The following is a 64,001-nucleotide window of genomic DNA, read 5'->3' as shown; positions in this document are numbered from 1 at the left end:
AAAGGGCGTCAGCTCTGTGAGCTTTGGGGTTTCAGCTCTTTCTTTCCCTGAGCATCTGTCCTGGCTGATGCCTGCACACATGGTGAGTGAAGCAGGTGCTCTAGAAAGACTCCAGGAGAAAATGTTTTCCCAGCAATGTTCCTGCAGCAATAACTGCAGTGAGCAGAAATTTAGAACTACTTTGGCAGCCACACTCATGAGCACTTTGGATCTAGAGGCTGCTGTATTTTAGAAATTGCTGGTTCTGGAGGAAAGTTTTGGAGCCCAGAGAGCTCTGACAATGCCCCAATAACCTCAGAGCAGTTGTTGTTCTTCTCTCCAGAAGGGCACAGTTTGGTCACAGTCCAACTGGACTTGTTTATCCTTGATTTTAAAAGGCCTAAAAATTAGGAGGTTCAGCAGAGAGGATGGGTGGGAATTTGGAGAGCATGATGTGCAGGGAGGGACTCGGGGATCTGGGCTTGTTCAGCCTTAAAAGCAAAAGCTGAGGGTGATTTTCCTGCTCTCTTCAGCTGCCTTGTGGCAGGGTATTGGAAGATGCAGTCAGACTTTTCCTGGAGGTGCACAGCAACAGCACAAAACACAATGGGCAAAAACAGGAGAGTGAGAAGCTCAGCTACTGAGGAAAATTGCTAGGAGGGCTGACGAGCACTGAGCAAGGCAGAGGATGGGAAATCTCCATCCTGGAAAACTGGGAAAACCTAGACAAGGTCCGGAGAAACCCATATAAAGACCCGAACTAGATGACAGCTAGGGGTCCCTTCCAACCTGAATTTTTCAATGTTGCTGTGATTTCTCATCTATTATTCCTTTCCATTTTCTTCTGTGTTTGTAGTTTTGTGTGCTGTACCCAGTCATTTTATCTGAAAAATGCAAGAGAATCAATTTTGTCTGGCTCAGATTTAAGGATCTACTGAATGATGATTTGGGGGTTCAGCAGAAGTAGCCAATATTTCACCTTCACAAATGTCTCACTTACACATCATGACCTGCTTGTTTCATTGACATGCCAATCTCTAAGAACTTCTGTTGTGACACCAGAGTGGTAAAATAAAAGAATCCACTACACAGCTGGGTAAGAGGAAAGGAGACAGTGTCACACACTAGTAGAAGATTCTGGAGCAGTTTCATTAATTCTGCCTTTATACACAGCCTTCTCTCTGTACTGGTACAGTTCTTCCTTTTGACTGCTCCAGCACACTGCCAAATGTGAAGATAGGCATCTTGAGCCACCTCCCTTAACTTAGTGAATCTAATCCAGCAGAGTATCAAAAGCACTGAAATACAGACCCAGAAGGAGCCTTGTCTCCCAGAAGTTAGAGCAAAGAAGGGAATAAAATGGACTGCCAACATTGCATCCAGTCAAGCCAGAAGTGCCAGGCCTTTTCTGAAAAGAAACCACACAAGGTTCACTCATCTTTTCTGTTGCCATTGGTAGGAAATAAGCAAATGTTCCTATTCCTTCTTCTACATAAATATTTCCAATAAGTTAATACGAGGATACAGGAGCATGAATTATTCCTATGCTTGCCAAGTGCTTTGATATCTCTGGAAAAAAAATGTCTGTGAAGGTTTTAGCCATTATTAATTAACATGGTTATTGATTTTTGCAAAATACTGCTTGGAAGAGTGTGATGTCACTGTAAGTGGTACAATAGTGCAACATCACCCAGAGCATGCTGTGTGTTTCTCAGGCACATCTGAGGCACAAGCACACACAGGGCAAGTGCTCTATGATCCAGCCATCTCTCCCTCCTGCCCTGGCAATATTGAGGAGCCCCAGGTGCTCCAATGGGCATTTAACATCTCAGTAACCAGCAGAGGAGCTGATGGGCCAAAGAGATGAGTCAGCACGAGTGTGTTTACTCAATCAGTGCCCAGCAACTCCTCCATGGGCTCAGAGAGTGCTTTGTGTGTAAATTGTGTCATTTCCTACCAAGTTTGCACAACACACTTTGGTTGGGGATGCAGACCTGTGGTTTGTGGTGGCTGCACCCAGCCAGCCCAGTCAGCATCCCTGCAGCAGTGCAGGCTCAGGAGCTGATGGAAGTGTGTCATTACCACAGCAGTGTAAGCCCACAGCTCACAGAGAAATCCATCATCAGTAGTGGGTGCTTGGGCTCCTCAGACAAGGAGCAGCTCCTCTCTGTGCAGCCCAGGGTCACCAGGTTGCTGGGGAAGAGCAGAAACAACTATATAAACTTCATCCACGGGCAGTAATGAAGCACCTTATGGAGCTGCTAGCCTGGGCCTTTATCCATTTGGAATCCATATTCTGCACCCAGTCAAGAGAGGGGCCTCAGCCCCCTAAGGGCCTTTTTCTTAGGAATAAAAGACTCTTTTCTTTCTAAATATGTGGCAGCATCATACTGAGGAAGGACGCATATGCACTCCTCCATGAGGAGTACTCAGAGCATTGAAGACAGGGGGCAGCCAGCACCAGTCCCTGACAAAGGTTTGGGACAGCCTAAGTGACTTCCAGCCTGATGTTTAACCCCTTTCTGGGACTATTCATGCACTAAATCTGAAAATAATCTGCATGAGCAGGTGAACAGGAACAAGGTTTATACTACAGGATTCCTGACTCTGAAGGCATTACCTTAATATTAACATTTTCACTTGTTCTCTTCCTGACAAAATGTTCCTTGAACACCTCTCAGGTAGAAGCTGGGAGAGACATTCTCTTTGAGGACGTGGTGGCTCGGACCAAGGTGGGTCTAGGGAGAAATGCTGGCCCTGGTAGCTCTGAACATGGGCAGACAAGAATGCCAGGGTGTCCATCAGCAGCCTGATGGAGAGGATGGCCAGATGCAGTGCTCAGATCCCAGCCTTGTCCCATTGACTCACAGAGAATGATCATTTAGCTCAGACTACAGACTCCTAAGTCTATTTAAGGATGTGCTGTGTTTACCTCACAGTGTACCAGGGTCCCTTGGGAGTTGTTCTGTTTCTGCTACACTTCCTCCCAGATAATGACTGACGCATTTTCTTTATTTCTCCTTAGTATTTCCACCTGATGGTGGATAACAGGTGTGGCAATGCTGGCACAGCTATGGGCACAGGCTCTCTCCCATGTAAATGCAATCAGCATTTCAGGTTATAAAGGCTGTGATCTACAGCATCTTTCCTGTAGATAGAAAGGTACTTTCTAGCCAAACCAGCCAAGTATGATCCTGATCTCCCTGTTCCTGTCTTTTAAATTAGAAGCTTGGGCATGTTTCACCTCTGAAATTCCTGGAGCAAAACCTTCAGGCCCTGGGCTACTGTGATTGCTGGGGGGAGGGTTTGCAGCTCCAGAGGGCTCACCTGGGCAAGGCTCTGCCCAGGTGGAACTCAGAGGCAGCAGAGGGATGTTGGATGTACCTCTGGAGCACAGATGTCAGCATGGAAAGGCCAAATCTGAAAATCCTAGAACTGTTTCATAAACAACATGGAGGGTAATTAATGACCCCATTATGAAGACACAGCTATGGAAACAATTGCAAATTGACTTTTGGCAGACATTTTTGGCAGAACTGATGTGAAATACCAGAGAGGGCCTCACAGGGTTGGGGTCTGTTTGCTGCACACAGCATTTGCCCGTTGATTGCTTGGGAAGCCGAGGGACAGAATCACAGAATGGGGAGGGCTGAACTATCCATGGAGATGGAGAATATTCCTTTCAGGTCTGCCAAGCACTCACTTGCTCTTCCTTGAACTCACTTCTGCTGCAGTTCTTTCAGCCCCACGCTCTGCTCCTACGTTTCACAAGTTTCATTATTTGATAGGCTCTCTGACTGCTTTACCCTTGTGTAATCCAAAGACAGCAATTTTAAGTGCCTTGACATTTCAGGTGCTTCTTGGAATTTTTAGGATTACAGACCTGTTAAAAAATTCAGTGCCTTCAGTCTTTTCATGCTCAGAAGCCTCCCCTTTCTGATGCAGTTTGTGTTGCAGCAAGTGATTTGCTGTCTCATTAAAAAAACAAAACAAAACACAAAAAACGCCCAACAAAACAGAAAAAAAAAAAAAAGAGAGAGAAAGGAAAATGATGCTCATGTGTCCAGGCAAGGAAATGACACACATCCACCTCCTTTCTCAAGCAAACAAACAGCTCCAGAGCAGTTGTTTGAGTCACAGCTGCCTGAAGAGAGCTGAGTGCTGAGCTCCAGCCTTGCTCACCCAGGACATCAGAGGGATGCTGCCCCTGGTGATAACCAGCAAGCAGAGCTGAGCCAGTGGCAGTCTGACCACACAGAGATACAAATCTGTCTGTCACTTCATCCTGCACCAGCCCATATTTTAAGTAACTGTACACAAAAGCCACTGCAGCCATAGCAACACTTTTTAAACAAACTGCTCCTCAATGTAGTTTTTTATGCATTTATGTACCCCCTTCTTAGGCAAATATGGGGGGGATGTGTGTGTCTTTATGGTTAGAATTTAAACATGCATGTACACACATTGATAAATACATAAAGATATTGATAGCTGGAGGTACACCCATGTAATGCAGAGTTATGGTGATGCCTGTAAGTCAGAGTTCTGTGAAGGTGCTCAGTGACTCAGAGCACTGCTCGTCACCCTGAGAGGGGAGCCCTGCCTAGAGAAGGCCAGGTCGCCCCATTGCCAGCTCACCACAGCCTGTCAGCAGACTAACCCAGCAGAAAAACAGGGAATCTTTTTATTCCACGTTAGAAAGCTGATCTGGCTGGTGGGAGAGCCAGTGAGTGTGAGAGCAAGCTGGAGGGAGCAGACAGACCGGAGGACGAGACATTGCTCTTTCAGCATCTCTTCCTGAGATCAGTTCAGGGCATCACAGCCCCAGCCGTCCTCCTGGAAAAGCCTTTTTCTCTCTCCCTTGACTGTGGAAAGAGCCCAGGCAAACCAGCCTTCCTCGTCTCAGCCTCACCAAGCACCCTCACGTTGCTCACAGCGGGATTTAGGACGGCTCAGCTGAGCAGATCGCGGGGCCGATTAGAGCAAATCCGTGGAGTTCGGGACGCGTGCGCTGCCCCAGCCGAGCACGTCCGCTGCCTTCACTCCTCCTCTGCTCTGTCCTCTTCTGCAGCTTGGCCAAAGGAGCAGTGCAGGGGTTCCTCAAGCTGCTTCTGTGATTTGAAGAACTTGTAACGGGAGGGTTTCAGAGGAACAGCTCAGAGGGAATCTTCACCCACTGCAGAGTGGGATTCTGTGGCTGTGACAGCAAGAACAGCTTGGACATTTCACCCCCGGCCTCTCACAGGCTGGAAGATAAGAACACCATCCCCCCAAGGCCAAACACCATAATATTTCTTACCTGACACCCTGTGCCCATGAAAAATGCCTTTCAAAACTGCTCAAATAATAGGAAAATAATCATTACATCTTCTTCTAAGGTGTTTTCTTTAAGATTAATATTTTGCAACTTTACATGTACACTGTGAATAATTTAGTCTGATTATTTAAACTGACTCACACACACAGCTACTCTTTAGCACTATAAATCCACCTCAGAAATATAAAAATCTGGATTAATTAATTCAGAAACTCACCTTGCAAATCTATAGAATGACTTGATTAATTTTTATATTACAGAAAGATTAATTGAGGAAAACTGTTGGATCAATTGGAACAACTAATCTTTGATATGAATTTATCATATCATGCAATTATTTCATATGTTGTATTAGAGTAAATTGCCACCTAAGAGATGGGAAGAATATTTTAGGAGGGACTTTGCAGATATTTTTCCTCATTTTAACTATTCCAAACTTGTGATAATGCTGGTAGAAAATCTGAGCAAATGAAGGAAGGGTTTTACTGAAACACATGAGGAAGAACTCTGTGGCCACAGAACGGACAGAGTATTCTCAAGGCTCTTGCTGAGCCTTGTTTTTTTAGAGTGTCAGGGACTCCAGGACTGATCTCTAGAAAGCAGAGTTGTAAAATCATGGATTCTGTGTCTTGTTGAGAAAGTTTCTTCCTGGAAACTGGAAACTTCCTGGAAAGTTCCTGGGAAAAGCACAGAGATAGAAAGGGGTATAGTGCTAGAACCAGGCTTCACTTTTGTACACACATAATTTCTGTCAGTTGTAATTGATTCAAGACTATCCATGTTATACACCAGACTTTTAAATCAGTAATTTGGTCTGGTTTACTGAATGTTGAAATCCTTGCAGTAAATGAAGCCAAATTAGCTAAGACTCTGCAGATTTTTTTGAGATGTAGTAAAAGAAAAGGGTAAAAATAACAGCAAAACCAGGAGAGAGACAGCTGCCTCGCACAGAGTACTCCTAATGGCAGACTGCTGGTGTGGCTGTCTGAGGAGTGAGGTGCAAAGCATCTATTTATGCCCATGGCTGTACAGCCATCTCATGACAATTAAGTTTGAGAAGGGGCAAGTGATGGGTGATCAGGTTTTTACCCTCATGCCAGTGGGTGAGAAGGGAAAGAGCCTCTTGCAGCCCATCCTCTGGGTGGAATGACACTGAGGGACACAGGGCATGGCTGGCCTCTGTCCCTGTGCAGAGCTGGGTGAAAGCTGGGCAGCAGATCCCAGCAGTCTGCACTGGGGTGATCCACCAGCAGCCCCATGCTCCTGCTGAGCAGATGGAGCACAGATCCCCTGCAGAACTACAGCTTGTGCTCTGCTGGGTCAGCAAAATCCCCAGTATGGGGGGCAAAACAGATACACACGCTCCAGCTGAGCCAACCAGCCTGCCCAGCAGTGACCCAGCCTTGTTCAGGGTATCAGCAGGATGGAGGGATGGAGGGATGGCTGCTGGATCCAGCTCTTTGGGTGCTTGTGACTAAAGAGCAGCAGATTCTGGCGTGTGGCTCACAGGACAAGAGGGCCCAGGATCTCCCAGCACCACGGCTCCACAGCTAAGCTGGCATTTCCCTTGCACCACTGGCATTTCCCTTGCAGTGCCAACATTTCCCTTGCATAATCGTGTCTGAGGATTGTTTTCAGTCTGTGGAGCCACTTGGGATGCTTTTTCCTATATTACAGGCTCTGCTTTGCTGCTTTTTTCTTCCCATGGCATATTGGCCCTTCCAACACTCAGCAGTCCTGCAATAAGATCTTCTTGCCAGAATTCAGCCCACTGGGGTAGTATGGAAAACAGGATGCCTTAACAAACACACAAAATACACCATCAGTCTCCCTGGGGGGCTGAGGAAAATTGCACTGCTGTCCTCCACGAGGCTCCAGCCTGGAAAACAGCAGCCAGAAGCTGGCTGTGGCTGGGAAGGGCCCCCTGCAGCAGAGCTGTTGGGATATGCTGATCCAGACTGCATGCAGCTCTCATCTAATGCCACTGACTTCCAAGCCTCTCCTTGGGGCTCTCTGGAAGTTGCTTTGTGCTGCCACAGCCCTTCATGCAGATCTTGTCAAATGAATTCACAACCCTTCCTTACTCAGTAAGGAGCTCCCATTAGCTGGAACTAAATTTAGCCCAATTCCTCCTGTTGAAAGATGCTGAATAGAAATGCAAAATGAATACATTAAAAATTAAACAAGGCAAAGATTTAAAACACTAACCTTACCACAATATATTCAGCTCAGTCTTCTCTGTATTCCCAGTATTTTTGCCAGCCGTCTCTTCCATATAAATTTATTTAAATATGGAAGACTTGGTGACATTATTTCAAAAGAGAGGACCCAATCTTTTTTCCAGTTACAGCTAGTGAGCTGATCTCACAACTGGAGGGAGAGCAATATCCAGGTGTTAGCAATAAACTCAAAAATCTGAAGTGTTCTAGTCGCCTTTTTCTGCAAGGTTCCACTCCTAAACAGCACATCTAAATGGGTTGTAGGAAAAGAGCAACTGGTGAATAGACTGACAGGCTAGTTCATGGTTAAGTATTTCATAAAGTTTAATGGCTCACTAGATTTACTTTGAAAGAGAGTTTTATTTAACAAAATTCATTTTATTGACATGTTCCTACCCATATATAACTTCTGATTTTCCCTGACACATTCATGCACTTGTAAATCATGTCTGAACTCAAGCTAATAATAAATGTATGCGCTTTTACACAATATTCAAAAATGGAAAATTTATATAAAGTGTGACTGAACTTCTCAACAAATGCTGTTTCTTTTAAAAATGAGCTATTGGGGTGTGTGTGGATCTCAAGTTTATATTTTGCTGTATTATTAATTGACACGAACCGTGTGCTTTGATGTCTGAATTGAACAGCCTTTTACTGCAACTGTTTCCTTTAATGTAAAATGTGTGTGGCATAAGTCTCATTGCTAATTACAACCTTATGATAATATTCTGCAGAGTCCTGCTGACCTCATTTACAATAGCATAAGAAGCCAAGGCCAGCTGCTAATAGATGCATGCTAAGCCTTTTCTCTTTGGTGGGTTTTTTTAGCATAAATAGAAATGAACAAAATCTAAATCTTAAAATGAAAGTCCTTAGGCACCTGGGGAGAGTTTGGATCCAGACCCAAACTTTGAATTTCCAGGCCAGACCCAGGTGCTGCAGCAGAGGTTCCCTGCTTTTGCTGCTGATTTGTTTTGCTCCCAGAAATGTGGCCTCAGCATGGAGTAAAACAAAGCATTAAATAAAACACGTGCTGCCCTCTTCCAGCTGGAGCTGTGATAGCGTCCTCAGCACAGGAGGGACTGGCTGTGTTCCCTCCTCTGCCCTCCTTTGGTTTTGCTGTAAATTGTCCAGCCCCGTGTTTCTGGTGTTACCGACACCAGCTGGGTGTGAAATACAAAGCTGTGTTTCGTGTCTGGCACAGAAAGGAAATGTGTGTATTTGTGACTGCAATATGTGTGGACACCAACCATGGGATGGCTGCAAATTCTAATAATAACTGAGGAAAGTAAAGCATGGAAGAAGGCCCTTGAACCTAGCCTGTGCTTGCAATTAGCCTGGATTGATTTAGGAGCACTGGAATTACAGCATTCAGGATGTTGCTCTTTGCTTGTAGTCAGGCCTTAAAGAGGGCTGCAATGGTAAACCTTTTTAGGTATAATTTTGGAATATTGCTTGTATCCTTGAAACTATAGCTTTGGAATGTATAGAAAGGAAATGTGCTTATCTCACTCCTTAACAAAACTGAGAAAAACAGCTTGAGAAAGGAAAAGGGACATCCTCTCAAGGATTTACAACTCCACCAAGAGAAGCTGGACATCACTGATAGTCCTTGTGATAACAAGGGGGACCCACATCTGGGGAGCTGGACTTCATCAGATGGGATTCGTCATTGTTCTTGCAGAAACTGGACCAACATCTCGGAGGCAGTCACCACCATCTGGGGATCTTCCTTTGGGACACATCCTGAGAAAAACTAAATCACAATAGTGTATAGAATTGTGATGTAAACAAGTAGAAATAGAAACTGCTGAGAAAGCTTCTGAGTACCCCTATAAATACCTGTAAGCCCAAATATCGGTGTGCAGTTGGAGGGAAAACTGCCTCCACTGTACCCAGCGCTGCTTTGCTCATACTTTACCATAATTAATTAATAAATTGATTGTTGCTTGAATATTGGCCTAGTCAAGCTTCTCATTTATAACATGGGGGCAGCCGCCTTTCCCCAGCCAGCTCCTGGCTGCCAGCTCCATTCTCGGAGGTTTGAACAGTTTTAAACAGTTTTCTCTTTGCAAAAGCAGCTACCTTGTGATCCACTTGGCTGTATTTCGTTTTACCACATGCAATACAGACACAACGAGGCTAAAGCCTGACTTCTGGTGAACTGCATGCTGCAAAGAGCATCTGGAAACACGGTTCAGGGAGGAGCTTGAGTAAGTTTTTAATGCAGTCCACATGATGCAGGCATGGTTCTAAAACAATTGTGGTGTGGTACACGCTGTGTTTTTAGCTGTGAGGGGAAGGGATAGACGAGGTGACATCAAGGATGTTGGTAGCAAAGGTGGGAGAGAAGGATTTGTTCCCACAGACCCTTCCAACATTCCCAGGCACACAGGATTTCATTCCTGGGGTTATCCTGTGCCCAGGACAGGAGCTGGACTCGATGATCCTTGTGGTTCCTTTTTATCTCAGGATCTTGTATGATTTTATGGTTCTGTGGCAGCCTGCCTGGCTGCTTTGTGCTCACCTGCATTCCAGCATGATGGACTGAGTGCAGCTACACCAGCTGCCATCTGTCACCTGTCCTGGCCCTGGGACACACATTCTAGCTCACCCAGCTATGTTTGAAATTGCACTTTTTTTTTCCCCCACCTCCCAGGGGCATAAGCAAGCAGAGCAGGGGTTTGGGAGTACAGGAGGCAGTTTAGTTCAGATTCAGAAATTGTCACCTGCTTTATGTGACAGCTAAGCCCTTGCCTGCTGCCTGTACTGCAGCCATACTGCTTCACTGGAGAGCTGGCACTCTCTGGTAAGAAAGGCAGGTGACTGTCTTACGCACATATGCAAAATTCAAACAAATTCTTTTTGCTGTTTGATTCCATGGGGTTTTAATTCTTGCAAGGATCACAGGATCACAAAATGGGTAAGATTGGAAGAGACCACATTGGGTATTTTGGGCCAACCTCCCTGCTCAAGCAAGACCATCCCAGAGCACATGGCACAGGATTGCATCCAGATGGTGCTTGAGTATCTCCATCGAGAGAGACTCCACACCTTCTCTGGGCATCTGTTCCAGTGCGTGGCCACTGCACAGCAAAGAGGTTTTTCCTCATGTTTGGGTGGAATTTCCCATGCATCAGTTTTGCTCATTGCCTCTTGTTCCATAGTGTCACAGTCATCTTTTCTGAAAAATCCCTTTGCCCAGGATTTTCTTCTGGGAAGCTGAGAAGCCTCAGAGAAAAAGGAAAACAAATTCTTATCTCATTTGCTTCTCCTGTGTTGTGCTCACATGTGGAATGTGTTTGGAGATTGTTTATCCAACTGGTGATTGTTTCACTGGGTTTCTGTGATTTGTTTTGACTCAGTGGCCAGTCAGGGTCAAGCTGTGTTTGGGCTCTGGAAAGAGTCACAAGTTTTCATTATCATTTTAGCATTCTGTAAGCATCATTTCTGTATTCTTCAGTATAGTTAGTTTAGTATTCTTTAACATAATATAGTATCATAAAATAATAAATTAACCTTCTGAGAACATGGAGTCAGATTCATCATTCCTTCCCACATGTGAGAGCCAAGCAAATACAATACCATAGCTTGGCACAACCAAGCAGAGCCTGGTCCATCCTCTTGCCACCCTCTCTTCAGACACTGACAGACATCAGTGAGGTCCCTTCCCAGTCGTGTCCCCTCAAGGCTGGACAGGCCCAGCTCCCTCAGCCTTTCCTCATGAGAGAGATGCTCCAGACCCTTCACCATCTTTGTCACCCTCTGCTGGACCCACTCCAGGACCTCCATGTCTCATCCTGAGGAGCCCAGAACTGGACACAGCACTCCACCAGGGCTGAGGAGAGGGGCAGGATCACCTCCCTGACCTTCTGCCAATGCTCTTCTAAATGCACCCCAGGATCCCACTGGTCTTCTTGGCCACAAGAGCTCCCTGCTGGCTCACAGACAGCTTCCTGTCCCCTGGGACACCTCTCCACAGAGCTGCTTTCCAGCAGGTCACCCCCAGCCTGTGCTGGTGCCTGGGGTTGTTCCCCCGCAGGTGCAGCACCTGCATTTGCATTTGTTGAATTTCTTCTCTGCCCATGTCTCCAAGGTCTTTCTGAGGGGCTGCACAGCCCTCTCGGGTATTGGCCACTCCTCTCAGCATGGGAGGATGGCATTTATTTTTCATTCACTGCAGTGCTACATTTTAAGCAATAAAATTACATCTTTGCTGACAATTTAATTTCACAGGGTTTGGGACATGGGCACATCCATCAGGGACTTTGCGTCTTCTTTTTGGGGAAGATAACTTAGAACATCTTTAATGGTGTTTCCCACAGTGCAAGGCAGAGTGGTGATGTTTTCCCCCATGCAAAGTGCAGCGATGACCACTAGTGCACCAAGCTTACAGCCCCTGCAGAGCTCACTTGCAGAATGAAGAAGCAAGATCCTTGTAATTCAGGAGCTATGAAGATGCTAATTATCATGATTTTGTGTTCTTTCACGTGCTGCTTGAAGTGGGGACTTGAGTTTTTGAAATATTTTTATGCTAATGCCTTGTTTGATATTTTTTTTTCCTGGAGATTTGCTAAGTGTCAAATGTAATGATTTCAAGTTGAAGCACAGCACTTCTAATGGATTGTGTGACCTTCCCACAACCTCACTGAACAGCACCGACGAAATTTCCAGGCAAGCTAATTAATACACTGGTACAGCACCAGGCGGGTGAACCTCCAGCAGCTTAACTCTCAGCCAAGAGGATGAAATCCTCCTGCCCTCCCCACACCCACATCTCTCTAACAATGATGGATTTGGGACCTAATCAGGCATTAAAACAGAGGATTAGGGAGCTGCAGACCGCAGCGATCACGGCTCGGTTTACAGGGCGTGCAGGGGACTGGCAAAAATTGCCAAGCATGGTCCCAGTAAATTAATGTCTATGTACCTGAAAAACCCCTGTGGGCAACAGAGACTTCGTATATAAACGTGCTGATTTTGAAAGATCAGCAGAAAAAGCAGCACAGAAGAGCAGCTTAGTGGGAAATTTTAATAGAGGAGCAGCTATAGGCAGGTGGGTGTGAAGCATCGAATACAGTCCAAGTGTGGTACCACAGCCCAGTGTCTCACATTTAAACAGCCCCCTTCTTGGAGATGTGGCTTAGGGAGCAGGTTCAGGGAGTGTAGGGCCCACCTTCACCTGTGTCCAGAAAAGGGACCACAGGGGAAGGTGCCAAAGGAGAATACATGCTCTCGGTTTTTCTGCTTTGACTACACTCAAACCAAGAGAAATTGAAGTAGGAAAGGGACACAGCAGGTGTGATTGCCTTCTTTAAGATGATTTTCTTGGCTGAGTTGATCATAAGGAGCAAGATATTCAGATGGCCATTGTTATGTGTGCAATAATAAATAATTTGGTGCAAGAAGTACCAGGCTTGCACATCAGTCATGGAAGGTGCTGAACTCCTTTCACCTCTGCTCCTGCCACAGGCTTTCCTGTGGGATGTGTGTGCAACAGCTTGGTGGCTGTGGAGGAAGACACTGTTGTCAGGGGATGTCACCTCCCCAGAGCCTCTACAGCCAGTGTGGCACCTTGGATATCTGCCAGCCCCACTGAAGGAGGGAAGGAGCCATCCCACCCTTTGTTTTACACAAAGCCATCCATCCTGGATCGGGGCAGGGCAGGCAGATCTGATCATTGCTGTATTGTCACAGAGGTGCTGTGTGAGTTATTCCTCCTGCAGCTCACAGCCCCTGTGGAATTGCTTTTAGAGCTGTGCCAGCCCTCCTGGGCAGTCTTTTGATATTTATCACTGCCCTGCAGATCTGAGCTCAGAGCTGTAATTCCTTCAGGAGCTTTGCCCCCCTGCCAAGCTACCTGTGTAGAAAAGCAGCGCTCACTGTGTTGGAAGCAGGAGTGTGGATACAGGGTGCTGGTTCCAGCTAATGAGGGGAGGAGGTGAAAAAGGCATCTTACAGTCTGGCCTTGAAGGGATCTTCTATGGCATCCAAGAATAGCACCCTGCAGCCACATCAAAGCACTGTCACTTCCCCAGGTCCTGCAGCATGGTGACAGAGTTCATGTGAGCTGTATTGTGCTCTCATAGCAGGTGAGTGTCTGCTCTGCTCTCAGTGCAGTGTAGTGGAACTTCAAGAGGATTCTCTGAAATCTGTGGCTGGCCAGTGCTCCCATACAGTCATAACATTAGCAACCTCCTGCTTCTACCAGCAAATTATCCTGCTACCCAGGAAGCCTTTGTCCCTCTCCTGTCCTCTCACTGAATAGAAAGCACCACCACTTCCATCAGGAGCCCAGGGCTCAGCCCTCTGAGTTTTCAGGAGGCTGAAGGCAGAAGACAGAACAGTTGGCAAATGGATAGTAAAAAAAATCTGATAAAATAATTGAGGGGTTCAGCAAGTGGAGCTGACAACAGAAGGGAAAGCAGCTGAAGAGAGGAAAGGATTTCAAACTAGCAGTGTCACCGGACAGAGTGGAAGGCAGGCAAATGCTGGCCAAAGAGAAGGTGCCTGTGGCGCTTGGCCCTTTTCATATAGGCACAAAACCCACTTTGGGATCTTGTGGGAGCTCTGAATGGTTTGAGAGTCTTCTCTAAGCACTTGTGCTATGTGAATTGCTTAAAGATCCTGAAGTGGTGCTGCCCACTGGATTTGGCAGATGATGTTTCCATGAAGCGCCGGAGTGGAACAGTGTTTCACTGCCCACTTTGTGCTCCCCATAGTCACTCTGAGAACCAGAGTAACTGTCAAAGCAAAGGTGAGCTTTTCTTTGGAGCCACAATGGTGGGCAAACATCCACACAAAGGCACCCACTGAACACAGGGCACTGATGCCTCTTGCACATCTCGCTTTTTTCAGAGGTGGACTACAGCTCCTGTATCTCTCACACCTGAGACAAGAAGGGAAGGATGTAAAGTACACCTTCCACCTGCTGCACAGTGTCACTTTCTGCATCACTTCTGCACTGACAGCCCCTCAGTGAAGGGCTCCTGTGGGATGGATTGTCTGTGGTCAGCACACAAAGCAGGTGGTCCAATACCTTTATAGAGGGGAGTGTAGAGAGGATTAATTACTTCCCCTGCTCAGGAGAACTGACAGATGTGTTGTGTGCACGACAGAGAGACAAGGGAGAGCTGCCATCTGCTGTTGGAAAAATCCTGGTTCGTCTCTTAGCCCAGGCACTGCAAAGAGCTGCAGGTGGCTCCTTCCTGCCAGCAGCTCCCACCACACTGGGAAGTATTCCCCTGTGGAATACTGCACACAGGGCAGTATTCCACAGGGGAAACAGGAATCCAAACCCTGCACTGGGGAGGGGAAAGGTTTGCCCCGAAGATCTGCTGTTCTCATGTGTGAATCAGGAAGAGGAGGATGGATTTACCGACCTTTCCAAGCATCCACACCAGCAGCAAAGCAAAGAGGGAAGGAGGAATGGCAAACCCTCCGTGCCTCCCGGAGGGACTTCAGTGGAAAAATCAAGCCCATCTTCAAATGTAAGCCACAGACAGTCAATTAGATCAGTATTGAGACCTGATCTCTGCAGTGGATTTTCAAAAAGCTGAGCATTCTGCATTATCATGGAAATGAAACAATTGGTGACGTCCTACATTCTAAACTCTGGCTACTCAGGATGAAACAAACCAATCACTAACTGAAAAGGCAGCTCGTTTATTGAAATGCCATTCTGAGTCATTCAAAATTATTTATTTGCTTCTGAAAACATGTTTACTTCTATTTTCTAAGTGATATTTTACGTCAGTTCAGCTAAATGTATTATTTTTTACAAGAAAAGGCATCCAGGTATTTAATAAAAATTAAAATATTTCAGTCCTTTAAATAGCAAATTAATGTTGTTTAAAACCTCAATTAAGTAAACCCAAACAAATCTGAAAATTCTGCATACAAAGATATCTCTTACTTATATTTTTTTCCAAAAGAAAAAAGAAATGAAGGAAAAAGCAATTAATAAAAAAACAGTCCTGGTCATTTACAGGGGAGCCACAAAATTCAATAATCCAGGACCAGGTCTTTCATAAGCAAACACTAATTTGTAATACAGCAGCATGGTGCTGATTTTACCTGAAACTAAACACTTTTCAGTTATTATGTTGAATTTTTTCACTGCAAATTGGTATTTTTTGAAAGGATAAAAAGAAAAATATAATAATTCTGGAGTATGTGTACTAAACTCTAATGATTTTCCAGTAGGAATGCTGAGAGGAGCAGTAACAATAGTTAAAGATGAGTGTTCAGTCAATTCAGTTGTTTGCATCGGTGATTTTTTGGGTAATGATGGTAGAGGCATACGTGTGTGTCTAAATATAAGCTTGTAGTCCACGTCTGAAGCTTTTGACCTCTTTATCTTTTGAATAATGACTGAGTTATTAAAACCAAAAATAACCAAAAGGAATAAACCAAACCCCCATGGTGATAGTTCAAAAAGAAAATATTGATTTAATGCAGTAATTATGCACAAGGCCTGGTCTGACAAAACTGTATAATTCTTTTTTTCCCCCAAACAGATAACAGGAATTTTATCCCACTATAGATCAGAGGGAAAAAATCTTCATCCAACTGTGTTGATGCTTCTAACTTAACCCAGTGTCATTTAAAGCAGGAGCTGGTGATGCCAGCAGCAGCTGTCACACACTCCGCTGAGTCCAGAGGACTGAATTCAGACAAAGGCAGGTGAAATCCACTTTGCAGGACATCTGTACTTCACACCAACCCCTTTGGAAGTGAAAACCTTCCAAAGGGAGCAGAAGGCAGCGGTGGTTCCACCCAGCAGGTGCTGCAGCCATTGTTCCCTGCAGGCACCCAGGGCTGGCAGCCGGCTTTTCCCAGGGTGACACAAACAGCAGCGTCACCTGGCCAGCCCTCCGCACAGCTTCTGATGTTAGCCTGGGAAGAGGGTGCTGGAGCTTCCCTCCGTTCCCACCCTCTGCTGGCAAAGGCCTGTGGCAGCTTCTGGAGATCCCCAGCTGTGCCACAGCTCCTCGCTCGGCTGCAGAGGCGCCTTGAACCCGGCAGGGTTTGCAGAACCCGCGCAGCCCTTCCTTCCCCTCCGGGAGCAGAGCGTGCTGGAGGAGAGGATGCTCGGCCTTGGTGCCGCCTCTTGGTGGCCTTTTCCTTCGAGAAGACAAAGGTGAAAGCGTAAAGCCGAGCAAAACTATCTCAGTCACTGCCAAAAGATGTTGCTCTCCCTCGAGCACGGCGGGGAGAGCCGGGAGCCCTGCGGTCCCCGCGGCCCCGGCCGGTGCCGGGCGCTCCGGGCTGAGTCAGCCCCGCCGAGCCGGTCCGACATCCTGAGAGCGGCCAGGGAGGGCCACGCAGGGCAGGAAACCGCTCCGAAGCAGAACGAAAACAAATTTAAAAAATCTTTCAGACAGTTGCCAATAAAGTTTCTTCGGCTCTGCGTCTGGGCATGGCTCCCAAATCCAACCTCTTGCCCTCGGATAAAGCACTAGATCCTGGAACGAGAGTCAGATGCGTGGGAGGAGTGCCTGTGTCTGCGTCTGGGCTGGAAAACATATGTACTGTAGTGCCTAGAAAAAGCTTTTTACTTTGGGCCTTGCTCCAGAAAACCTTTTTCCTTGCTTTTACAACTGTCCCCTGTTCCCTGGGACTACCCAGATGTTTAACCCAGCCTGAGGACAGGGAGGTGAGGAGTTTTCTCAGCGCCATTCCCTCTGACCCCCAGGCCTGGGAGCTGCCAGCCTGGGGCACGCAGCCTCCAGCCCTCCCCCTGTTCCTCATCAGGTGGGTGGGACGGGATGGGATGGGATGGGATGGGATGGGATGGGATGGGATGGGATGGGATGGAATGGGATGGGATGGGATGGGATGGGATGGGATGGGATGGGATGGGATGGGATGGGATGGGATGGGATGGGATGGGATGGGATGGGATGGGATGGGATGGGATGGTCACCAGGCCGTGGGGTGACCTGTGTGCAGTGCTGCACCCACAGCTTCTGGCTTTACATGTCGGGAGGGGATCCAGCCTCAGCCTCAGCAGAGACAGCCAAATACCTTGGAGGGCAAAAGAAGAGAGGGAGGAAGAGGGTTGTTGTTGGTCTGTTCCTACTCTTTAATCCTGAGGTTCTGTTAATGGATGGACTGACTGTCACTTTTTTAAAATCCGTATCCTGGAACTTTCCAGCTATGTGGGAATGTTAGCTAGTCTCAAATGAAAGGCAAACAGGAGCTCCCACCATCAAACCGTGCTTCCTTAACATGCCAGGCTGCATCAAGAAGCTGGGGGATGAAAAAAAGAGCGAATACTTTTCTTTTTCACGTCCCACTTTGAACCCCAGCCTCTTCCGGGCGGGCAGGGCGGCTGTGACCCGAGGGATGCGGGTGCGAACGAGGCCCGCGGGCGAGCACGGAGCGAGGGCGGGCAGCGGGCGCTGAGGATGCGCTGAGCCTCCCTGCCCTCCACGGGGCGGAGGGACCGAGGGCTCGGCTGTCCCCGGGCGGCGCCGGCCCCGCCGCCCGCCCCGCACACCTCGGCCCGCCCCTGGCGACCTGCGGGCGGCGGCGGGGCTGCTGCGGGGAGGCTGCTCCGCCGGGGCTGCTCGCACCGGTGACATCGCCCTTCCCGCACAGGTGACATCTCCCTGCCCGCACCGGTGACATCGCCCTTCCCGCACAGGCGACATCTCCCTGCTCGCACAGGTGACATCGCCCTGCCCGCACCGGTGACATCGCCCTGCCCGCACCGGTGACATCGCGGGCGGAGCAGCCGCCGCCCCGGTGAAGCGCCCGCGGCCCCGGACGCGCGTCCCCCGCCCTGTCCCTCCCCGGGGACTCCAGCGTGTCCCTGGGGGCAGGCCAGGGACCTGCCGCACCCCTGCTCTGTGCCCGGCCCGCCTACGGAGGAAACCCGGGGGAAAAACACGCGTTGGGTTCTGTTAAGCACCGCGGCAGGTCGGTGAGAGGCGCCTTCAGTGAGTGGTTTTTAACCCACCCCCCAAACCAGCTCGGGAAAATGCTTGAGGAGATGGGGCTGATCTAACATGACCAATGCAGCACGGTCTGTATCTTTTACAGATGCCAGACTGAATTTATTAGATCTGCCTCAATTACCTACATAGCTGCAAATACTGTATTTTTACAGGATTCTTGTGGTTGGGATGGGGCAGCCCGTGCCGGCAGAAATAGCATTATTTGAGTTTGCATTATTTGAGTTTGCACGAGGTGGGTGAAGTAGTCACAGAAAATATTTTTAAAGTGTTGGATGTTGGCTGTAGTTCTTTTCGTTTGTCTCCAGTGTACTCAGTCGGTACTGAGTTAATAATCCAGCGACTTCTGTTATGTATTTGCTGAGTATTGTTCACTAATTTAATGGCTTTCTTGTGGTGTGGGCAGATAGTTCTGTGTAAATTTTAAATAATTTTGCCTACAGAAATTTTCAGTGGATAATGCTGGAATGTGTTTATTTTAACCCAGGCATTCTTTCTCCTACCTTATCAGCTATCTTTATTCCTACACAGGCCTTATCACAGAGGTATTTATTTATAATCCTTTCTTTGCAGGCTTAATACTCTACACAGAAAGTGAGGCCGAATAACGTGCACATGCCGAGTACTGGAGGAGAGGCTGAAGGACATCCTGTTTTGTTTCAGCAGTGTTGTTATTCTTAGGAGTGAAATGAAGAATTTGATTCTGTTTTGGAAACACTCATATTTCTGATGCAACTGAACTTCAGTAACCTTTTTGCAGTACGGATTTCAACAAATTATTTTTTTTCTCTCGAACAAAGATGCAGAACTTGTCGGTGGTAGAAAGTCTTGGTGACACAGACATACCACACTGTGAGCCTCCAAAAGACCTGGCAGGTGGTGTGTCTCTCTGTGAAAGTGGCTGTAACTGGAATGAAAGAACAAGCAATGAAGAAATTGTTAATCTTGAAGCAACGCGGCAAAGCCTCCCTGTAATGAACAGCGAAGGGAGAAGTTGTGAGGAATTTTCTGAGAGCAGCTTTAGTACCTCAGAACCCGGTGGCTCTTGGGGTGATTTTGAAGGCTTCACAGAGCCCTTAGACAAATCACAGAGATTCAGTGATAACCTTGAAGTTTTGGTGAAGTCAGCAGAAGCTCGGGGAGCCGATCCGGAGCTGGGCAGAGGAGGCTGCGGCATTTCTGCTGCCCACGTGTGTGCGGAGCCATCCCTGCGCCACGGCATGCCGGAGGCTTGGGGCTCTCTGAGTCAGGTACGTGCTCACAGCAAGCCAAGGACCAGAAATGTTTGTGTTCCTGCTTCCCACACCTCCGGGTCTGGATCTGTCTTCTCTGCCGAGGGTAACTCTGCACATGCAGAGAAACTGTCCGGCTACTTTGCAGCTACCTCAAGTGGAACAAAAGCAACTTCTTTGCAGTGTTTGACAAATACTTAAGCTGTGCTGCTGGAGAGCTTTAAAGAATGTAATGCACTATTTTGCTTCTAGGCACTAGGAATAAGTAGGCACATAGGCAAGTAAGCACGCAGGCACCATGAACCTTGCCCTGAAGGACATGCAGTGTAAAATTTAGACAAGAAAGAGCTTAAGAAACAACAAATCGGAAAGGTGGGTGATGAAAGCAGGGTGGACAGAAATTCTGTGAGTTGCCTGCAAACTTATTGAAGTAAACCCACTTACTATTGAATTAGAAATTGGCCAAACCAATGTATTTTTGTTATTTAGTATACTCCCTGAGTAATATCAACAGTTTTTCTGGAATTTTATTCTGATCGTGACACGCAAGACATTAGTAGAAATATAATTCATTTTTTGGCATAGGATATAACATTTACTCTTACAATGTTAGAGCTAAATTTCTGAGTAAATAATGCAATGAATTATTTTCAGCACAAAAAAAAAAAGTTCAGGTAAAGGGTTATATATTGTGGGGTTAAACGTGTTTCCATCTGGACCAAACAGCATCAGCAAGGAGGAGAAGGAAAGTAACAAAAGGGCAGAAGGAACACAGAAATACAGAACAAAATCCCCTTTTTCTTACTACTTTCATCCTAAATGACAACATTTGAAAAAAGAGAACAATCAGCTAAGACTTCCATGGGGTTAATCTGTAGCAGCAGTAATTTACTGCTTGTAGTCTGTTGGGTGAGTTTTAGTATATGCAGGGGATTGAGACTTTCCTGGAGACAGGATTTCATGCCCTTTGCTTAGGAATTTTACTTGTTGCAGAGCTGTTACTAGTAAAAACACAAAGCTGCAGGTGGGAGAAGCTGCCCACACTGACTGAGTGTAGATACACAAAATACCTGGTTATTGGTGTGCACAAACAGAGAATTCAAATGTTTTGTAATGCTGGAAGTGGCAGACAAGGAGTTTTCTGTTGGAGAAAGAGAATGTTGTAATGACTGAAGCTGAAATGGAATATAGCAGGTTGCTTGGTTTCTTTCCAAAAGCAGTAGATCTTAATCTTACTGAAGCCTTTTCTTGGCTTTGCATTTGTTAAAGGCAGAAGGAAATGTCCAGTATGAGTTAAATAAGTTAACCATGCTTAGAGTTTCAGGTTGTCTTTTCTCATCTCAAGGTAGAGAAAGAACCTGTCCTTTATCCCTGTGCTTTTTGCATTGTTAGTTTGAGATCACAAAATCTTTGGCCTGGGACTCTAGCTTCTGTATGATCAATAGAAAGAAGGCCAGGTGGGTTGGAAGGGACCTCTAGAAATCATCTCATGTCAGAGGTCTGACCTTGAGTATTTATTGCTTCTGTTAATTAAATGATGTCAACTGGGATCAGAATCATGTGCTTTAAGATGGAAATAATCATTCATTTCCTTGCAGTGGCTGGGTATTTTGCCTACAGGATTGAACACTTGGAGGATTTTTCATGTGCTCTTTAAACATTGGCCTTTGAGAGAGGGCCTGGTGCATGTGTTTAAGCCATGGGGTATTTTGATATAATAGGATATAGAGGATTTATTCACAAAGTACTGATGTGAACTTTGTACACTGAATTTTTTATAATTAGTACAAAGCCACAAGATAAATGGAAATACACCCAAACTTTGTTTCAGAAACACTCACTGAAATAGACAGTAATAAAGGTAATAAACAAAATCTCTTGATCTGTCTTGGCTAAACCATAAGTCAGTGACTTGCAGTGTGTTGGAGCAGCACCAGGGCTCTAGGGAGATGCTGCAATTGAGGCAGAGCTGTGCTTCCCTCGATGCACTCCCTGGGGCTGTAACTTCCCCCATCCCAAAGCCAAGAGCAGCTGCCTGGCTTTTCCTGACTCCCATCCCACTTCACTTTTGGTGCCTACCTGGAAGTTTGGGTTTTTTTTCCTTGACCATGTATCCTTTAGCCAGTGTTACTTCACAGAGCTCTGCTTCTCGAGCATCCATCAGGATCCTCCACACTGTATCCCTGTTGAAATAATTTACAAACTGATTGAAAGTATTGCGACACTTTGGGCAAGATTCAAAGGAATTTACCCAGGAGTCTTTGAATGTCCCAGCAGTGAATCATCAGGAAGGATTTTAGCAAGGCCTTCCTTCAGGAGGGAGCAGCTGGGGCACAAATTCTGTTCCTTGAAGCGTGGTCAGAAGTGCAGAAGCCTTCTACAAGCTCTGGTGATTTTGACCACTTATCTTTAGATACTCTCTCAGTACTCACCCCACCTGTCTGAGTTCAGTGTAGTGACACTGTGGAAATATTTCAGTTCAAATTACTATTAAATGAAACCATAAAAATTTGGAGTATCCATGCTTAGGCTTTTCAGACTAAATTGTTGATTGCTGGGCAAAAACCCCAAAGTGACTGGTTCCATTCTTGAGTTTTCACACAGTGTTGCTGCTCCTGCATTGCAGTCCCTGGGCAGGGTGGTGAAGTCAATTAATTTGCTTTTACTTGGAAAATTGCAGTAATTCCTTCCTTGAAGGAATAAAAGGATTCAGCTTTCTGAACCAGATGGCATGCCCCTAGGATAGGATGTAAATGATGCATGTTTTCCCTTGAACATGTATTTCTTAGTTGTCAGATAACCCCACTTACTAGTGCTTACTTCCACTAGGCCTGTCTGCATCCCTCCTGTGCTGAGGTCATTCCTGCAAACCTGCTCATCACTGCTTGAGGAGGAACAAGGATTTCAATCTGGTTCTGATTTTTAACACAGGCTGGAAAAAGTTTGGTGCAAATGCAAGGATATAGAAACAACCTCGCCCCATCTTTTCTTGCAGACTTGCTCAGTGCAAGTATTTATTGGTAACTGTCGCATTTGGCAGGTGTGTTACATTTGAATTAGGAGTGTTTGAATACTGAGTTAGCAAAACAAGCTGTTGAATTGATACATCAGATTTGACCTGGACTGAATTAGCTGAGCAGAAGGAGGAGTCCCAAGTGTTAAATATGCAAGTCTGTGACCGAGGAGCTGGGAAATTAAAGGCTAAGGCTCATCAGAAACTCTGGGACTCTTGCTTCCTCTAATTCTAGGTACTCAACATACTCAAAACACTGAAATATGAGCTCAGTCCCTCTGCTATTAATATTAATATAAATATAAATTCTAAAACCAATAAGACAATCTCTTTGGACTAGGTCCTTCATGACCTGTGGGGATAGCTTGTATGATGTATGTAATAAAAATCTCTTTTTTTCTAGGAAGACCACAGCTATGAGGAGATATTTAAGTTGGGCTTTCCAGAAGTCTTTGTACCACAGTCCAGAGAGTGCATAAGAAGCTTAGAGCAAGTTCTTGATGCAAATAATGAAGATGTTTGGATTCCTGAACTTTTGAAGAATCAACTTTGGTAATGAGTTTAGATTAACAGTTAAAAAAAAAAAAAAAGGAAAGAAAAAGTTCCTCATCAATTACACTGTTTGTTTCATAATTTAGAAATCAGTGGTGCACTTAAAAATCTTTTTAGTGCTATGCTTCTCAGTGTATAGATCTTACCAGTTTTGTAGCACATTGTCAAAGGAAGTGGATGGTGTCTTAGCCATTGGAAAACAATGAAGGGAATATATCAAAATTACAAATTCCTGCTTAGGGTTTTTTCTGCTGTTGGTGTTCCTCCTTATGACTAAGCCTCTGGAATGCCAGAGCCCAACAGGCAGCCTGTTCTTCCTGTTTGCTTGTCCTTTCTTTACAGCACATCCCACTTATTTCTTCATCATTGGAGGCTGCTGCTTCCACTAACAACCTGCTTTTTTTCCCCCTCCCCTCTCAGTTTTCCCAGTTGGTAACTTCTTCTCATGTTTGACCAGATGTGCTTCAGAATCTGTGGTGCATCTGGCTTTTTCCTGGGCTATGTTAATAGCAATTAGTACCATTAACAAGGCTTTCTCCAGCTGGAACACTTCTAGCTCTGTTACTTGTTTTTTAAGGATCAGCAGCTTCAGAGCAGTATTGTAGTTACTGTACAGGGTTGCAGTTAGTTTTTCATAACTTGGAGGCTTTGTGTCTAGAAAGCAGTGCCAGACCATACTTGAGAAATGTCCTGAGACTCAGAACAAACGTAGGTAAAACTTTCAATGTGGGCACTCTTTCAGCCAAGTTCCCTGTATATGTGATATATTTTAATCAGCATCAAACTTGTGGAGAAATATAATTGTAAAGGGGACTGCACTGTTAGGTAAAAACAGGTAAAACCAAAAATTTCCTAATCTACTGTGACAAGTAGCTAAGGTCAATGACAAGTGCAAACGAAGTCAAGCCCAACTGGATTTTTATGTGTGATGAATGCAGTGAAAGAACCCAAAGTGCCACATCAAGGGAGCTCTCTCCTCCTCACTGTTCATCAGAGAGTGCCTTTGCCTTGTTTTGTGGCACAGGTGCTGCAGGGGTGAAGTGTGACCTATGAGATGGAGAAAGACTTGAGAGACAGAAGAGGCAAAGTGCAGAGCTGACAGGGCTGAACTCTGCCCACATTTCACCAAAGCAGCTGAGCACTGTGAGTGTGTAGCAGTCTCTGAGGTGTGCTTCTAATGCCCTTCTTATCTGAGGAGCACAAACACTCCTGCTGACTTACTGCTCCCACTAATTGTCATGCAGCTCATTAGTGCATCGGGCTGGCAGTCTGGACAAGTGTAGGAAGAGTTTTAGGACAAGTTGCTTGTTAGATGAAGGTTAATTTACAGCTGTTTGTAGTGAGAATGACTGTTGCATGTGTTCACTGAAAACCTCAAAGTGTCTTTTGTTTCCTAGCAGGGATTCTGGAAATGTATGGAGAGCACTCAGGGACTTTGATAATGCCCCCAGCTCAAGACATCCCTGGAGTAAATCTCATTGCCAAGAAAACCTCCTGAGTGTTCTCGGAGTAGATGCAAATCAAAAGGTAATTGAACAATGGTTTTCCATTCTGCCAGCATAAACACTGAGCTGGGAATCTGATCTTCTGTGAGCTGTACATGCAGATGCATGAGGGACTAGATCTGGGTGAGTCACACGAGGTTTGTTGGCTTTTTTTAACAGGGAGCTTTTTAAGACAATAGCTTAGTGTTTTCTCATCTTCATGTGTAAGTAACTATGAAATTTTGCAGGATCACACTTTAGTTGTCTTTGCAGTGCAGTCTGCCCAACACAGTTCCCTGTTGTTAGGTGGTACACCCAGCTTTGGTAGAGATGGAGAAGCAGCTTTCAGGAGGCAGAGATGGAGAATCAGCTCCCTGGTGTGTGGGCAGCAGGATTGTTTACTTTTTGTGCTCAGAGTGCAAGAAAACTGTCAGCCCCTAATATCTATATTCACTTTCTGTTAAGTGAAAATCAGATCTGAATCAGAGAGGCTGTTACAGTAATTACTGGTTGATTTTTCTGTGAAGAAACTGAAATTGTGTTCAACTTCCCCTTTCCTCACATTATTCCTCTGCCTGTTTTTGTGAGGCTTGAGGGAGAGTTTGTTTTAAATTGGATTGAATCCAAACCAGCAGTGTTGAAAGATCTCAAGTAGACATGTCTCTGTTTAACAATCTCTTGTTTTGAGAAGGTACAGGTGTCAGGGATGGTTTAGAATTCAGTTATTTAGCTGGGATTAATTAGTCACATGTAATTTTCAGAAGTAACTATTTAAATTGATTATTTGAATGCTGAAGCATGGGGTTGGCAAGGTAATGATTTTAGGGGAGTATTTGACTTTTCCTGCAAGTTATATACAAACAGAAGGATGGTGCTGAAGGTAGAAACCTATTTTGCACTTGAAAAAGTCACTTTGTAGAACTGTAATGTAACAGAGAGAAAACTGGAGACATTTCTCTAGCATAGCTACACTCCTATTCTGTTCCTTTCTTGCCCCCCAGAATTAAATCAATGTCCAGGCAGCTTAAACTTACATCATTACTTCTTATCTATCACTGGAAAACTGTATTGCTTTTAACAATACCGATTAAGAGGCATTTCTCAGCAATGCTTTGGTGCTAATTAAGGCTAATACTAATTGGAAATGGCTTTTTTATTAATTGAAGTCACAGATTCATGTGTGTAGGTGATGCCTTGAGGGACTACCTGGAGCAGAGGCTAGACAGAGTTAGAGAATTAAATTGGCATTTATTGAAAAGCTTTCAAAGGATACTCCTTGGGCAGTGCAAAGCCTTGCAGAGGCTGCACCCAAGATGGACAACAGCCACCAGTTTTCTCAGATGGATGCAAGTTTGGTCTTTTTGCATATCAGAGGGTAATTTTCCAATTTTGGCTTCAGGTAATGAAGTCACATCCCCCCAGTTTGCTTCTCTCCCATGTTTACTTTTGTTTATACTTTTTGGGCCTGAGGCTGTGTTGATGACCTTGGTTCTCAGGCCTTAAAGGATTGTTTAGTCTGACCAAAATGTGAAGAAAGCTAACTAGCATTTTATACAGAGTTCAGAGTTATACACTAATGCAGTACAGAGTCTGAAAAATACAAAAGCTGAAATATAAGGCAGCATTTGTAGAACTAGTTCTGGCAAAAATTGTTTTAATGCAGAGGGAGACATGAAAAAGTACAGCTTCAGAAAGTAAAATATAGTGGTTGTTATTTGAGGGAAACTTCTCTGTATGTTGTATGCATTGAAATCAGAGAGAAATGCATAAATAAATTCATAAATAAAATGTAAATTATGGTTTTTTTAGGATGCTTCAGAGAACCAGGCTGATATTTTTGAAGAATCAAATGTCAAAGCTAATGAGGACTTTAGATTTGATGGATTCAGTGTTAATGACTGCAAAACATTGATCCAGACCAAGGTAAGGATTGCTCTGGAAGTGAGAACTCCAGAGAATCACAGAGTGTGTTTAGCAGGTTCCTCCCTGCTGTTCCAGCACATGTTCTCAGGTAATGCCTTGGTGCTGGTAAACTTTTGGATGTGGAGCTGTTTTTTGAAACCTCTCTGACTGTTTCAGAAGAGATACCTCAGCACTCGTTTGTTTCTTGTAGCAATGCAAGTTGGAAGGAAAATTGTGTCATTCTCCATTGCTGTAAAACACCTCAGTCACCTCACTCTGTTTTTTAGCAAGGTGTTTTGGAGGAGTTAGCTTAACCCAAGGTCCCTTCCTCAGTGGAGAATAAAACTGAGCAGCTGTTGTCACTGTGGAGTCAGAGAGTTTGAGACACACTTTTCATTGCTCCGTTTTATTCTGTTTACTGCCTCGGACAGTGAAGGTGTACAACTGGTCTGGGAACCTTGCACATAAGAAAGGATAGACTGGAGAATTCAGAAATAAATCTTAAAAGGACTGTGCAGCTTATTCCTTCATAATTCAGTTCTGCTTTCTTCAGTGAGTATGTGGGGGGGGGATCACAGTGGCTGAGTCACACTGGAAAGGTGTAAAATACAGGAACAGGGTTTAGGCAAAGGAGAAGTGGTTTGAGGTAGACAAAGAAGGAATAAAAGAAAAAAGAATTGTGGTACAAAGTTAAGGTAAAAGGACAATATTTTTCTGGGACAGACTCGTAAGGGAAAGAACAAATCCTGCAGCTTGGTGTCTCAAAGAAAAATTCATTAAAAACCATATGTTGCTGTTTCTAATTTAAAGTCAAATCCCTCAATGGGATGTTTTCCATTTATCTTCATATTTATGTCCTTTTTTCATCTAAAAAATTTAAAATAAAATTTTTAAAATATTATTTTAATGAAAATTTATAAAAATTAGGTTGGCATATGCGAAGTGATTAACCTCCTATAGGATGGAAAAAATTAACTAAGTTTTTCTTTTTCACTCAGCTTTCTGTGTCACCAAACTCCAGCCATGGTCACCTTTTCACCTGGAACCTCTTTTTGAAGACCACCTCATCAAATGAGAACACACAGTGTATAACAATCCCAAGGAAGAAGCAGATTTTTTCTACACACAACCTAAAAATGAAATTTTTCAGTAGTGATGTTTGTTGAACTAAATGCAATTTTTAGCTTTTTTTTTTTTCTTTTTTTTTTAACTGAATGTAGTTTACCTTCATTTTGTTACTGACTTGGTACTACAGACTGCAGACATCCTTTAGGAAAGTGACATATTGCTGTATGTGGGGGACCTAAGGCCACGTGATTAGAAGATATTTCTCCTGTCTAGTTGAGAAGTCAAATTTTGTAATTTTGCCCTGCTAAGTTTTGCTGCAGAGTTGTGTTTCTTACAGAAAAAGCTGCATTTACAACCATGCCTTGAGATACCTCTGGTGGACTCTCCTGAACTACTGAACTACTGATCTTTCAGGCTTTAATGCCTCTTCAATCAAAGCCCTTCTTTCCCTGCCAAAATCTGCACAAGTCTCAGGTGTGTTGTGATGTGCCTTGCCACCATCTCTCCTTAGACTTGCTCCAGTGTGGATCAGCTGAGACCTGTGGCTTTGCCACTGCTGGGTGTAATGAGAAGAGCCTTTCTTCATTTGGGGAATTTCAGAGGGGTTTAGCAGAATAAAAGTGTTTCAATTTCTGTCTGGTGGAGCCTGCTGTGGTGAGAGGGGTGGAGGCAGCGAAGTGCTTTGCTCTGGGATTGATTTCTGGCTGAAATAAATCACCTTGTTGAAGGTGATTGTCACAGGACACGTTGGGTTCATCCAGCCACTCTTACACCACTTACCCTGCTGGTAAAAACTCAGCAGTGTTGCAGTTCAGGACATGAATAATGGTGTAAATTCCCACCCTTTTAAAATTTTATGGAAGCTGTCGAGTACTGCCCCTCTTCCTGCACGCCTGAGTGCCGCAGGGGATGCTCTTCACTGTCACTCAGGAGAATCCATGCTGGCCCCCTGCCAACTGCTACAGCTTTATTTATTCATTGGCAGTAACTTTTACACGAGTTACTGATCTGTTTGCTGCTCTGGCCATTCTGAATATGGAAATTTTGTATGGCTTTTTGTTTTAAAGAGTTGCTAAGCATGGCAGCTGATATTTAATGGGTTGAAAGCAGGGAACAAAGTTGGGTGTTCTGAAACTAAGTGAACTGAACTAATTAACTCAGTTAATTATTTGAGGATGTGCATGTTCTGTTCTTAGAATTAAGAATACTATAAAGCACTGGCAGACTTCAACCCTTAATCTAGTAAACTGTTCAGCAGTGACATTACAGTTGCTGTAACAACTTCAGTATTGCTGATGATACCTCAGTGCTATTAGCATGGGATGAACTCTGTCCTGCTTACTCAGTAGGTGAAACAGGGCATTTGGAAAAATGCTATTTTAAAGTGGCTCTGCAGCTCCCCTGGCCCTGGAGGGAGTCCTGCAATGCCAAACTAGAAACTCCATATAGATACAAGCACAGGATTAACTTTTTCAGTTAACCCTAGATTTGAATTAATTTTCAGTTTCCCTTATATTCTTTCAGAGCTCATAAACATGTATTAAATAGGTTGTAGTCATAAACTCACAAAATGTTAAATTGCCAGTAAATGGTGAATGAATAGTTGAGGTTAGTAATAAGCATTATTAAAATTGATTATAAGATTAAAATCCCATTTTTATGCCTTTGGACAAGCAGGGACCTGCAGAGGGGCTTTAGGGGACAACCTGTAGTGTGTATAACATTCACTGATGCATCAGAGCCCTCTTTTCTTCTGGGCTTTCAACTCTGCCTTTGCTTTTGTGAGCATTGGATGAATGGAAGGAAAAATGTTTGGCACTGTTACCCTGGGAGAAGGATGACTACGTCATCTTTCCCTCATATTAGCAGATTTTACAGCCCTGTCCAAGGTACAGAATAGAAAGAAAAAGGGGTTCAGCCCTTGTGATTCAGCAGGGAAACAAACTACTGGGGTTTCAAAGGTGATGGGCTCCACCTTCCAGGTCTTTTCTTTTGGACAGGCGCTTTGGGCCACCTGAGCCCTCACTACCTGTCAGCACTGGATGCATAAAACAACTGAGGGACCTTGTAATCATTTCCAATCTGAGATGAACAAATTCACCATTCCAGGGGAAAAAGACTGGCAAAATTTGAACGGCAAAATAATTCAATTCAGCTACAAGGCTGGGCAGTTCAGGCAGCCCTCCAGCCCCCGTGGGAATTTCGCCACGACCGGCACATTTGGGGATACCCACAAAGGCAAAACTGGACTCTGTCAGCCGGCAAAAGATCAGGGGACAAACCCAAGCACAGCCAACCATTTTCAGGCACATTTCAGGGTGCAAACACAGCCTCGCCTTCCGTGGCTCTCCTGGGAAGCGAGGGGTGCCGGAAGCGCCTCTGACGCGTTCTGCACCAGCAGTGACCGCTCACAGCCTGAGTCATTTCCTTCTGCTGCTGCTGCCCTGGCTGCCAGCCCGGCTGCCAGCACACACCGTGTCCCCAGAGTGCCAGCACACACCGTGTCCCCAGAGTGCCAGCACACACCGTGTCCCTAGAGTGCCAGCACAGCCCGTGTCCCCAAAGTGCCAGCACACACCGTGTCCCCAGAGTGCCAGCACAGCCTGTGTCCCCAGAGTGCCAGCACACGCCGTGTCCCCAGAGTGCCAGCACAGACCGTGTCCCCAGAGTGCCAGCACAGACCATGTCCCCAGAGTGCCAGCACAGACCGTGTCCCCAAGGTGCCAGCACACACTGTGTCCCCAGAGTGCCAGCACACACCGTGTCCCCAAAGTGCCAGCACACACCGTGTCCCCAAAGTGCCAGCACAGACCACATCCCCAAAGTGCCAGCACACACCGTGTCCCCAAGGCGCCAGCACACACCGTGTCCCCAAAGTGCCAGCACAGACCGTGTCCCCAGAGTGCCAGCATAGACCCTGTCCCCAGAGTGCCAGCACAGACCACATCCCCAAAGTGCCAGCACAGACCGTGTCCCCAGAGTGCCAGCACACACCTTGTCCCCAAAGTGCCAGCACACTCCATGTCCCCAGAGTGCCAGCACACACCGTGTCCCCAAAGGTGCCAGCACACACCGTGTCCCCAAAGGTGCCAGCACACTCCACATCCCCAAAGTGCCAGCACACTCCATGTCCCCAAAGTGCCAGCACACACCGTGTCCCCATAGCGCCAGCACACGCCGTGTCCCAAAGGTGCCGGCACAGACCATGTCCCCAAAGGTGCCAGCACACACCGTGTCCCCAGAGTGCCAGCACACTCCATGTCCCCAAAGTGCCAGCATAGACCGTGTCCCCAAAGTGCCAGCACAGACCGTGTCCCCAAAGGTGCCAGCACACTCCATGTCCCCAAAGTGCCAGCCCACACGGTGTCCCCACAGGGGACACCAGGGGCACCCGGTGCCTGTGCTCTGAAGTGGCACACAGAGGAAATATCACTTTGCACCTAGGCACGTTTAAAGCTCCAATTTCACCGTTTCTAACCTTGGTTCTGAGCTCTCAGCTGTGACATCCTGAGTTCTGATGAACTGAACGTGTTACTGTACTCTGTTTGCAGAAAGCAAATACTGCAGGCTTCTGACATTTACTTAGGATTTTGAAAAGGTGACAATGAGAGCAAGGCAGGAGTTCTGGACAGGAATGCCTCTTTCTTCTGCTGGGATTAGAGGGAAAATATACCCACAGAACAAAGTTTTCCAAAGTTCCAATCAGCAGAGTAATTACTGAAATTACAAATTCATTTGTGGAAGGAATGCTGTAAACATTCTTCAGACAAAACCCCCTCAAACCAACTTCATTGTAGTTCAAAGACTGAAATTTTTTCAATGCATATTCTAAAATGTGGAATTTAATTAATTATAATAATTAAAAAGAGTCAAGAAAAAGAGAGGGGACAGTCAGACTCCAGGATGATTTCTAACCATACTATAAGCCCACCATTAGTTGCATATGCAGAAGATGGAGTGAAAAACAAATTAAAAAAAATCTTGTAAAGATTTCTTTTTTTTTCCAAACACAAGGTCATTGCAGGATTTAAAAGCACTCTGGTAGTTTTTAATAATGAAGATCAGCTTTAATAGGTTAAAAAAGTGGGGCTTCCTGGAGTATGCCTATTCCAGTTAAGACAGCAAAAGGAATTTGGCTAAAACTGAGCTACCTGAAAATTAATTGTGAACTCCCAAACTTCCCTGTGGATCCAAGTTTAACTTTCCAGATCCACTCTGGACGATACAAAAGAGAAAACCTTTTTGCTTCTTCTACTGAAATATGTCTGAGAAGCTCCTAAATTGCCTCCCACAGCACAGCTTGGATGCCAGAGCACAGCCAGCCTGGCTTAGTGCTCTGCTGGGTGGGATAAGCAGGCCCTGATGGGGGAAAAATGTATGGAATGAAGTTGCAACATTTTTTGCTTTTTTTCAATCAAGACGAGATTCCTGTGAATGCTGGGCAAATCCTGAAATGCCAAAAATCTTCCAGCTTCCCCAAACATCTACTTCATTAACACACACTTCTACAGACACACTTCAGAGCTTAATGCCTCACTTCTAACACTGATTTTGAGCAGCTCAAAATCAGTTTTACCACTAATTTATAACTCATCTTCCTCACAGAACAAATGGATGGGTTATTTAATTTTGTGTATCTTACTGTTGCTTGTGCTGGAAAATTAGTCTTTTCAAGTGTCCCTTCCAGCACACAGAGTACAGAGCTGGACAGAGCACCTGGGCAGCACCCAGCCCTCCCCAGCCAGCTCTTTGAGGCAGCACTGCTCCGAGCTGTCCTGCTCTGAATGCTTTTAACTTCAGATCCTTCAGCGTGGCTAAAATCCATGCAAGTGTATGAAAGCCTACACCACCGAAAGCTTCAAAAATATTTTCTCAAAACACTGAACTGCAGCACACCCTTGAAAGGCAGCGTTTTTTGCTGCCACAGGCTCAGGCTCAGCTCTGTGCTGCAGCATCCACAGCAGCTTCCTCAGGAATGAGTCACTCCAAGAGCTGATGGCACGGCGCTCACACCACCGGATTTGTGTGCACTTCCTTCTAGACCTTTCCTTCTGTGCTTTACACACTGTGGTTGGTCAGCAGGCTCCATGACAAAGGGAAGAGGAAGTCTGTAAGCAGCAGCCAGGGCAGTCTCATCAGTGAAAGTTATGACTCAATCTATATCATATAAACATTTTTTCCCTCAAAATGGAGGGAACTTGATGTAGAGATTAACCTTATGAGGTTTGTCTCTATTTAAACACTTAAAAATGAGGGGAAATGGCGATTCTGCCTCAATTCAAACCTTAGAAGTTCATTGCAGAAGAGTCAGGATCTTATTTTAGAGGTGTACAACAGGAAGATGATGGAAAACTCTCAATCTGAAGCTGCTGGTTTGATTTTACAAGCAGCCTTTTGCTAGCTCAGACAGGCAGGGCTTTGGTCCAGCCTGACAAGCACACAGGTCTGAAGAGCCACCACCATGAGTGTCAAGGACACTTACATGTGACACTTGCTCTGAGGGGACACTGAGAGCTGCAAGGGCTGGGAGCACCTTCCACAGTGCTGGAAACAAAGCCCAGAGGGCAGCTCAGTGCTAAAATCCTGTGTCACCTGTTCCACCAGGAATCCCCCTGCCCCCATCAGCAGGAAAAATGCCCTGTGGGCCATCCCTGTTTTGGTTACAAGAGGGGATGTGAGGGTGTAGTGCAGAGCCAGAGCAAAGCTGCAGCTTAGGTATTAACAGCTGAAGTAGAGAAAACCTATGGATTGTGGCAAATGAGTGTAAAATTATTAGAGGATTCCAAATTCCAAACTGGGAGGAAGAGATGCTGTGTAAGACAACAACCACTGAGCAATGGAGGAGCAAACACCATGAAGAGCCCCAGACCTTATTATTATTATTATTATTAATAGTCTGAATTATTACTGTTATAGGCATAACTGCCCAGGAATTTCAGTGTTCACAGTCCCTCTTTGGAGGCACCCAGCTCAAACTGTGGTGCTTCCCTAAAGGAGGAATCCATCCTTCAGGGTACGTGGAAACCTCATGTGGAACCCTAGTATGGGGACTGGCATGGGTAATTATTTCTGTACAGGTTTGTAAGGTGTTTATTATTTCTAGGAACAAAGAATGGGGGAGAGGAGGCATGTGGAGAAGGAAAAAGGGTACAAATGCCTAGGGAAAATGCTATGTCTTTGTGAGTGAAAGACCAAAGAAAAGGTGGCAGGGTGCCATAGGTTTTTTTTTATGCTTTGTTTTTAAAACAGTCACATACCAAAGGCTCCAAAATATAACTGGTTTAAATGCAAAACTGTGGCTTTTATTTCCAAACATACAATAAATAGGTCCACCACAACTAGCCTCTAACTTCATTTTACATGGAAGGATTTTAAAATTAATTTGTGCATATTTAAAAATTAAACTTCCCTTTGCACATAATTCCAAACATAACCGAACTGCATTACACACCAGCTCATGGTCTTGGCACTGTGACACAAGCAACCAATTAGAAACAGAGCTCTGTAGCCAGGACTTGTACAAAAATTGCATTTTGAATTGTTGATAAAAGATCTACCAACAATTAAATCTTTTGCTGCAGTACAGAAAAAACTTTAGTACATAAATGTCGAAAAGCAAGTTGTCTTTTCTTCCGTTTCTGTAGAGACTGCAACGTAAGTGGATTTATTAAGTGTTCACTATTTGCTATATGATACAATTTTCATACCAAAATATCTTTACTGCATAGTAACATTCCATATTTTCAAATGCAAAAAGAGATTAGATGCAGTCTTTTTATTTTATCCCTCATCACTGAATTTAAAGACATTTTTAACCGCATCTCTGTTTCATCACAGTGCAGAAGGCCCTTAATATTTCAAGGATTTATTCAGTCATCTTTTTAATACAAAAGTAGAGGCTGAGGAAAAGCCAGAGTAGTCTATACACAATGCACAATCTGTGTACATTCTGAAGCTGTACCTCTTCAAGAACTAGTTATACACTCTTCAAACAAATCCCTTTATCCAGCAATTCAAAATGCTTTAGATCAGAAGTTTTATATTAGAATCAATACAATATATGCATATAAATACATTTATACCCTTCAGCTGCTAAACAACCCAGATGGCTGCGAGGATGTGACCTGAAATGGTTCTCCATTGGCCTGGGATACCACATTATGTCGGCAGCTGTTAACCAAGAGAGTCACAGTAAAAAAACGGAGATCTCTGCACAAGGTAGGTGTGCCACAGCATCAGTTAAGACTAGAAATACCAGGTGACACCCTGGCCCCTTCAACAGGGCCAGGATTTCAACTTCTGTGAGATGCAACACACAGGCAACATTTTTCCCTCTGCCGACACTCTGTTCATAAAAAAGTCTCAGCAGAACAACAAAATCCCAAAAAATACAACAAATCAAAGCAAAGGTTTTACAACTGCAAGTTTCCAAGACAGGTGCTGCAGCTTTCAAGAACAATGTAAAAGTTTTATAATTAAAAAAAGAAGGAAAAAAAAATCCAAACCAAAAAGCAATGTGCAAGTGTGAAACTCAGAAGACGATAGCAGGGATCGATCTAGACCTCGGTTCAGGCTGAAACACAGAACCCAAACTGCCTGATGGAAAACCAGTTCTCACTGCCAACCTCACCTCCAGCTGAGCAGGGTGTTTGTGAATCTGCATAAAAACCCCCCTGCCTCACCCAGGACAGCCTGGGGCAGCAGCTCTGGGGTTCCAAACCCAGGTGGCCCCGGCCCCTCGCGGGGACAGAGCCACCAGCAGCGGGTCCCCACAGCCCCACGGGTGCTCCAGGGCTGTCACAGCAGAGGGTGATGTGTTCTCAGTGCTCTCAGCTTGGCTTCTGAAAGGATGCAGAAATGTTGGCTGAGTATCCTCCAAAGGTGCTAGAGGTTTTAAGTTTGAAGCGTTTCTTCCCACAATGCCAGGTATAAAAATGTGTATCTCTTTAAATAATATTGCACATAAAAATCATCTTAAAATCTGTAGTGAAAGCAGGGTTGAAGGACAGTGTTTTCCAAAAGAGAATAAAAAGCTACCTGTACATAGTAAATCTTAATTTAAAGAACGCCAAGATTATTCAAAATCTAAGCACATAATACTGACAGAAAAATGTTAAATTGCACAATCTACATATAAATTAATTTGTAAATACTTAAAAGTTTTTAAACATTGAATACCCTTGATTTCACAAATCAGCTAGGTCACTGTCAAAGGATCAACTTAATGAGTTAGAAGTACTTTGCCCCAGAAAGAAACAGAAAGATTTGCAGTCTCAGATGAAGCACTGGAAAGAGTTAAAGCATTTCAGCTCAGAGGTAGTGCTAAACACATCCAACTAGAAGTCCATTATATTTGAACTATGATGAAATAACGTAGTAAAATGTAGAAAGACTATAAAATTTACAAAAATAAATAGTTCTGAATGCTTTAGAAAATGCAAGAGACTTTGTTGGTAAGTGTCTTGATCTGCTTTTCTGACCAAAAGAAAGCAAAGCGTGTCTCATTTTTAAAATATACCCATCTCTAAGAACGTGTCTGCAATCCACACAATCTAACTCTGCAACTTGACAGATGCCAGCTTGGCATAGACTCTGATATTAAAAATAAAGTGGAGGCTTTGTAAAAGATCACCTCATATGAAATTTGCTTTGCATGTAAATTCTTCTGTCAAATTAAAAATTGCACATAAAAAAGTTTATTGAAAGAGGCATGAGGGGTGATGAGGGTATGTGCCCATTGTTCCACATACACCCTGGAAGGAAAATGATGATTGCACAGTTCTGATAAATAATTTTTCTTTTTTAAAATCTGCCACTTTTTTGGTTCGTAAGTTTTGGAATTATTTAGAAAATTCTAATATGGACAAATTATTATTTAGTTTGCTTTTAAAAGAATTCTTTACAACTATTCCAGTGGCTTTTATCCTGAAACCAAATGCAAGTGGCAGTCTAAAAGTATCTTTGGGTAAAACAAGTATCAGGATCCAACGAGAATTTCCATGATGTGGTCCAACTCACTCAGATCTGTTCTACATATCTGAATGTTGTTTGCTGAAGAAGAATTACAAGATGGAAAGGTTTTCAATGGTTCTTCTGTAGCAAGAGATGGTGATCTGGGCGGCATCAGGGGAGGGCAACAAAAGTCTGAATCATACATTGAAGTGTCAATATCTTCAAAAATGTCATCTATTGCCAAATCCTTCAAGTAACTGGTTGAATTTGAAATCTCAAAGGAACCAAACACGCATTCAGCTCCCTTCAAATCCTGTCTGTCATCTTCTAGTTTCAGACCAGTATTTTCTGGAAACTTTGGCTGGTCATCTCCAGTAGGAACCAGACAAGTAGGAGGGCTGATATCTTCTACAAAGTCTAAATCCTTCAGAATAGATGAAATAGCAGATGACATGTCGTCGTCTGAAACGATCAGCAGGCTGTTTTCAATCGGGTCCTCTACAGACCGCAGCTCACAGCAGTGGGACTCTTGCTGACCAACACCCGAAGGCAACTGAAGGGAAATGCCAGGTGCCTCCATCCCTGTGTAGCTGTGAGCAGCAGGAGCAATGCCAGGGCAGAGATTCACCGGCTGCTGGCCGCTCTCTTGTCTCATCTCCTCCTGAATCTGCCGCACGGTGTTGGCGATGAGCACGGAGCGGTGCAGGTTGGGCTCCACCAGCATTTTGTACGTCTGTAACTTGGTGAGGCACATGTTGAGCACCAGCTGCCTCTTGAGTGGGTAGGGCAGACCTCGACTGGAATCAAAGGCACTCGAGAGACCAGCCATGCTCTCCTCATAGTCACTCAGCTTGCGCTTTAGGCCTCTCCCCAACATGAACCTGCAAGAAAAAAATCCTGAATTAACCGTGGGCAGGCCCAACAGACAATTCTGAAAACCCTCAACTGTACAATGTACTGGTTAGCTGAGACTTTTGATGTCACAGAACATCAAGAGATAGAAAGAAACCCTACACAATAGTACTTCCATTGAAAAGATGCACTTTCCAGCTATATTGTTTCATGGCAACTTTTTTCCTTAACAGAAAACATGGAAGAAATATACTAACTCTTTTTGAAAAAAGCTATAGACTACTAAGTACATCTGACTGTCCACATGAAATAAAACAGATGCTTGTATTAAGGATCAAATTACAGAATATTTAATCATTTCCATTTTAACATTCATTCTTGGGTACAGCAGGTAAGGTTTCAAGCTAGTTTTCAACACCCATTTTGATCTTATTAAGCCATTCTAATGTCTTGCTCAGTGTCTCTGAGAACACACATAGAACATACATAGAGTTCTATGTAAGGCTGATTCTTCCCTTTTTTTCTTTGGTGACCCAAAATTGTTTTAGAGCAAGACTAACAGCAGGGCCTCCCGTGGGATCCTTATATCCATTCCACATCTTGGGAGTTGGGTTAAATGTGGGAGGAAATCTGGCTGGGCCACTGAGCTCACAGAGAGACAATGGGTTCACAACCTGCTACTGACTTCACACTAAGAACATCAGGCAGGAAGTTATCAAACAGCATTTTAAAAGCAACCAATTTTGGTAAAATCGTTAGGGAAAAAATAGAATTTAGTTGCTTTCATTCTGCTATGTGTGCTCTTGCACTGAAATACAGTAGGTCTAGAACAATGTGGTACAAAAATCTGTACACACAGACCTAAAATATAAATACCTGCCTGGGTACTTTGCAATTACCATCCCAAGTCTAAAGAGTTTTATTAGGCACAACAAGCCCTATGCAATCACTCATATAAGCACAGAAAAGGAGTATACTCTGTGCAGAAAACACTGGTAAAATCTCAGTTATACACATCCTAAAGTGTCCATGAATACAGACACCTTGTTCCCAAACTATTAAAAAAAATTAAGCAATCATAAGTTAGACACCAGTGGCAGATTAAGGGCAGATCCTTCACGCACAATGATCCAGACCCTGCATGCTGCTGAGGGCCTCCCAACTTCCTTTTCATGTGAGCACTGGATGCTGCCAGCAATAGCTCAGCTGATGGCTGCAGCTGCCAGCTGCTAGCCTGTTGCTAGACTTTTGGGGACAAGGAGAAGGCAGCAGGATAAAGCCTCTTTTACTTTCAGGATTTCTCCAGATTTGCAGGGCTCCATGGCCATGTCCATCTGCCCAGACAAGGCTTTGGAGAACTCGGCTCCTCTGGAGGAACAGAAAGGAAGCAAGCACTGCATCCTCCTCAGCAAGACACACCAGAGAAAACAGACAGCTGCTACAGGACTTTAGGTGTCAGACTTCTCAATGGTAGACACTTTTTGGTTTTTTTTTAAGGACATATCTGGATGAAATTCAACTTGTCCTAGGACTGCATTTTTACTTAGCAGGGAGTTGTCTGGTCTATCTTCAGTTCATTAACACAGTCACTCTTGAAAAAGCAACAAACCTTGATTACTTATAATCTTACCACTTCTGCAACTTTTTAACTTTGGAACTCTGTTTTTCTCCAAAGTTTTCTGCTGAAGCGTCACAGCACCAGCTGAATCTCTTTAAAAACCAGAAGGTGTCTGGAAGTGGTGTACCTGTTCACCTGGGTCATCATCCCACACTGATCATGTACCACTCTCCCACTCCAGCACCCCATTAAGAGCAGACAGACCCAGCCAGTACCAAGCACTCCAATACCACAAAATCAGAACAAATATGGATACAAAGTTCAGACACAAAATATAAAAGTATTCTGGGAAGGCAGTGTGTGTGTGTGAAGGATCCTCAAACTACTGACAATACTGTCAGTAACAGCTAATTTTTGACACAATCTATGGAAAATCACATTTATGTGGGACAAGTAGACTGCAGCTGAATACACCGACTCTTGTAGTGAAAACAGTAATTTATGCAAATCATAAACTCACAAAAAATTCTGAACTCTCCATTTCAAGTAGCATTTAAATGTTGTGGACTACCTCAAGCATCCCCTCACAGCATCACTGTAAGAATGAAAATTATGCATCAAAACAGGTTTTTCATCACATCATTCCCATACAGTGCACACTAGTAGGGTTTATTTGTTTTCCTCTCAATTAATTCAACAGACCAAAATTTACACCCATCAGGGAATGAAGATATGACCACACAGGAAACAGCAATTCTGACATATCACACATTCAGAATGCTTCATTTTGATAATTTACTGATTTTAATATTTTTTAAAATACACATTTATACTTTGTTAGACACACAGGGCATACTACTCTTATCTCTTTGAATTATAAAAATGATGTTAATTCCTAACATCTCAAAAATGTGTTAGCACTTAAATTCTGCAATCAAGCTTAAAGAGCAAGCAGACTATGATATGCAAGGATGTATAATTTCACAAAAACAACTTAATATGATATGTTTTACTTTTCAATTCAAACGGTAGTCTTGTTAGACTAAATACTTCATGCTCATATAGGCAGACATCCCTCTTTTCATTCCTCAAATTTCCTTCACAAAATTTGTCCCAGAGCATTTTACAAACATGTAACATGCTTGAGCATGACAGCACTTGACTATGAAAATGAAGTGCAAGAAACACTATTTGCTCCAACTTCAAAATGTTTCTACTTAACATACTCCCGACTCCCAAAATCTGTTTTTAAAGTAAACAAACATAGTACTACCTTACATTTATAAATTCTGTCTAACATTGATTTATTTCCTAACAGGAAGGATCCCCTACTCTCCCCTCCAGGAGCTAGATGACTTCAGAGGCTACACAAAAATTTGTAAAAGGCTAATAAAAACCAGAGTACCATTGGTACAGTGGATTTAAAAATGACTAGTGTCATGGTTGCTACAGGAGACATTAAATTTCAGTTCTTGTCAAACACACTCAGCTGCTGACCTACAAAAGACACAAAGCCCCTTTGTTAGCAGCTAATCTACATTTTATCAGGCCTTTTGCTTTACTTTCTAACACAAGAATTTCTGATGGGATCAGATCCTTAACACACTTCTGTGTATTTTCTAAGTACCTTGTTCTTCTGTAGCACAGCGATTGACACCTTAACCCAAACCCAAAATTAACAGTCAGATGCTCTCTTTCACAGCATCACTTTGCAACAGAAGATGCTGATGGCATCATTTAATTATGCAATGCTTATCCCACTTCAATTTTTGGTAGTAAGGCAAACAAGCAGCCGTGCACACACAAACCCCCAGCTGCCTGTTCAGAGGAGGAGCAGCGTCAGCCCTTCCACCAGCTGACACGAAGGCACAGCCAGCTCAGAGCAGCACAATCTCCAGAAACTGCACTCTCCTTACTCCAGCCTAATTCCAGGAATATACTCACACCTCAAAAAACAGGGTCAACTAGCAGGATTTTGGGATGTGCCAATCTGATAACTCCGTAATTTGTAAGTAAATAAACTGAATAAGAATTAAAAGTTTATGCCAACTTCAAATGTGAGGTCTTCACATAGCTGTTCAATTATAAAAGCAGCAAGCTTAAGTCACCCTTTTCTTGAACTTGAAAAAGTTCCACAAATTTTTTTTTTCTGTCACAACAAATTTATTTTTCTGTTCAGATGATCTATTTTAAAATCTTTTGTCATGAAAAAAAACAGGAACAATGAGGAGCAACACATCTCAACTTTTTTTCCTGGCATCTTCTCATCCTCTCCCATTACAGTAATGCAAACTGAACCACAGGCCATTTATGGCAGAATGCTTTTTTAATGAAAATAATTTTTCAGATATAGAGAAAAGGAAGCAAAGTGAACTCAGTATTTGAGAGTACCAAACCCTCTATTCACATCCCTGAACTACAATGGAGTCTACACAGAAATTCTGCCCTGCTAGCACGTTCCTCAGCTCCTTCCAGTCCTCCATGGAGGACACTTCATTACAACTCCTCCCTGCTAAGATGGGAAGAAGCATCCAAGCACTGTAATCCTACACCATACCAGGGTTTGAAAAAACTTGGGAGGCAAGAAGCACGTCCCTGGTTGGCAAATCCACACAATACCAAACAAACAGGCCTGGTCAGGGTGCAGCTACTCAGAAGAAACATTCCAGGCTACCAAGAAAAATTCACATTGCGACGTGTTGTGGACAATGCAGGGCCGGTGCCACCATTTCAGCTCCATCTGTCACACGGCCTGACAGCGCAGCTGCCACTGACACATGGCTGGGAAGTACAGCTGGGAACACTCTCAAGGAATAATGCAACATGTGAAAACCCTCCATTACTTCTATCTGGGCAAACTACTACTTAAAAACTTTTTTGGAATATGAGCAAGAATTAAAGAGAAAAGTTAAACAATGTTTAGAACTCAGGACCTCACAGAGCTTTAATTCTCAGTAGGGAAGAGCTTCAAAAGTAAGGAGTGTATGAAACACGACTGCCACGGTTAGTATTGTCTGAACACAAACCTCTCATGCACTGTATTAAACTACACAACAGTTATTTATTTACCACTAAATATGTTTAAATTGCAAGATCATCAATAAAGTACCCAGCCTTCACTATCCAGGAAAAGATAACTGAATTCATAGTGGTACTTTTTGGCATTTCTTTTTAGAATATTATTAAATTCAAACTTGCTTCATCCTTTCTCTACAGCCACATTGCTGTATTTTTTAGCCCAAGACTGCCTCAAAGTGAAATACTACTTTTTCTTACAGGACAAAAATACCAGCTTTGCAGGTGTGTAAGCATGTCATGAGTGAAAGCTGCCTGTCCAGTTTGCAGTAATGCAACTTATGTATTAAAATCAAAATTAAGAGACTCCTTGCTATTGTAATTTGGGCAATTCCCTTTCAAAGTCTCCTTTGTCTTATAACTATAGAAACCATGTAAGAGTAAAGACAGACAGACTCTCTGGGCTGTAGATTTGTGTTAGTGACTGACCAAGGCTGGCTGATAACTTGGTGTATCTGCTCTCCCCTCTCTTCACGGGCACATCTCACAAGCACACATCCATCTGCAGAAGTGCAAAGGAAGACAAACACCCCAACAGTTATGGCTGTTCCCCAGAATTATTTGATGTATGCTGTACACTATTTTTAATGATAATCCTTCCCCTACCTGACACACATTTTTAGGCAACACAACTTCACAAGCAGTTTTAATTAAGTGCTGGACTGGCTATTGGTATTTCATATAGAAGAAAGTGCACAAGGAAATGAAAAGGCTAAAGGTGCAGTTAACAGACACAGCACAAATCCCTTCCTCCCATCGGGGCTTAGTGCTGATCACTTGGACATGCCTTACATAACAGTGTAAGCTGTCAGAGCACACACAACATCTCTGATCTGGGGTCCCCAGCAAGTGCTGGAGATCCCCACACTATATCTTGGCTGTTACCCTGAGCAATGAGGGAAGTACTAAATGCCTTAGGAAACAGCAAATGAAAAAAGTTTAGACCTGAAGATACTTCCAAATATACAAAAGTGTGTTTAAGTCCATTGCCTCCCCACCCCCCCTCAGCCCTGCCCCAGTTTAGCCAAGATGAGTAACTGCTGGAGAAGGCACAAGTGACTAAAAGTGTGCATACAGGGAGGAGTGCAGTCCTACCAGCTTACTCCCATACCTAAACTCCTATGCAACAACTTCTTCACAGGAGTCAGAAATTACCAGAAAATGGCTGCTCAAAGAAAGAAGACTTAATGTCAACTTTCTGATCAAAAAATCCTGACCTACAACACGCCCCCAGTCTGGTACAAAGCAACTGGAACACAGAACCAAGATATGCTACTGTTCAGACTCAAGAAACCCCAACAAAAACAGCAAACAAACCCAAAACCAAACACACACACAACAACTCTGCAAACAAAACAGAAAAAACCCCACACCTAAGGATTTCCCCACATTTTGAAAGTCAGACTAACCTGAATAGCATTCATTAGGTACAGGAAAGGAATGAGAGGAACACTGAGTTTAGTACAAAATTATTCTGGAATTAATAATGCTCCCACTGTCATTGACTATGTGTGGAGTGTAGAAAACAAACCTGTATCATGCACAAATATTTTAGGAGCTGAAATGATGTTTAGGAAACACTTGGAAAGAAGTTTTACTTTGATTTAAAAGTTAGTCTGAACCCCCCCCAAAACAACCTGCTTATGTTATGTCTACTGGGATCTGGAAAATTCCTGCACTTAAGGACATCTTTCTAAGTTCCTTACTCCCATTTCATTTCACAAAGCACTGATAAGAGCTTTGCTTTACAAACCATGGCAGCTGAGTTTCAGAGCATGCCATTTCACTCTGGAGAAGGAACTCCTCTGTTAGGATCTGTACCTTCCACAGCTAAAACAAGTGGGTTCCAGTGCTCAGCAGAGAGAAACTTTCACCCATAAAAACCCCAAACTAAACCATTATCACTCTTGCCTGTCACTTGTGTATCTTGTTCCACCATTTATTAATAAATCTCATGTGTATATTTTCAATGGAAGTGTGTTTAGCAAGGTTTTTTCAGGGATTCTAGGTGGATTTTTTTTTTTCTTAGTGGAAGAAAGGCCTGGAATAATTTAAAGAAAGAATCAATAGTAGTTGGCAAAAGCTAATACATAATCAAGAGTTACTAAATCTAGAAACTCCCACAGTAAAACTAAATTGTAATTAAATGAGAACCTAAGACTCATAAAGGAAACAAGAAGAACCAAACCATTATGGATCCACCAAAGCATTTCACTGGAGAAACAAAGGATCATTAGAGCTGCAAATGCAATCACAGACCTTTCCACAGCTTGTTGGAGCCAACTAACAGTTCTCAATCCCACATGTGCTTCAAACAGAGATATACTAGATGCATTCCCCTACATAACACTGACACACTCCTTAGGGCTACAGTGATCTAAAAGATCTGCTAATAAACGAAGTTACAGCTTATTAAATATTAAAAATTGGCATGTCCATACTTTAAACAGAAAAAATTGGACATTAACAGTGAAAGCAAACAAGAAAAAAGCTCTTTTTCTGATAGAGGACTGTGCATTTATTCTTTCTGTAACCAAATCAGAAAACATGGAATTGTCTCTTGTAGTACACAACTTTACTTGAGTATCCAAAGTGCCACCTTCTCACAAGACAGAAATGCAACACTCAATTTTAGCAGCTGAACAGTGGGTCTTACCATAAGAGTGACATCTTAGCTAAGCAATTTCCAATAAGAATGTGATCTTAAACTAATATGTTTTATTGCATTGTAATAATTCCCCCCTCATCAAGAAAAAAATAGTAATGGAAATTCAGAATACTCAAACTAAAGTTTTTACTTCACTTTATATTATATATCCCATTTTTAAAAGATACATTTCAGTTTATCATTCTAACCCACAAATAACATCTGCAGCGCATTATCAGAATATGTCCTATGGACAAAAGATACAATTTCATAAAAACATACAAATAGTTACCCTTAGAAAACAGAAAGGAGTCCAGGCAGGAAGATTCTGGATTTTGCATAAAGCGTGGTCATCCAAGAGTCTTGAGCTATCCCAGAGGCCAAGCCATCCACCGAGGTAGGATGAGGCGACTTAAGAGGAAAAACAAAACAAAATCAGAGTATTTAATTACTATGTGGTGGTTTTTATTTTATTTTAACCAGAAGCATTAAGCACATAATTCAATACAACTTTTTAAATTATTTGTGGTAAATTCTATTAAAGCAGATCAATATGGGTTAAACCCCCTAAAATTCATTGAAATAAGAGGACCTAACAGTTTTACCTGTGAACACATAAAATGTGGAAATTATCTTTTGTAAATGAGTATTGCAAAATGCTGATCCTCTGAGCATTAGGCTTTAGGATAAGGACTTGCACTGCTACTTCCTCAGGTTATTGAACACCAATTTACAACTGCAATCATCTCCAAAATTACATAATCAGGAGAGAGAATACCATGCATTGTGAAGAACTACATTTCAGAATTATCCCCTAATGCTTACAGGCTGCAAAACCAGCTAGATTTTTATTTAATTCCCCAACTTTCCTCTTTTTCAGCACATACACAAAACCAGTATGAGAAGACAGTTGACAAGGTGTCCTATGATTGTGTCTAATGTTCAATGTGGCACCAGCTCCATCACACCCCTGATATAACAGCATCTGCAGTATGGCTAGAGACCACATGGATTAAATCATGGATTAGCTCAAGGCATTGGTGACTTGGAAATGTGAAAAGGCTCAAGTGACAGCAAACTATGGGCTAGGCTAGGAAATGTGGAGGGAATCGCATGATCCATGCTCTTGAGGTCTCACCTCCACCTGGAGAACCAAACAGTTATGAATTCCAAGGATTAAAGCCCTTGCAGGGGCTGACAGCCTGCAGCCAGGATTGGATGTGACATGCCAGTTTGTGCACATCACACACACAGACACCTGACCCAGCTACGGCAAAGCGCCTCACAAATGCACCGCAGGAGCAAGGATCAGCACTGGCTGCACAAACACAGCCCTTCGTGATCAAAAACCAAGAGTTCACACATTATTGCACAAATCTTAAAATAATACATAGTGAAAGGCAGTCTTACATTCAGACAGACGGGCAAGTAAACGCCTACAGTTCATCTTACATAGCAACTCATAGCCTGATGCTACCAAAGGGCTCCTCCGCTTACAGAACCTCGGAACTGTAAAAATGCAGTAAAACAGCAGTAAAATGCCCGTGACCTCAGCAAGCCAAATCTCACCCACAGCAACAAACACATTAACATCTCCCTCCTCCGCCTAGAAGCTGACTTCTTTCCCAGTATAATGATATCCACGCTATCTGTAAATAATTAGGAAAAAAAAAAAAGCCCCAAATAAAGAGACAAATGAAGATTCATAACCTATTTGCTCTGAAACAGCAGGACTTCAGGTGGTCACTACTGAGGTTCATTAAAGTCTACTTGTTAGGTCACAGGGAGACGTGTGCAGGCACTGCATTTTCTTTACACTGAATATAAAAACACATGTTTTAGAGTTTTAGGATTCTTTAATGCTAAAACAACTTCACAAAGCTAACAAGCATAGTAAAATGTTGAAAAGTTTTAGATTTCAGCACCTTAGCTAAAAAACCCCAAACCCAACAAAATCAGAAGCATTGGATAATAAAATAGTACTGTTACTTGTGGTTTAGAAGTCCAATATTTTGCTAGAAGGAGATGAAGTCAAGTGGTTTTCAAATTTAATTTCTTTATTAGATACTTCAAAGGATTCCTGCAGAAGTAACTGTGGAGGTTTTGACTTTTGCCCTGTATGATTTCTGGGCACACTGGGTTAAGTGTCAGGAAGAAGTACAAAAGTAAGGTTATTAGGTGTAATTTTTACAATCTGTTAGGGAAAAAAAAAAAAAACAACTATAGAAGACACAGTAGCTGCAAATCACTATGAATTATATCTCTAGTGGATTACTTTCTGTCTTCCCTTTTTAGTATGTGTTTAGGGGTCACTTGAGAGTTTTGAGATTACAGCATCATTTCAATGTTAATGGTATTTCCCACATTGCAGTTAACTGCCCGAACTATGGAATTTTAGCCACATCAAAAATAAAGTGGAAAACTACTGCAAGGCTCCCACCTATGCTTTTAGAAACGAGCATTCCAACACAGTTTGAAAAATTCCAGGCCTAACTAGGACAGAAATTATTAACTGCACTATTTGCGAGCTTAATCTGCAATATGCATAGAGACCAATCTTACGCTCCTCCAGTCCCATCCACCTGCACGTAGCCCAGACTAACACGCATTTACTAAGCCCAGCAAAACCTGCCATTAGAAATGTAACTGCAGCTTATACAGAAGTCGCAACTACCGAGCGGCAGCGATCAGGAGCGCCAGGATGGAGCCGCCGGGATTCAGGGAAAGCCCTTTCCTGCCGCCCTCCCGCAGCCGCTCCCGCGGCTCCTGCCACCATTTGGCCTTTGTGGAAGGAGTGTCGGTGCTTCCTGCGGCCGTCCCGCCCCCCCCGCGGCCGTGGGCAGCGGTAACCAGAGACAACCTTGGGCTTCCCGAGCTGCGAAAAGTTACACTCCTCCCCCTTCCTCCGCCCGGCTCGCTCAGACCCCGGCCGGGCTAATTATAACTGCGCGAACAACTTCCACCGCCGGCCGCGCTCCGGCCGCTCCCCCCGCGCCCAGCCCGGCTCCCCGGGGCCGCCGTACCCGCACCCCGCCGCCGCCGTGCCCCCGGCCCCAGCCCAGCTCCCCGGGGCCGCCGTCTCTCCTCTCCGCACAGCACCACCCCGGGGCCCGCCGTCCGCTCCACCTGTCCCCGCCGTCCCCTCCTCTCCCACCGCACCGCCGGCTGCCCCTCCGCCCCTCACCGGCAGGGCCCCCCCGCCCCGTCGAGGCTCCCGCCGCCCCCGCCTCGGCCTCCCGCCGTCCCCCCGCGACCGCCGCTACCCTCCCCCTGCCCGCGGCTGGTAGCCCCGCGCCCTCCCGCCGCCTCCCGACCGGCGCCCCACCTGGGAGCAGAGGAAGCCCCGTTCCTTCGCAGCCGGCCGCGCTCCCTCCCTTCGGCGGGGCTGGGACTCGGGCCGGGAGGAGGCGGAGGCAGCGCCACCCCCGCCGGGCCCCGGCAGCCTCCGCTCCGCCCTTCCCTCCGCCCGCGGCTCCCGCGGGGGGGCGCTGCGTGCGCCGCGCGCGCCAGCTGCTCGCCCTCCCATTGGCCGGCGGCCCTTTCAACCTGCCCGGCAACCATTTTCTGACTGGCTAGCGAGTCGAGGAGGCGGGGCTACAGCTGGTCCCGCGGCGCCGCCCAATGAGAGAGCCGGGAGAGCCGGGGGGCGGAGCCGCGCGCCGGGCTCGCCCAATGGGGGTGCGGGCGCCGCCGAGTCCCGCGTTCCCGGCGCGGCGCTCCGGGGGCGGCCCCGCCCGCGCTGCCGGGGATGGCGGAGCGGCCGCGCCGGGCTCGGGCCGCACCGCGCCGCTCCGCCAGCTGCTGCCGCCGCACTCTGCGCCTTGAAACCACCGCGGAGCCACTGGCCAGTCTCCCCCATCCTTCTTTTTTAATAAACTCGCAGTCCGTCTGTAACCAAAAGTACCAAATTTCAGTAAAAGGCACGCCCAGGGCCTCCAGAGAGCAGCGTTCCTACAACGCCCCGGTGCCAGGCCTGTTGGGAAACGAGGCGCACACGTCTCCCGACCAGCCCTAGAGCTACGTCAAACATTGCACAATTCTGCCATGAATATTCACTTGATTTTTTTTTTTTCCTTCAAAGATGAGGTGGTTTTAGCCATGCTCAAACCTCATATTTGCTTTTCACGGGCATTTGCGTAATCAAGTTGCATTGGCACAAGTGTTTGTACAAACCAGATTTCAAAATCTGACATTGAAGTATTTGCAAAGATCGATTTTGATCCTTTGTCGAACCCTGCCATGGGTTGGTTACCTGATGCATCCCCTAAAAGCTGCTTGATCTAAACTCATCTCTGGAAGAGCCAATCTCTAGGACATTAAAGCCAAACAAAACTCAAAAGGACATTTGCACATACAGGTTCCTACATGGACAGCGAGCACAGACCAAGCTCACACACAAGGTTCCATGTCGGTCTCATAAATACTACAGAAACATTTGCAATTTTCTGGTGGATACACTACAACTTCGAGGAAAGATCAGCTGCTTTTTGTGATTATTCAGCAATGGAGATTTTTTTCTTTTAAACCCTCAGGTCCAACAGATTTTAACCCTTGTGTCTCCTGATGGGCACTCGTGCAGGGGTAGGAGTGTGCAATGGGGGTGAAGGGCAGAGAGACAGAAAGCCAGAGGTGACCCCCGTGGGTCCCTCACTGAGGACAGGGGGATCATCTCTCCAGGCCACCTCTCTCCTGCAGCATGGTGCCCCCAATTCCCCAGCCACAGCTGTGCTCTGACCTCACTGCTGGGGGTCACAGAGCACAGAAGGGGAGCGAGTGCTGCCATGAGAAGCACTAATGAATCCTTTTTGACACGCTGCCCGAGCTGTGTCACCTCCCCGAATGGCTGAGGGGCGACACCCCGACCCCCATGGTCCATCTGCTGCCCCAAGTGTAAGTGCAGGACCAGTGTCAGCTCTGAGGGGGAGGAGTGGAACAAACACCTCCCCCAGCTCCCTTCCTTCCCACCACACACTGTGGCTGAAGTGGAGGAGTAACTCTGAGATGTTCAGGATTCTTCTGTCTGCTAGAGTCAACCAGGGACAGCCAGGAGTGTTGCACCAGGACCGACCCCTGCCATCTGCTGGGGATTATCTCCAAGGAATACACACAGGACAGGAGTACAAAGCTAGCTGGTGTGAAGGGATGGATCTGGAACCATTATGTCTAATGTGGAATATGAAGGGGTAGTTTAACTAGCAGTACCACCAAAGTGTCCCCATACCTTGAGCCAAGATTAGGTTTTGTAGACTGGATCCCTGCTGGCCAAAAGGCTGTGACCTCTGGGCAGCCCTGCAGCACCAGTACAGGCCTGGACAATTCTCCCTCTCCAGCTCAATGCTTGAGTCTCTGGTACAGCAATTCTCCTCCAGTCCAGCAGACCTTCCAGAAAGACACCAACGCTGCTCACCCTGCTCTCCTCACTCTTGCTTGAGTGATTAACCTGAGGTGGTCAGCTGTTCTGTAAGCAGTTTTTGTTCTGTGCAATAGAAAAGGGTGAATGTACCTTCTATAGTGGATATTTCTAGAAAGGTCAGTTGTTTCAAGCATGATCTGACAAGAGCTACAGTAAAAAAGAACCTGGCGTTGTTTAAATGCATGCATCAGAACTTTGGATTCATGGCTTAACACCTGAAGAAGTTAATAGAAATGACACAAAATATGGTGATTATTTGCAAAGGGTTTGGTCACTCTTTTCCTTGTGTAAACAGTGGGATTCACATAAAAGAACTGGAATCTCATTTAGCTTGGCAGTATTTAATGTTTCATGTGCTAGAGGAGCCATGCTTGTCTCACACAGTGAAGAATTCAGAGGGCTGAGCTCACATATAAGGTCTTTCCTGACAAAAATTTTCCTTTAAAAGGTCCTTACATTCTCAAATGAGATCATGTCCTAGGAGTCTAATGCTCTCCCATTTTGAATTGAACTAAACTTGAGGCAAACTGAGGGTTGTATGAGATTTTTTAAAGCTTTAAACATGGCCTTTCAGTATGACTACACTCACTGCAGCAAGCCAAGATGCCTTTCTCACGAGCAGCATATTTGCTTTTGCAGCAAATTTCACATAAACCAGGAAAAAACACAACCCCCAAACCAATGAAGGTCTCTATATAACTCATCTGAAAGGAATGCTGGGGGTTTGCTACTTCTTACCTTCATACTCAGCATCTATTCAAATACAGTTCCAGGAACACAAGAACTAATGAAGACTGCTTTCCTATGGATTTATGTCTGTGATTAATTACTCTGTGTCTAAGGTATGAGCTCTAAGTGAAGCTGGTCTCATGCCTGAAAACTTGTATCTCTCCCTTATCTGGATTACTGCTTATCAGTACAGAATGTTGTTTTCTCCTGGTATCTCCACACTTGGAAACGCTCTAAAAATCTAGTGACTGTGAGATCTGATGGATTTGATTGAAATTAATTAGCTGTTCTAAAGCTGAATGGCAGAATGATCCTGCTATGCCATCCTTCCATAGGGAAGTGAGAAAGGCAAAGCACACTGCAGTAAACCCTGGTTAGTTTTAACACCTCTTCTTGGTGGTAAAGCCTCTGTGAACAAACTATTCCTACACCTACTCAAGTTTATTAGAAAAAGCCATGACACATGATGGCTATTACAAAACCTAACAACACCTTACTGAGTATTTCTCAGAGTAGGAAATTAGCCATTGTTCTCTTTTGTCAAAAGAATCACAATTTACAAGAAAAACCACTCTCCCCCAATACCCTTCACACAAAGCAGAGGGAAAAAAAGCAAATGATGGTACTGAGCTTGAATTTAAACAATTAACCATTCAACAATTTTCTCTAAAACTTCAGTCAGTTCACTGGACACAAAATAATCCAAACACCCAGTGCTTTCCATATCTGGCCTTTCAGTAATGATTTCAAACACAGGAAAGTGAATGGGGTTTTTTTATTTGACATAGTAAATTGAGTTTTTTATCAACATACCTGTTCTTCCATTTGGAAGTCCTGTTTTGTAAGCTTGCACAACTCCAGGCTGAAGTTGCATTACTTTTTTTTGATTTCCTCTCCAAATCTTGTCTGTAAATGGAACATGAAAAATAGTATATACTACTTCCTTTGCTGCAGCATTTTACTATTGCAGTACATCCCTGCACTTCCCACTCCATCGGGACTTCCAAATACAGCATACATGGGGACACAATTTCTGTTTAATTCTGGTTTTGCAAGCAGTCATGTAATCACCTGTACCTTCAAATTACTCTTCCCTAAAAAGATGACAGCTGAAATTACTCAAATGTTTCCCAAGCAATGCAAAGCAGCCGCTAGCATTAGGTTTTCCTGTTGACATGTTTGTCATGCATGAACATTAACCACAATAATTCTTCAGGTCATAAACCACTCATTTTGGGGGAATGTTGGCTAAGCAAATGAATAATTATAGTTTTTTTTTAAGAAAGAGCTACCATACAGACTTAAGAAAATCATGTCAAATAATGAAAATTCTGTATTTTTTCACTAGCTTTTTTTTTGTCCAAAAAAGCACTACAATCATCTAAAATAAGTCTCTCTCCTGACGATTTATTCTTTGGGATTTCACCTCTCCATGAAAACTTCTTGGGAAAAAAGAAGGAAAACTGTCAACTTTGCAAGAGACACCAAAAGAAGTTCAGACAATCCTTGCAAAACCTTGTATTTAATAAGCCAGACTGACAAAAATACGCACGTTCCCAAGATGTTTATTAATTTCTTTGAAACTTGGTGGCTTTGTACTTTTAGTATTAGTCAGAGTGTGAAACAACACTCATTTAAGAACTGATGAGCAAACAAAATTTGTCATCATCTGTCATGGGGTTTTTCTGCATATGGGACTACATCCTAGGCCTGAGACACAAGCATATTTTCACTTTGAACAAAAGTAATTTTTGAAAGCATTTTTATTTGTCTTATCATGGATGTCAGAAAGCAAATGTGTTGGGTTTTTTTCATTCTAGCTTTTGACAGTTCATTTACCTATAAGGGAATATGGAATAAGCTGCAAGACTGTAAAGCAGTCACACAAATCAATATTCTGAGACACAAAAAAAAATCCATAATGGTCTGATAATTACAATATTAAACTATATTCTCAGTCAATTTACAATAATGCCTTTTAAAATGCTTACTAAAGTAGCCCAGACATACCCAAGACTTCAAAAAAGTCTAAGGACAGCTTTAAGAACAGGTAATTCCTGCAGAGTCTGAAGGCTCAGCTCATGTGTGAATCCCTAACCTGCTCCAGGCTGAAACCCTTCACTGCTGTGCCTCTAAGGCAGTCTGCTCAGGAAAGGTGCTTTTTTAATTCAAACACCTGATTCTCTCTTCACTGACCAAATTTGTCCTTTAGGCAAATATAGCTCTGGTTGTAGAGAGAGGTGATGTTTTTTGCTAGGCAAACTTCCAGAGCTGCAGAGAGAGAGGCGAGTAAAAGAAACTAACAAATACCACGCAAACAGAGAAGCAATAAGCAGATGAGCCATTGTTACAGCAGCCTGGATCGTTGCACGTCTTGTAGTCTGCCTCATCTCTGATTTTCTGGCAAGGGAAAAGGAGAAATAAAACCACAGACACAGAAGAAGGGCACAGATACTCAGTGCTACCTGCAAAGGAAGCACATTGGATATTAGCTGTGTGCCTGACAGTGCTTGCTGTGCTGCAAGTCTACAGCCCAGTGCCATTAGCAGGCCAACAGCCCTGTCTGACACATGGCATTGATGCTGTGCAAGCTCCACAACTCTTCCCTACGAGCACAAGAGAAAAAAGGCTGCTGGGAGTGGCAGCAAAATCTGTCAGAAGCCTCTCCTAATTTAAGAAGCTATGTCTTTTTAAATTTCCCATTTACATGTAGAAATTAAGACAATCCCCAGCAGAAGTATCATCTCTCACCATTTGTTTTAACAGCTCACTAAAGAAATGAGAATAGCAGTTAAAAAATAAAGCTTCTTTTTTCACTTTTTTCAATTTTTTTTAACCAGGAGAAGAGAAACATGAGAAGCTAAATTAGACTGAGACACATTATTAAAGCAATAGGGAGACAAGCTGATTTTACAGACTGGTCTCTGCAAGTCAAAGTCAGACCAGTCGTAGGCACCAAACAGTTCTGCATGGTGACTGTGCAAGTTTCAGCAATACCAAATCTTATACCTGCTGAGCCAAGATATCAGGCTTGTAAGAGCACATAAGATTTGGCATAAGTTTTAAGAATGTAATAAAACAGGATATATATTTCTGTTTAACTGCTTAACTCCACGAATGCCTACTTACCTAACACCTTTCCTGTTAAGCCTAGTAGACTCTATAAATTGTTTCAAGTAGGCACAGCTTCCTCAGTAAAGGAATCCACCCAGCTAGATGAAGTACAGAGTTATAAATACACACATGTGCACGTGACATACACAGTTTAACAGTTATGAACAAGTTATCCTGAATACTCTCTGTAACATGTAGACTGATGCACAGTAAGGAGGTGGGGAAGAGCATTTTTAAGATATCTTAACATGAAATTTGCTCATTTAATGAAAATGGAGGGTGTGGGGGCAGAGGGGAACATGCACAATTGCTCAAACCTGTGGGCTTTCAACACAGTTCAGAGCATTTTTGGAAAAGTTTCCCAGAGTATTTAGTTATTCCAATCAATGCTGATGTTCCCTTTATAAAACTGAAACTGGTTCTCTGTTTTACCCTAAGGCATCTGCTTTCCAGTTCTGTGGTTCACACAGAGAAAAGCATCAAGAAAAATTACCTGCAGATTTATAATTTTTTAAAGAATTTCTGATACTACAACAAACACTACCACATAAGCCAGCTTTATTTCACTGTGAGATGACAGTTTTTATCTGTATTTGGATCCTCCTGAATCAGCGTTTATTGCTGCAATACCTCTAAGTGATCTCTCAGTTAAGGCATGGGCTTCTCTGTGGTCCAGCTGTATCCCACAGACTGAACTTGCAAGTGCCTATATGCTATTTCTTCCTTTAACATGAAGTTATTAATCAAAGTTTAGCTACAGTTATCTTATGCCAAATTTAATACAAGGAAACATCTTCTAGTTCACTGAAGACTCACACAAAGTGCATGGTTTCAGAAGATGGAGCTAATACACATTCAACTGTTGAGTTTGCAAAATTTAGCTAAATTATATCTTTCCTCAAAGCAGATGATTCTAGAGCACATAAGCTCAGTGTTCTCCTTATTCTTGAAGTGATACTCAAATGTTCTTAACACCCCTTTGACAGCTCCACCTCCAATCCCCTTTCCAGGTTTGAGAATGTGCGTTGTAGGTAAGGTCACTCATGGGAAGGCAGAGCCTGTCACACAGAGCAAGGCTCTCTTTTCTTCTTCAGCAACCAGCTTGGCTCAGATCTACGGAGAACAACAACGTTACTGACAGATGTCTTCCCCTGGCACAGCCATGACCAACACATTCTAGAAACCAATCCATATTTTCCCCTTTCCCTACACCCTGCTAGCTTGGGGTTTTTCCCCAGTAGCAGCTTCTGATGGGGAACATTTGTTATTTTATAATAAAATCATAGGCTATACTCAAATTATCCCTTTCCCCCCAAAAAAGTCTCCTAGGAAGAAGATTAGTTAGATACACTCTAAACAAAATGTGCTGGAAGAAAAGACCACCATCCCATGTTGTATTACATTTTTTGTTATTAAAAAAAGCCAAGAGGAAACCCTTGGTAAGAGTGGAGCATATTAATTATGATAAGACATCCTGACATACCAACCAGTGAGACTTAAAGGCCGCTAATAACACTTTTTGTAGTAATTAGTGCAAGATAGTTATCCCATATAAACAAATATTTGATGGTAGTCTTCAATGATAAACAATTCACTTGATGACATTTACATATAAATACACATAAATAAAAACCTGCATCATTTAGGTTTGTAGTTAACAAAAAAGTATGGTCTGAAATGAATTAAATGTAATTGTGTCTAGCTAGATCAAAGATCTTCCTATAATGATACTCAAATATGTGGCGTATGAAAAGCATAAATGTACAATTCTCAATTTAGTAAAGTACTACTCTATAAAACAGAATCATGAAAATAGTTCTTACATTTTAATGCAAAGTATAAAACTGTATATTTACATTTACATACACTTTACTGAACTACATTGGGTAGCTCATGGTAAAAAAGCATCCCTTTTTGAAAATCTTGCAAAAAATACATCAACTGCAGATATCAAAGATCAAAAGTTGCTAAGTTAGCAGCTGACATAACATCTGTAGTAAAAAATATATTTTAGGAAAATACCTGGAAAAATCTAAACACCAATAAACACTTTAAAACTATTTTTGAAGTAAAAATTGTAGCAAAACCCAGAAGAAGCTAGCAAGGATAACAAGAACTATTGCATACTGCTCTTTGAGAGCCATGTAGGGACTTAAAACAGAAGCAGCAGATATGGGTAGGAGTTTTGTGGTGTAACAAAGTGGAAACTGGAGGGTAGCAGGAAACCAGTTATCCAGCTTCTCTCTCTGTTTATTACTGTTTTTATGGGAGAAGTGTAAGAAGATAAGAGAATCCCTCTCCCTGAGGATAACCTCCATCAAAGGCTAAAACAAATTGGTAAAAGGAACCCAATTTCAAGAGCCTTGGACCCCCAATGTAGAAACATTTACCATCTGTACTTACAGTTCAGTGGACAATAAATCAGATTATTACACTACAGGTTGCAGGTTAACTTTAAGAGTTAACACTATTTTGCAATATGAAGTGCTTCTTAATATACGTATCTATATAATATATAGATATTTGTAAAATACTCGTGCAGATTTGATAGAACAAACTGTGGAAATTGCTTTCTCAAGTCTTTTCTTCCCATTAACAGATCTTTTCCTCCACACAAGGAGGTTCAGGATTCAACAAGGATTTCCACAATATGATCAAGGTCATTAAGATCAGATTTGCAATTAGAGTTAGAAGCTGTATTTGTTGGAGAAGAAAATGTTTCAAGACTATCACAGTGTCCCATTTTTGTGTTGCTCATCATGCCAGTTAACATAGTATCAAGATCATAGTAAGAATTGTCAACTTCTGAAAACAGATCTTCAACAGTATTAGGACTTTTATTCTCCAGTGTCTCAAATATTTGATCTAAAGATTTTTGAAAGTTTCCTTTACTTTCTTGTGGACTCTCCATTTCCCACACGTTGCTCTGCGGGTTTCTTGGTGCTTGCACTGCAGAGGCTGTTGACATAGTTTCTGAACTATCTTGTGCCTGGTCACTCTCAAAGTCTTTATTGAAAGTACCATAGGCTGGACCATGCTTTCCCTCAGCTTGATCCCTAGATGAACGACAGAGGATATCTGTGGAAACAAGACGATCCAGGGATGCCTGCCCTGCGCTTTGTGTATTTATCATCTGCCAAGTCCCATCTTGAGTCATCTCCTCTTGGATCTGCCGTACCGTGTTGGCGATAAGTACCGAACGACAAAGGTTGGGTTCCACTAGCATGTGACACAGCTGAAGTTTAACCAAGGACATATCTAAAAGTGACTGCCGCTGGAGATTGTAAGAAGGAATAGCCTTAATACCAGCCAGAGTGCCTTCAATATCTTCTTCACCATCAAAACATTTTCTCTTCAATCCTCGCACAAACATTGTGTCCTGTTAAAAAAACCAAACAAATAAAAAGAAATAATGTACAATATAAACAGTTCCAGAGGGGGAGGGAGGAGGGAAAAAAAAAGGTACTAAAAAAGAACAGTGAACTTCAATCTTTTATTAAGAAGCAAATTCTTTAAAGATAGAAACATCAGAATTGTCATACCATGTTCTAGAATGGCCAGTGTGGTACAACAGGGGTCAGGAACATGTGGACTGGGTCCCAAAGGCGACATTCGGGAACCAGAGGAGAGCAGGTCCACAAGGCATGGCATCGGAGAGGGCAGGGGCTCCCAGCTCCTGGCTCCCACAAGGCATCAGAGAGGGCAGGGGCTCCCAGCTCCTGGCTCCCACTGAGCCCCGCAGTTGATGCGAGCCAGGAGCCGCTGCCTCGCACAGAAGCGAACATCTCACCGGCTGCATTTCCCCTACTGCAGAGGCAGTTTCTCCTCGCTCCTCCCGAGTTTCTACTGGCATGCTTAGCCTCTGATTTTGGAAATAAAAATACAACCTGGCACACCATCTTTAAAAGATTTGATCCCTCCAGAATATTAATATGCCTAACAGAGTAACATGAAAAAAAACAACCCACGGGCAGCACATGTGAAAAGATTAGCTTATTTGGCTACAAAGAGAGTAATATCTAGATTTGTTCCATGTAACTTGAGACATTCAGCAGAGGTGCCTAAAGCAGTCCTTCCGGTTCCCTTCCTTAGGTGAATAAGTGAACTGAGTAATTCCAGTAAGAACTGGGCAAGTCCAGTTAAGGACAGTGTGGGCTTCTGTACTCCTTTCCCACTTGACTGTAGGATAGGAAAATTCCTGTATTCGTAGCTTAGGTTCACCAGCTAAAAATACACAGGGTGCATGCAGGCTTTTCAATATTCACACCTAAAGTCACTTGCTGAATTCTACCAGGGGTGCCTCTCAAGTACCAGCCTCAGCTCTTCTTCTGAACTGCACTAATTTTGACAACAGTGCCCCATGCAAATATTGCAGCTGGTCCCTTGGAATACAGAGTAACTTTTTTTTTTAATGTAGTATATATCACTTCTTTAAGTCTTACAAAAATCAGGTTGCAAATGAAAGCTGATACCTGACCTTCACATTTATGCTTCTTCCTTGTTTTCCTTCTAAGTCTTCTGTCCTTAGAATTCCTGTTTGCCCACTGTTTGGACAAGGTAATTTTTAAATTACCAAATTTTTTTCAAGGTAGTGACCCAAACAAAACAGTTTTTCAACTACAAGCTGATAAACCCAAAATACTATTGCAGTGTCTTTCTATATAACCTCCCATTTTCCTTGATAAGCCCTAAACTCTGCCTTGCTTTTCTGGTTGCTCCAGTACATTCTACATATTTTCAAGGAATTCTTTCTCAGCTTTTTCAGAGACACTAAAAATCCACCAAAGGGCAACACTATTCCTTTCAAAATACATTACATGCTTATCTACTGTGAAAACCTGGGGATAGCACAGTAGCTAGATAAACACTTGGTCTGACTCTGTGCAACACTTGTAATATTGCTGTATATATCCATGAAATAACCTTCATTGGGATTTGCCAAGTCTTAAAAGATTTCTTTCTGTTGAAGGTACAAAACTCTTTAGAAATCATAATATGCAGAGACTACAATATAGAATAAACCTGATCTTGTAGTAATTTTTCATAACTTCTTAAAAGCTATCCATGGATTCGCTATGTATTAAATACTTTGGATGTTTCTTCTAAAATTTTATCCTGAAATCTAAAATATTTCCATTACTCCTATTTAATACTTTATATTGTTGTTGCTCGATAGTTCCTTTTCCAGATTTTTAGACATTCCTGCAAACTTCCTATCAGAGGATATCCTATTTTATTTTTCCTATACTTCTATGAACAGTAATTTCTCAACATACCCTTCCTCCCCTTGTAAAACAACCTCTAGAAACATCTTTTGGGACTGTTTACAAATCATGTATGATTACATCATCAAACATTAAACACTGTGCAGAGTTTGAAGCTTCTTTTATTTCAACTTTCTTGTGAAGAGTAATTAAAACTTCAATTGAATATTAACCTGGTTTCATACATCTATAATTTGGCATTTATATGCCTTCTAAAGCACACCAACAGAACAGAGCACAGGAGAAAACTTGAAAACCTCAATACAACACACACACTTGGGCACCTAGAAGCAGAGGAAAAACATTTATCTATTATTAAAGATAAACCTTTCACAGCATTCACTGAATTTTTTCTAACACTTGATTTCAATTAGTATCTTACATCATAAAGCCAGTTCTCTGTCATCCTGCTCTCGTGACCACACAGAGCACCAGGTTAGAGTTTCATTTAAGAAGCTAAAAGTGACATACCAGGAATTGTGTTTGATGCAATCCTTCCTCTTCTCCCATGCTACTGAGCAAGAGTCCATGCAGTAAAAGTGACAGCACCACCTGCCAAGCACAGGGAAGCAGGATGTCAGGCAGGGACAGGAGATGCAGAACAAGACAGTTTTCCTTCAGTATCGCTATCCTGTATGATGTGAGCATCATTCCCACAAACATGAATAGCACTATTAAACCCAATTTATGCACAATTAGAGCACAATTGTGATTTGGCCAACAATACCCCCAAAATCTGCAGCAGGAAGAAAATGCCAGTTTAATTCCAAGTCCTAGGCTATTGCCCTGACCTTTGGACCAGCCTTTCCCTTATGCCTACAGCTTTGCCACTTAAAGAGCAAACAAAAATTTTTCATATGAGCATTAAAGTGTACAGAAACAAAAGGTAATGAAAGCAAGTCTTCCTTACTTTTATGACAAAACTATAGTTTTCAGTTTTGTTGTACAAACCCATGTACAACATCTCTGTAGCATCTAGAGAAAATGACGTGGCACAAACACAAAACTCTAACATAGCAAAACATGACAGAATTTTCCTTTAGCAGCATAGAAACTTTATGACTAAGATTTACTTAGCAAGATGACAATAATGAAAGTAATGACAGTAATTAAACGGCTTTAACAAGAAAGGCTGAGTTTTTAAATCCCATTTAAAGCATAATAAGATTTGATTATCTCAAATACGACTTCCCATCACATGCAACAATACCCTTAACTACTGAAATGAAAAAGAATGCTGTTCCAACAGGCTATAAAAACTTTTATAATAAACTATGGAAACAATTCAGATACTTTTTTAGACATGTCTGTGCAGTACAAGACAGTTCTGTGTCTGCAACTGAAGTGCATACCTGGAGAAGAAACAAATAAAGAGGATGTACATGGACATCTGTTCACATTTTCTGTTTTGTGTAGTAATAAACAATTTTTTGAGATTGCTTGCTCTCAAATGGAAGGGGAAGAAGGTGGATGACAAAGGACTCGGGGGTGGGAGAGCAGAAAACATGTTTTTCCTCAAGAAGCTGCATACTCGTTAAAATACCACAATGGAAAAAACCCCTACCTTTAACATTCTCAAGCCAAAAACTTTTGACTTGATCCCAGATATTCAAACTAAATTATGTTATGTCATGGAAACTGTATTTCAAACAACTCAGTCTCTTTTATTTTATGGACTGAGCTCACAGCAACTTTAGAAACAGTGTCTCAAGGCATCTGAACTACAACTTCAGTCAGACACCATACCAAGTCAATAAACTATTTCTTATTTCTGGCAAACACTTTATGACACTATAAAAGTTCAGAAGGTTTTGCTCCCCAGATACACTTCGGACACATTCAATAAATGAAAAGTGATCTCTCTGAGAGCCTGTGTCTGGTAACTATTTGAATCCCAAAATTTCTACTTTATTGGAGGGTAGGTGAGAAGGGCATAACAAACATCCAACAACAAACATCTCCCCATCCCCCTGCCAAGAACTACAGGCAAAGATGGCGCAGTCATGAGAAAAACAAATTGATATTTGGTATATCTGACAATTTTAGAGGGATTGACTCTGGCTGTCTGCCTCCCAAGATAGTGGACAATACAGGAGGGGACTGTTGCTGCTGGTGAAAGAGCCATTATCACAGCCACAAACTAAGTGACAGGGGATGCTGGCAGACCAGGCCAGTCTGTAATCTATTTATATACTACAGAAGGAAAGTTTTCCCATGCAATACAATAAGGTGTAAAACCCTCTGCATGTGATTCCAGGTTCTTCCCTAGGTCAATAACCAAACCACGTAGACCTCTGTTACTATAAGGCATTAGCCATTGTATAAAACCTTTTTTGGTACATCAGAGCAAGACTGCTGCTGCTTCAGAGTCAAAGTGTTCAAAATCCCCTGATAATTTCAAGCAGCACCTCTCTCAATCCAAGAGGCAGTATCTGGATGAGCTACATCATCTCCTTTCTTCCTCTGCTACCTCAGCATCATGAGCCCAAACTTTGTTCATTCAACTAAACTGCTGTTTGAAACAGCTATGCAACAAAAATGTTGTCAAGGAGACAACAGCTAGCTGCAGCACAGTGCACTAAGGGAAAAGGAGTTTTGTGGCTTTTGTTGTTTTGCTTCTTTTTGTAAATAATAGCACAGCATTATGTAATTCATTACAAGTTTTGCTTTTAGGATCAACAAATTCCCAGTTTGCTTTACAAAAAAGATGCTTGAAATTTGATTCTTATTAGACCATCAACTTAAGACATTCCAGGTTCACACTCAATTTGGACTGACAGTGATATGCTGCCAAATATATAGTTAAGTACTTAAGGGAAAAAAGCTGCTTCCCACTAACTGGGGTGACAGAGAAGATAGGGAATTTCAGCAGTGCTTATCTTTAGGAGAAAGCAGACAAGACGTACCTAGGCCAGTGCTGGAGGTTCAGTGAAGCACAGTGCTGCTTTTTCTACAGCCGTAAGTACAGTGATGATGGTTAGCACGGGAAAGCAAGAAGGGGCTGTATCTCCCTTCCACCACTCTAATCCTCTCTACTCCAACACTGGCTTTTCTAAGAACCGTGGGAAGAAACCAAAGCTCTGTGTAACAGTGGAGAAAAAGATGGAAAGAGAGCTACTCCTCCTCTTTAGGCATGCACGTGTGCCCATATGATGGTGTCGAGGTGTAAGGTGGGATGCAGACACAGCAGAGGGATGGTAAGGCCAGAAGCATCGCTATTCATTCTGGAACAAAGGCCCCTATAAAGCACTGGGGTCTGCCCTCCCCCGGGGCGTAGGGGGCTGGCAGACACCTCCCCGGCACTCGAGAGATATGGGAAGGGGTTCCAGCACCCGGAGAAGGGCAGGCTGAGCAGATGGGGCAGGAGCTCCTGGAAACGCAGGTGGGGGCCGGGAGCGCTGAGCAGGGGGAGCCCGCAGAGCCGGGGGGAGAGGCGGGGCTGGGGCGGGGAGCGAGGGGGAGCTCCCCGACAGCGGGAGGGCAGCGGAGTGCCCGGGAGAGGCGCGGAGGATGAGGGAGCGCGGCTGCGGAAGGGACCGAGCGGAGAAGTGCGGAACGGGCCCCCTGTCCCGCCGCCCCGGCCCCCTCAGCGCTCCCGGCGGTTACTCATCGCCCCGCGCTCTCGCCGCCATTTTGAATCTATCCCGTCCCTTCCACGCGTTCCGCCGACACCAGCTTCCCGCGGATCTGACCCAGCTCAGCCCAGCCCGACCCAGCCGACTGTACTCACCGCCCCGCCACTGCTGTTGCCGGCGTACGTCCGCGCACGAACTCCCGCTCGGCTCCCGCCTCACCGCCCGCTCCGCGCCTCAGGGACGGGCGGGGCCAACCGGCCCCGCCTCCCCCCGCCCGCCATCTTATTGTCAAACCCCACAAAGGGACCCGCGTCCGCCGAGGGCGGGCCTTCCCCGGAGACCGCGCCCACCAGGGAGCGACGGCGGCTTCTATTGGCTGCTGCCAGGCGCTGCAGGCGCCAGTCGCTGCTGCAATTGGCTACAGCGCCCGCCTGTCCCGCCCTCGGGCTCCACCCCGAAGGCGGTGGGGTTGCCATGGCAGCCGGGCCCTGCCCCTCGGCCGTGAGAGGCTGAGGGAGGCGGGGGCGGGGGCGAGGCGGGGCCGTCCCGATTTCAAATCGCAGCCAAGGGCCCGCGGTGTGTCTGGGCTTCCAGCCACGGGCTCCGGCGGGAACAGGTTCAGACCTGGCCGCGCTGTAGCCCGCAGGGAGCCCTGGCGGGGGAGGGGAGAGCGAGCGCTGGCTGCCCCGGTCCAGGCTCTCCTCGCCGTCAGGCGCCACTTCCCTTAGGGCCGGGGAGGCCCGGAGCTGCGCCCCGCGGGGTGACAGGAGGCCTCAGCACACCATTAGCAAGGCCTATGGTATTTCCTGTTCGGGCCCGGCCGCCCAGCCCCGGGTCTCGCAGTCAGAGCCAGGAACCTGCGTGCTGGGGGCGGGGGTGATGCCTCACACCCCGCAGGGAGCGGCTGTCTGAGCACGAGTCAGCAGGGAGTGCCCAGGTGGGTGAGAAGGCTGGAGGCATTCTGGCCTCTATCAGGAGTAGTGTGGCTAGCAGGACCAGAGATCGTCCCCCTGTGCTGAGCACACCTTGAGTGCTGTGCCCAGTTCTGGGCCCCTCAGTTCGGGAAGGCTATTATAGTGGCTGGAGTGTGTC

At 44.1% G+C, this 64,001-nt stretch overlaps 3 protein-coding genes across 9 annotated transcripts; 1 reads left to right on the top strand and 2 right to left on the bottom strand.

Moving 5' to 3' along the window:
• Positions 1 to 19,175: 19,175 nt before the first annotated feature.
• Positions 19,176 to 28,301, top strand: CLBA1 (clathrin binding box of aftiphilin containing 1). 2 transcript variants are annotated; one of them, XM_084207516.1, is made up of 5 exons: positions 19,176 to 19,729; positions 23,128 to 23,276; positions 24,677 to 24,803; positions 26,570 to 26,683; positions 27,661 to 28,301. In XM_084207516.1, exons 1-5 carry the CDS (start codon positions 19,280 to 19,282, stop codon positions 27,826 to 27,828), a joined length of 1,008 nt encoding a protein of 335 aa, XP_084063642.1. In that variant the 5' UTR covers positions 19,176 to 19,279; the 3' UTR covers positions 27,829 to 28,301. The 2 variants fall into 2 exon arrangements, with proteins under 2 accessions (XP_084063642.1, XP_084063641.1); XM_084207515.1 differs by having other exon boundaries at positions 24,674 to 24,803.
• Positions 28,302 to 34,007: 5,706 nt separating this feature from the next.
• Positions 34,008 to 48,250, bottom strand: LOC311155436 (SERTA domain-containing protein 2-like). 5 transcript variants are annotated; one of them, XM_084208633.1, is made up of 5 exons: positions 48,140 to 48,250; positions 46,525 to 46,631; positions 46,225 to 46,323; positions 45,107 to 45,225; positions 34,008 to 37,563 (listed from the first exon to the last, which is right to left on the bottom strand). In XM_084208633.1, exon 5 carries the CDS (start codon positions 37,557 to 37,559, stop codon positions 36,708 to 36,710), a length of 852 nt encoding a protein of 283 aa, XP_084064759.1. In that variant the 5' UTR covers positions 37,560 to 37,563; positions 45,107 to 45,225; positions 46,225 to 46,323; positions 46,525 to 46,631; positions 48,140 to 48,250; the 3' UTR covers positions 34,008 to 36,707. The 5 variants fall into 5 exon arrangements, with proteins under 5 accessions (XP_084064759.1, XP_084064757.1, XP_084064758.1 ...); XM_084208631.1 differs by having other exon boundaries at positions 46,525 to 47,008; positions 48,140 to 48,189; XM_084208632.1 differs by lacking the exon at positions 48,140 to 48,250 and adding an exon at positions 46,804 to 47,732.
• Positions 48,251 to 53,620: 5,370 nt separating this feature from the next.
• Positions 53,621 to 63,183, bottom strand: CDCA4 (cell division cycle associated 4). Of its 2 annotated transcripts, none has more exons than XM_084207491.1 (3): positions 63,065 to 63,183; positions 59,806 to 59,886; positions 53,621 to 57,449 (listed from the first exon to the last, which is right to left on the bottom strand). In XM_084207491.1, exons 2-3 carry the CDS (start codon positions 59,842 to 59,844, stop codon positions 56,694 to 56,696), a joined length of 795 nt encoding a protein of 264 aa, XP_084063617.1. In that variant the 5' UTR covers positions 59,845 to 59,886; positions 63,065 to 63,183; the 3' UTR covers positions 53,621 to 56,693. The 2 variants fall into 2 exon arrangements, with proteins under 2 accessions (XP_084063617.1, XP_084063618.1); XM_084207492.1 differs by lacking the exon at positions 63,065 to 63,183 and adding an exon at positions 62,241 to 62,346.
• Positions 63,184 to 64,001: the final 818 nt, after the last annotated feature.

The sequence above is a fragment of the Fringilla coelebs genome (genome assembly GCF_963513975.1).
Source record: "Fringilla coelebs genome assembly, chromosome: 6".
In the NCBI taxonomy this organism is placed as follows: domain Eukaryota; kingdom Metazoa; phylum Chordata; class Aves; order Passeriformes; family Fringillidae; genus Fringilla; species Fringilla coelebs.
The sequence above is the reverse complement of the archived record's forward strand: the minus strand, read 5'-3'. Positions and strand labels throughout refer to the sequence as shown.

What these genes read in the sequence shown, in the direction of transcription:
- CLBA1 (XM_084207515.1), top strand. Translation starts at nt 19,280, where the DNA reads ATGCAGAACTTGTCGGTGGTAGAAAGTCTTGGTGACACAGACATACCA. An exon ending in CTTTTGAAGAATCAACTTTG is followed by an intron (nt 23,277 to 24,673) that starts GTAATGAGTTTA and finishes TTTGTTTCCTAG; the next exon opens with CAGGGATTCTGGAAATGTAT. An exon ending in GAGTAGATGCAAATCAAAAG is followed by an intron (nt 24,804 to 26,569) that starts GTAATTGAACAA and finishes TGGTTTTTTTAG; the next exon opens with GATGCTTCAGAGAACCAGGC.
- CDCA4 (XM_084207491.1), bottom strand. Translation starts at nt 59,844, where the DNA reads ATGGGAGAAGAGGAAGGATTGCATCAAACACAATTCCTG. An exon ending in TGCATCAAACACAATTCCTG is followed by an intron (nt 57,450 to 59,805) that starts GTATGTCACTTT and finishes TTTTTTTAACAG; the next exon opens with GACACAATGTTTGTGCGAGG.
- LOC311155436 (XM_084208633.1), bottom strand. Translation starts at nt 37,559, where the DNA reads ATGTTGGGGAGAGGCCTAAAGCGCAAGCTGAGTGACTATGAGGAGAGC.